Genomic DNA, 71,743 nt, shown 5'->3' with positions numbered 1-71,743 from the left:
TTTTTATATATATATATATATATATATATATAATATATAATTTTTTTTTTTTTTCTTTCTTAAATCTCTTCTTCAATTAATTGTTCCATTTAGTAGATTTTACAGACTATTATTTCATGTCATGATTTACAGGGTTAAGTTAAAGTACTAAAATTGCTAAAACTAAAATAAAAAATAAAAGCTATTAGAATAATAAAAAAAAAAGTATAAAAGTACACAAAAAATTACTAAATAATAAACTAAAACTAACTATTTCCCTGTCGGCGAAGTTTCCAGCCACTGCCAACATTTTGGATCATTTTAACAAACTTTTGTGGCCCCCGGAATATGAATGTCTGTTGTTTTATGAATTCCTGAACATGCAATATGTCAAAAGGAAGAACAGAGCCTCTGCTTAAAAAAAAAATAAATAAAAATTATTCTAGCTTCATGCACATTTTTTACCAACATATGAATGTGGGTGAGTTTCATGAAAAACAGCAACATTTTGAACAAAAAGCAGAGAAAATTTTGACCACTTCCTGGATCGACATTTCATTCTGTAACATTAGGAAGTTATGAATTATATGTTGTTTAATGTTTGAAGGTCACTTTATTATACATATGAATCTGCTTACATACATGATCGCTTGTTTCTTATTCACCCGTGTTTCAATCTGAAGATTCAATACTCTTTCCGAGGATCCTACTGTATAATAGTGAAAACATGGAAAGTCAGGAAATTCTGTCAGTGGCGGGAAAAAAAATAAAAAAAAAAATGACAATAAAAAATACAAATAAATACTAAAAAAAAAAATAAAAAAACACTAAAAATAAAAAAAAGTCAAAGATCTTCTAAAATAAAAAAGTTAATATGTTTGTCATCCTTTAATATCACCTAAGATTCAACTGCCAGCATCCACCGCAGCTGGTCTGAGTCCGTCTGACAGCTCCGACTTCACGTCTGATGATGAGCTGAAGAAGAGCGACTCCTGTGACTCCAGCCCTGAGACTGAAGAGACGAGCTCCAGACGAGCCCAAGGGCTGACGGCAACCCCCCACGAACCGCACTCCAAAGACACCTCTGCACCGTCCAGCTCCAGCAGGTCCTCAGATGCCCCCCTCGCTGCGGATGACAGCTCTAACTCAGGAAAAGATGCAGCCAAGCCCGAGGAACCTTAGCTCAGCACAGCACCGTCTCTGGAGGAAGATAGCAGTTTCTGCTGGGTCTGTGATGTCCTTGTACATTTACTGTCCTGTGATGTTGTTTGGAGATGTTTTCTTATATGTTGCAGGGCAGAAATAAGCGTCCCCTCCAGCAAACATAAGAGGGCAGACTAAATTGTTTGTGCCTGTTCTGTGTAGTCATTCTATTCATATTCTTCTTCTCCTGATCTTCTCAAACTGCACAAGACTAAACCTGAACGCTAAGAAATAATCTTAGGTATACATGCACAATGTTAATTGATTCATATGGATTTTTTTTTCTTTTTCAGAATCAACCAGGGTTTGGTGCACAATAGAACAAAATTTCTGGTTCTTATTGGGTTTATTGGAGCAGATCCTCTTTAAGTTTTCTAGGGCTCTGTTCCGAACTCTAGTTGAGCTGTAAGCTATGTTTCTATCCAAAGTTGCAAATTTAACTTATGTGCAAAATTGGAATATAGCATAAAACATTCATGAATAAAGCACTGTTTCCATCCAGCATGACAAAGAGAACAAAATCGTCATTTTCTGATAAACTGGCGCCAAATATCACTAAGAACAAGGTAATTTTCTGCAGTTCGAGAAGTCTCTTTGGGTCTTTTTTGTATATGATGAATTGTGATGAATGCAGTCATGCATTTGAAGGCAGATGTCTGCTGTTTGGAAATGCAATTGTGAAAGACAGTTCTGATAGGTTATTATACCAAACCACGTTGACGACAGACTTTCGCGCAAAGTCACATGACTTTTTTGATGCGCATCAATGAATTTATTTTGTAAATATCTCAATGTGTATAAAAATGTATCTGCTTCAACTGAGTTTATTGAATTAAGTTTTTATGCACATTTTTGGAATCGATGCGCATCTTGGCAATTCCAGTCTGCGTTTTTAATGCGATATCCCAAAATGCGCATAAAAATAGGTGGATGGAAACATAGCTATAGATAGATACACTCCAGACTCCTAGATATGATGCTGTCTGGAAAGATATCTTGCTTTGGCAAAGCATCGCACCCCTCAAAGAAAAGAGCAATCCCAGAATGCACTTGTGGGAAATAATACGAAAATTGCTACATCAGAGTAACCTGCATGCATTAGTCAGGTCGCTCATGGGAAGAGGTGCATTAACAGACTTACATTTCACTTAGGATGCTGCCTCATTAGGTAAAAAGTAGAGAGCGAGGCACTTCACTAGGATTTGGAGCAGAGCTCATGACTTTAAAGTGTGCTGCTATAGAAGACGTCTGCTAAAGGTGACACGCTGACAGTTAAAGGTGTTTGATAATATTCACATACTCTGAAAATGCAAATATGTACTCTCCTCAGGTTCTTGAAAGGCAGACACACATAAAGGGATGACTCTTAGCTAACGCAGCACTCGGTGAAGTACAGTTTGTATATTATTCATGTTGATTACCGTCTTAACCAACTGTTAGCGTTTTACGATATTATAGTACAATGATGAAATCTATTGCTCTCAAAGTAGTGACAGCTGTGCCGTCATGTTCCTGTGGTAAATGTTCTCGAAAATAATTTCAAAGTTATGACCTGCTAGTTTAAAGTCAACATGAAATGCAGTTCACGAATCAAATTTGCATCATGTATTTCAGAATTAAACAGAAAGTCAGTAAAAAAAGAAATGCAGGATGTTATCGACATCAACTGAAAAAGAAACGTATATCAGACACGGAGCAAGTAATTACATTTTTATGGAACAATATAAAGACATTCTTTAATGTAACGTTCATGACTCCTGCACTATAAGGGGCGCTTCACACTAAATACGTTTTTGTGTTTAAAAACACAATATGCAGGACAGTGGAGTTAAAGAAAATAGTGTACAGAAGTGTTTTTAATAGCTGAATAACTTTGGTGCCATGTTTTTAGAATGCTGTGTCATATGCGAGATGCAGCAAAAGATGCGAGCACAATGGTCAAAAACATCCCTTTGGCGCATCTTTACAGAAAAACAATGTGCAGTGGAATGCAAAAACATGTTCTTTGTGAACAACCCCTTAGGGTCTGTTTAAATTAGCTTTTTATTACACTTGTAAGAACACAAACATTTATTTAATATAAAATTCACCAGTGACTCCTGTACTATAAGGGTCAGTTCACACAGAACGTGTTTTTGTATTTAAAAAAAAAAAAAGTCTAGAGCAACACATTTTTTAAAAGTTAAACAATTTGAGTGCTGTGTTTTTAGAATGCTGTGTCATGTGTGAGATGGTCAAAACATCTGTGCATGTTTACATACAAAAACAATGGAAAAGAAACGCAGTGGGATGCTAAAACGCATTCTGTGTGAACAGCCCTCGTTTGAAACTTTCTACAAACGTTTTAATACAATTTGATGGTAGAGTACACAGACAAAAATATGTATTTTTTTTTTTTAAATGTTGCATTCACCAGTGACTTTTGCACTATAAGGGCTGATTCACATAACGTGGTTCTGTTTTTTAAAGCAGTGGCATGAAAAATAAAAACGCTAGGTCTAGAGACATGAATAACTTGAGCACTATATGTTTTAAATGGTAAAAAGATGCTACAAAAGATGCAAGATGCAGTGGTCAGAAATGTCAGTCTAGTGCAAGTTTATGTAGAGAAAACATTGGAAAAGAAGTGCAGAGGAATGCAAAACGCATTCTGTGTGAACGGCCCCTTGAGGTGTGTTCATGCTTAAATCGCTGGAGCTGCCAAATTGCTGTGCTGTTAGATGCTAGGCATTCCTGTATTATCCAGCTGTAACAGACATTGCAACATAATGTCACTGCATATTTGCATAAAGTTAAACTGTGTTCAACTTTGTTGCACAGACAGCGTTTTCGCCAAGACTTTGTCGGTGCAAAACACAGTCAATGTGAACACCTCTAAAAACCAGAATTGTGCTTTAAGAAAGCAAACAGCATCAGTTTTGATTTCATGTTGGCTTTAAACAGTGATTGCATGGTTTCTATCTGATCTTTAGTCTGATTTGTGTCGAGTATTGTATCATGACTGTACTTGTGGTAGGAATCCTAGCGTATGTGTTGTCTAGGGCTTTCTAGGATTGATCCTACATGGTAAGATCTCTCGTCCCCTTCTCTTCTCTCATTCCTCATCTTGTCTTTTGTCTCCAATTCGACCCCTCCAGGGTCACGATATCTGTTTTGACGTCGTCTACAGGGCTCTACTAAGTGCTCCGATATCGTAGTCTATTGGATTAGTAGTTTGTAACCCATAGAAAATTTTGTACAATGACTACTTAGCCTTAGGACACGTGGCGTGCCGTCTCACTGTTTACATGGTTAGCTGAGTGAGAGTGTAAGCGTGTTTTTTGCATGAACGTGTCATGGATAATCACAGTATCGTGTGGCCTGCCACCTTTCAATAGTGTAGAGGTGACGAAAAGTGTCACTTCTAGAGAAAATATGGGTGATGGAAAACATTAAAAATAGCTGTTCGATTTACATTCAACACATTTTTAAACAAATCTTTGTAGTCCGCATATGTTTGGAAATCACAAACAGGCATTCTGGAACAAGATACTTTTTATTAGAAATACAATTAATTAAAAGTCTCTAGTGAGAAAATGGCATTTTGACAAAACTGGAAGCAACTTAATTCTTGATATTTGTAATGTGTTTTAGGTATGTGATCTCTATTTTCTGTAGGACCCACACGGCTCACTTCTCATGTCTGATCCTGTGCATGTTTTAACATGGTTCATGAGGTCATGTAAAGCACAGAAAGTGTCTCATGTCATGTTTGTTAGTGGTGCTTGCTCATGCAATGATCACTATTATTAACTGCTCATATTTAAGGTTAGGATTTTGAACAAACCCTTTTCAAACGTACGTAATTGCTAGACTTTGGTACAGAACTCTATTCACACTCTTTGAGAACGAGTGGTACCACATATGTGCTATTACTTTTTTTAATGATCAGACTTATTGAATTTCCCTATCAATGGTAATAGAGCATCATATCAATGACCAAGGATCCACAACACAGTGTCACTAGTGTCATTAACAACATTACAAGTTTCCAAAAAGAAACCAAAATTAGGATCAGGCCTGTTAATACTCGTTATATTTTTATACTCCATTAGCCATACGAAATTTGAAAGCTAATATGAATAAGATGCAGTATTGGGAAATTCATTTTCCTTTCAAAGCCAAATAAATGTTTTGCAAGTGCGAGTGTATGATACTTTGATTTATTATTATTATTATTATTATTATTATTTTATTATTCTGAAACATTATTAGATAAGCATGCAGAGGGAATGTTATTGGATGAAAATATGGATGTGGGTATATAGATCCAGTATGTAGAACAGATGACAATCAGTGCCAAAACAGAGAAGAGACTTTATTTAAGATTATATTTATTTTCTTATTCATGATATTATGTGCATATCAGATTCTGCTGGTCAGTGTGTTTATAAATCATTATGAAGAAGGTGATTTATGATTATATTGAGAATATAAATTTATCATTCTTTCCTTTAAGATTTTTCAGTTCTGCATCTTTATTGTTCATTAAAGCAAATGTCACTCGCCGTTTGCTTCATATTCACCTTGATTATAATGAAACACTTTTTTGGACGTGTATTGAGCAGAATGTACTGATTCGGTAGGCTTGCGAATCGTTTCTCTTGGTTGTTGTTGTATAATGGTGTCTTACCTTAGACCACTGTAAAACATCGGTGTCAAAATGAAAATAAATCCTTTTGAAAGTGGAATATTTGTATTACTATTTCATGGAGAAAATGTATAACCTACACTACAGTTCAAAATGCATCAAAGAATCCTGATGAAATGTCATGGTTCTAAAATATCACGTGACACTGAAGACTGGAGGAATGAGGCTGAAAATTCAGCTTTAATCACAGTTTAAAATATATTCACACAAAACACACTTGTTCTAAATTGTAATAATATTTCACAGCATTACTGTTTTTGTACTGCATTTTTGCATTTAATTAAACTTCATTTTTTATTACAAATCAACCTGTTTAGTTAAAAGGTGGTATATCTTTGACCCTGGAGATTTTCCTCACTATACACAAGTTCTTCAGGCAGTAAATCCATTATAGCATCATTATAAGATCGCAAACCCAAACACACATGACCTGCATAGTTAATTATGAGTGATGGCTGTCAGATCTTTTCAGGAGGATTGTTTGCGGTGCACACACTGGGCCCCTTGTCATTTACTTTCTGGGACTTGTGGAAATAGAAGTTAGGCGTGTTTTCTACATACAAATCATACAAGTGAGATGATAACACCATTCACCCTGTTAAAGGAATAGTTTAGCCAAAAATTTAAAATTCTGTTTTCCATCGTTCTTAAAATGTTTATGTGTGTGTGCCTTTGGTGGATGTTTGTCTGAAGTTTTTTTTTTTTTTTTTAATGTTACTAAGTATTTGCTTCAGAGCGTTCAGAGAGCATTCAAAAGTAACATTCCCATAATGTTTGCAAAATTATAAAATGGAATGAATTTAAACTATTAAAAAAACATGAATTTAAAAAAAATCATGTTCATGGATAAATCATTTATCAAAATATATATATAAAAAAAAAATTAGAAAAACATTTTTAGAAACATTCTGAGAAAATTCAGAAATAATATTTTCATAACTTAATGGGAACATTAGCAAAATGTTCTTAGAACAGATTTTTTTGTTTAGGCTACTTGAAATGGGAGAAATTCAATTGCCTTGATAGATGACATATACACAAATTAGATATATACCACTTCATTTTAATGGCAATTTGATTTGACATGTTATTGAAATGCAAGCCTGAAAAACAGTTTTGAAAATTCTGGTCTTTCCACATTCAAGTAGAAAGAAGCTTACATGATTTAAAGGATTGCACCATAAGAAAGCCACTTCTGAGAAAGGCCAGCAGTAAGCCACTCCTGCATTCACTACAAGCAAGTATCAGGCATTTAACAGACGCTTTTATCCACAACAGCTTACAGTTCACTAATTACAGTCACTCTAGTGCAACCTGAGGTTAAGAGCCTTTCACACAGTGTCCACAGCTCAACTCTTCATTTGGGATTCAAACCTGTGACCTTTCACGAAGCATCCTTTGCGACATACTACACCACGATGTTCTCTGAAGTTGAGAGAAGAAATCATATGTAGTACAATGTCATAGAAATATTAAGTTAAAAAAAAAAACTGCCCAAGTGACACCCCTTGTGCAAAGTTTGAGGTCAGATGTGTCCTGGGATAATATATTTACATTTGGGGAAAAAAGTATGTTAAACCATTGGAGTTGGTTTTCTGCATTAATTGTTTATAAAATTTCATCTGATCAATCACATATTTAGGCAAACACAATGCGATTAAGCTAACAAAACAAAAAGCAATTGATTGAAAATGAAGACTTTCACAGTAGTATGGAAAAAGTTCATCATTGTCCTCAGTGTGAAAAAGATGGGTTTGAATATGTAGAATATGAACAAAGATGGTGCAGGGCTGGATAACTTTTCTGAAGAACAGCATGCAGTTCAGGACAAACAAGTGATTGGTGAACAGCTCATGAATCTCTTGAAAAAAGTTGTGGATCATCTTGAAATGACAAGGTTAAGTTCACCTTTTTCACAGCATAAGATACACCTTACTAGTACCCGGATTGGACCCCTTTTTTGCATAAACTGCTTAGACTAGTTAGTCATCTTATAATTTTTTTAAGTCACAAAAAGGAAGATTGGCCCAACTGAATCAGAAAAGAAAGACTAATTACCTCTTGGCTAACTGCTTGCTGGTCAAACTAGTTCTTAAGACAGACTTAACATAGTGGCTAAGTTTATGCATCTGGCTCCTTGTGACTATTGGAGGCCAATAAAGTGAACTCAGTGTCATGTCAAGAAACCAGTTTGAGATGATTTAAGATTTGTGACATGGTGCGTTATCCTGCTGGAAACAGCCATCACAAGATGGGTACACTGTGGTCATAAAGGGATAAACATGGTCAGTAACAATACTCAAGTAAGCTGAGGCATTTAAACGATGCTCAAAGTGTACCATTAAAATATCCCCCTCACATTACACCAGCAGCAGCCTGAACTGCTCTCCTGCAAACCTTGGTTGTAACAGGTGGTTATTTGAGTTACTGTTGCCTTTCTATCTACCCATCCCATAAAATACAGAATTGTCCCGTATTTAAAGGTAAAATGAAGCATCCTGTATCAAATCAATACGGGATGTGATTTATCCCGTTTCACATAGTCGTAAACACAAAAGGATTTTGCAGTGTGGAGAATACTAATAGCAAATAAAGAGAAATCAATTTCACAATAAGTAGTAGAGAAGCTCATCTGTGCAATATTTTAGCAACTGTGTTTCCATAGCGACGGAGTCTTGAGGTCATGCACCATAAACCACGCGTTTTTTTTAGACATGTTGAGTTGATGTCCACCCAATGTCCAGTAATTTAATAAATCATTCATAGGCTACATAATAAATAATCCTGATGTATACAATTTATGTCATTTAAAAAAAATTGTTCAAAAAAAGTAACTTTAGTTAAAAATTGGACAATTATGTCCTGATTACAAATGCATGCAGCTGCAGATTGTGCAGAACTGTCTAAAAAGTGATAACTGGTTCCAGAATGATAATTAAAGTGCACAGTCATATCCTGAGGGAGAACAAATAAAGTAATCAGATGTGTTCTGCTGAAAGTTCACATAGCCTTCTTTACTTATGTTTTATTGGTAAGCTGTTAACGCATATGTGACCCTGGAGCACAAAAGCAGTCTTAAGAAGCACAGGTATATTTGTAGCAATAGCCAAAAATACATTGTATGGGTCAAAATTATAGACTTTTCTTTTATCCCAAAAATCATTAGGATATTAAGTAAAGATCATGTTCCATAAAGATATTTTGTAAATTTCCTACTGTAAATATATCAAAACTTAATTTTTGATTAGTAATATGTATTGCTAAGAACTTCATTTGGACAACTTTAAAGATGATTTTCTCAATATTTAGATTTTTTGGCACCCTCAGATTCCAGATTTTCAAACAGTTGTATCTCAGACAAATATTGTCCTCCTAACAAACCATACATCAATGGAAACATTATTTATTCAGCTTTCAGATGATGCATAAATCTCAATTTCAAAAAATTGACCCTTATGACTGGTTTTGTGGTCCTGGGTCACATATGAGTAAACTCCTGAAAGTCTGAAGCCTGATTTGTTCACGTTTGTGTAGCTGCATGAACCACTGCTATATAAGTCATCTTAGCTGGTAACTCTTTCTATCAGCTCAAAGCAGTCTGGCCATTCTCCTCTGGCATCAACAAAGCATTGTCACCCACAGAATTGACACTTACTGGATATCTTCTCTTTTTCGGACCATTCTCTGTAAAACAACTCGTTGTGAATGAAACAACATCATCCAATTCACAAGACAAGACTTGTCACCGAGCGACTGTCACTCATCAGAGTTCAGTAACAGGGTTTGCCTCATATAACATTATTAAAGAAAACATCCCTCTGTGTTATGCAATGCTAATGCACAGGGAGATTGATAAGAAAAACAACCTGAACTGTTATCTGTGTATACAGTACAAGTGTGTGATTGTCACCCGTTTCTGATGCAACACTTGGCTGGATTGAGAGGTGTGTGGTATAAAGCAGCCGGAGATGTGTGTCTATAAATTGCTGTCTCATTCTGACCGCTTCAAGAACACACACACACACACCCTGGTTTGGAAATCTGTCTTTTCATGAGCCATACTTAATAACAAACCTGAGTCATCATCAATTTAAGATTGCATTTGCGTCTGAATTGCTGCTCCACTATGACACAGCAGATTTTCAGTGTAAGTGTGTGTTGTGTGTCTGTGCTGCTACAATCTTCACATAAAGTCTGATTCTTCAGAGATGTTGCTACTGTCAGGAAAAGATAAGAGCGGTGGGAGAATCTAGCAATTCTGGTGATGCAGAAAAAGTAAATTTTGTCTTAAAATGTTGATCTACAATATGTCAATCAAACTAATATTTACTTCTCAAATCCCAGACCTGTGTGAATTTCAAGAATATTCTGGGTCATATTTCACCCCAAAACAAAGATAAAGAAAATAAAGCCTGCTGGAATGCAACAAATCTCGCAATAATCTCCGCAATAATAATATATTATTATTCAAATTACAAAGTTCAATTGAAAGTACACATTTCATCTATTTGATCTCTGTGGTAACATGTATTATTATCCTCTAAACAGCAATAAAATGCATGGATTATGTAACAATTAATGACATATCCACTGCACTTTGGAATCCATCAGGTGTCGGATGAGGAACACGCTTCATGACCTGCCTTTAAATTTTGTAGCTAAACTTGACTATTGGTTTATAATAATTCATTCAAAAATGATCATTTAAAAAAAAAAACGTGCATACTCATCCTCAACTGTTTCAATATTGATTTCAGTTCATTTTTGTATGGCTTCAAAAGATTTTGAACATAACACAAAAGTCATGTGGATTAGTGATTTTTTCCCCTTTATGGTAACTAACTTTCATGAAATGGAAAAGATGTGCATTAACATTCTTCAAAATATCTCATTTTGTTCACACACACTATTTAATGTTTTTGAAATAAGGCTTTTATGCTCACCAAGGCTGCATTTGTAAACTTAAAAATTCAGTAAAAACAGTGATATTGTGAAAATATTATTATAATTTAAAATAACTGTTTTTATGGGAATATATATTAAACTGTAATTTATTTCTGTGATGCGCAGCTGAATTTTCAGCATCATTATAGTCTTCAGTGTCACATGATCTTCAGAAATCATTCTGATATGCTGCTCGAGAAACATTTCTGATTATTATGAATGTTGAAAACAGCTGTGCTGCTTCATATTTTTGTGGAAACCATCATGCATTTTTTTCCAAGATTCTTTGATGAACAGAAAATTCAAAAGGACAGCTTTTATTATAAAAGTTACTGTCACTTTTGATCAATTTAATGCATCCTTGCTAAATAAAACTTTTCATTTCTTTACAAAATAAATAAATAAATCTTTCTGACACTATTCTGACACTATAAACTATTCTTTCAAGGTACAAGAGGTCCAAAAACTGATGACATGAGTGGTAATGAATCTCATTTTAGAGGACGTGACAAGCGAATATTCAGAGATGGCTTCAGTTCAGATCAATATCAGTGCTTTAGCGAACTGTCACTGTGCTGAGACATAATGGGCAGAAATTGCCAACGCTCGTCCTCCTCTTGGCCAGTTTGATAAAAGAGACAATGCTTAAGTAAGAGGCAAACATACAATTTTCCTTTCCTCACTCACATCAGGACATCCGATAAGGAGCTAAAGCTGGACAAACCTCCAAGGCTTCCATTTTATCTCTTGTAATTGTATTTTGGTTTCCGCTGAAGCAAACATTACAGTTAATCGTGTTTTTAAGTGTATGTAGTTATCACCAGAAGTTGCGCAAGACTGTGTGTTCACCTGGATTTCAAGTTTAATGACATTTATGATACTCCAAGGTCACATAATAACATACGGTACTCTGAACAAAAAGAAGCTTTATCATGCATTCTGATACTTTTTTTGTTGTATCCTATTAGTCCATTATGCCTATATTGTGTTTAAAACTGTAACTAGTTATGGGGTTTATTATCTCCACAGGTTGCACAAGAGTGTCACATGGATTTCATATCCATGTTGTGTACATGTTACATGGTCATCTGTACATTTTGTTAATGCGGGTGTTTTTATAGTGTGCTTAAAACATAACAAGTAATGGTTAATGATGTTATTAAGTCTTTATTGTTGCACAAGAGTTTATATTCATATAGGCTACCATGTTGATTAGGCTACATGACACTCCAATGAACATGAATGAATTAATTAATGAATGAATGATGCATTTATATATTTATAACATGGTACATGTCCAGAAACAATCTGACTATTTTTAATTAATATAGTACTGTGTATTATAGTAGCTTAAGTGTTTGTAAAACCATAACAAGTCTTCTTTATCATTGCACAAGAGTGTGTTCATATAGATTTAATAGCCTATTTGTTATGATATTTTATAATATGATCAAGAAAGTGCCTTGTTAAAAACATGATTTTATCACGTTTTTTTGTTTGTTTTGTTAGTTTAGTATTTGTGTGTGTGTGTGTGTGTGTGTGTGTGTGTGTGTGTGTGTGTGTGTGTGTGTGTGTTTGTGGACTCCGCAGAAGATGCAATCCCATGCAAGTTTTCGTCATCTTGACATATTAGCATACTGCCCCACAGATTTCAGTGCCAAACCCGCCCCCCTCCACACGTGGTTGGTTTCGCCCTGTCTCCCGAGAGGCATGACGCGAGGCGGACCGTTCCATAAATACTCTCGCGCTCCGCGGAGGGGAGACACTTTTCCTGCGTTCCCCAAACAAGTGCATTGTAGTACTGCAAAAGAGAAACTAAAAATGATGAACGGAGATATTAACGGTTTCTACAACCCTCTTATTGAGGAGGACTGCTTCTTGTTTACATCGGAGTCCGTTGGAGAGGGGCATCCAGGTAAAATGTCCAAAATAAACTTTGGGTGACTTTACGTTTCGTTTTCGCTTCGCTGTTACGTAACAGTAACTGTATTGTAGTAACGCACTGCACTGCTGCATTATTATTCCAATAGCTTATTTTCTTTGTAACCATATTTATTTTGTATTTGCTTTTGCTTTGAAACAATTAAATAAATAAAGTTCAATGCGCAGATATCTTCATGTACCCCGATGCGCTGTGGAGTTGAAAACTTTGGATTGTTCTTGGTTTCTGTGGGTGTGTGCCAAAAACTAGTGAGCGGCCTAGACAGCACTCTGAGCGCTGCAGTAGCGTGCAGCTGATCTCAGATACATGCACAGCTGCACACTCATCTCAGCTGACAGTGCAAACGCTTCTGATGGCCAAAAAGGTAGTGTAGGTAGGCAGATTAGCAGGGTTTGAGACGCAGCCTCGCGCTACACGTGGGATCAAACGCGCGATCCGCGCGCAGACTCCGCCCACCGCGGCCTGCGTTTGATCTGCAGAAAAAAAGAGTTAAAAGTCACGCTAATAAGATACTTATTTATTTATTTGCGTTGCATTTTAGTTTTTATTTCATGAGCACATTTTTATTTATTTTAGTTTCAGTTTTGGTTATTATAGTTGAAGAGTAGAAAAAGTACACAGAACAAAACAAAAAGCAAGACCTTTTGAATTTAGGAGAAAACTGTTCTTTAGCACAATTGCACCATATAATACAGAACAGTATAGAAAATGTAAAATGCCATTGGATCAAAATGTATAGATTTGCAAAAAAACAAACAAACAAAAATAAATTTTTATCATGTTATATACTTTTCAGTTGTATATAACATGATGAAATGTCATAATTTATTCTTCAAATACTAGTCCTTTAAATGTGAACTGTAAAAACACCAGATGGAATGCTTATTTTTAAATGCATTTTTATAATTTTACTATACACAGTTTTTTATTATTATTTTTTTTTTATAAGAAACATTTTTCCTGTTTTTACATTAAAGAACATATGCCACAGCAGGCATATATGTCTCACAGAGCTGTTTTTACACAAACTAGTACAATTTCAAATGCATGTGCATGAAACCCATAGGAAACAATTTATAAGCTCAGTGCATTTGCTGAATTCTCAAGCACAGCTGATGGGAAAACAACCAAATGCTTTGTGGGTTTTGACAAATATATAGCAGGAATAATAACTATTTTCACTGTGCAGATAAGATATGTGACCAGATAAGTGACGCTGTGTTGGACGCTCACCTGAAGCAAGACCCAGAGGCTAAAGTGGCTTGCGGTATGTTGACGTCGATTTGCTTAAATATTTAGCATGTGTTCTTTCAGATTTGATGTCCTCCCACAATCATGAATATGAATGTTTTGCGATCTTTTGTTGTTCTTTTTTTCTTCTTCTAGAAACCGTAGCCAAGACGGGAATGATTTTGCTGGCAGGAGAGGTGACGTCTCGTGCTGTTGTTGACTATCAGAAGGTGGTTCGCGACACCATTAAACACATTGGCTATGACGACTCGTCCAAGGGTTGGTTTGATGATGCATTTTATTATACATACAGCAGCTTTTTCCGTTCAAAAGTTTGGATTCGGTGAGATTTTTTTTAAATGTTTTTGAAAGAAATCTCTTCTTCTGCTGCTCACCAAGGCGGCATTTATTTGATCAAAAATACAGTAAAAACAGTAAATGTGAAATATTATTAAAATTGAAAATAACTGTTTTCTATGTGAATATCTGTTAAAATGTAATTTATTTTTGTGATGCGCAGCTGTATTTTCAGCATCATTACTGCAGTCTTCAGTGTCACATGATCTTCAGAAATCATTCTAATATTTGCCGCTCAAAAAACATTTCTGATTATTATCAGTTTTGAAAACCGTTGTGCTGCACAATATTTTGGTTGAAACTCTGATGCATTTTGCTTTTTGTGATTCTTGGATAGATAAAAAGTTCAAAGGAACAGCATTTATTTGAAATGATAAACCTTATAAATGTCTTTACTGTGACTTTTGATCATTTTAGTTCTGAATAAAAGTCATTGTTTCTTTCAAAAATATAAAGACCCCAAACCTTTGAACACTTTTATAAATGCATGTGTAGAAATTTACTACTACAGCTAAAAAACAATTAAACTAAAAATGTCATTTAAACAGAAAGCTGAATAGCCCTAAATCTGTTCCAAATCCTCTCTTCTGAACCTGTAGGCTTTGATTATAAGACTTGTAATGTTCTGGTGGCTCTGGAGCAGCAGTCTCCAGACATCGCTCAGGGTGTTCATCTGGACCGCAATGAGGAGGATGTTGGGGCCGGCGACCAGGTAAATTAGTGCTGTTCAAAAACTGTAAATGAAACCCTTTTAATAACATTTCAGGATTAATATTTTCTACTTTGTGCTTCGTTCAGGGTCTGATGTTTGGTTATGCCACGGATGAGACCGAGGAATGCATGCCTCTCACTATCGTGCTCGCACACAGACTTAACGCCAAGATGGCCGAACTGCGCCGCAGCGGCACCCTGCCCTGGCTCCGGCCCGACTCTAAGACTCAGGTCTGCTGGACAGCATTTAGAAACACAGTAACGTTAGCTGGGAGTGTTTGCATGCAGGTTCTTGTGTAGACTGCGCTTCCTGACAGTGCAACATGACTCTGTGCTTTGCAAACAGGTGACTGTGCAGTACAGACAGGAGCATGGCGCCATGCTGCCGGTGCGCGTCCACACCATCGTCATCTCTGTGCAGCACGATGAAGACATCTGCCTTGATGAGATGCGTGATGCACTTAAAGATAAGATCATCAAAGCTGTTGTGCCCTCTGTTTATCTGGACGACGATACCGTTTATCACTTACAGCCGAGTGGACGCTTTGTCATCGGAGGCCCTCAGGTAGAGACGGGTTTGGGTTTTGGCAGAAGAATGAATCAAATATTGTGTTTATGTCAGTTTGACCCGCATTCGATTTTAAACTGCTTGAAATACTGTTTATACTTTATATTTCTTTTTGAAATTTTGTGAATATTTAGGGTTCTATATGAAGAAGAAAGTGACATACAGCCAAGTATGGTGACCCATACTCAGAATTCGTGCTCTGCATTTAACCCGTCCAAAGTGCACACACACAGCAGTGAACACACACACACACACACACACACCGTGAACACACACCCAGGGAGCAGCTGGGGGTTCGGTGCCTTGCTCAAGGGCACCTCAGTCGTGGTGTCGCCGGCCCGAGACTCGAACCCACAATCTCAATATCGAAGTGACAGATTGAAAGGAAACCCATTTTACCAGCCATAAAAATGTTATGTTAAGCACAAATAGCAATAAACACTACTTACACTAGGCACAAATAATGCTAGATATTATTTATACTTAAATGCAGTTATCTACACCTCTGTGACAGAAATAACAAAAAAGAAAAGTAACAGAAATGGCAAGTAATGCACAGAATTAAATATTTAGAAAGAGAGACGAAAGAGTATTAAAAATAGTATAGTCAGCTCTTACTCCAGTAATCTTTGTTTTATTGACAAATTTGCAAAATCATGTTTTACGGTGAAAAAAGCATCCAAATTGTTCTTAAGTTTGGGTCAAATTAACTTCTAACCCAATCAAAAAATACAATAGAAAAAGATGGAAATTGTGTGATTTCTCACATATTTATATATATGTGTTTTTAATATCTGACAAGCTACGATACATGACCTGAATCTTCAGTGTTTTTCATCGTGTGAACTTTTGGCAAATTGCATGGAAGCCAATGAGGGCTCAATTTGACCACAAACAGACTTCTCAGATTTTTAACACGTATGATTTTCCATTCTCTCAGGGTGATGCTGGCCTGACTGGTCGTAAGATTATTGTCGATACCTATGGAGGCTGGGGAGCCCATGGTGGAGGAGCTTTCTCTGGAAAGGACTACACTAAAGTGGACCGCTCTGCGGCGTACGCTGCCCGCTGGGTGGCCAAATCTCTAGTGAAGGCTAAACTGTGCAGGCGTGTTCTTGTGCAGGTAAGCTAGCCAGATATTTTGTATTCTTTGAATCTGAAGTTCATTCATACATTGCCTTCTCCATGATGCAGGTTTCTTATGCCATCGGAGTGGCCCATCCTCTTTCCATTTCCATCTTCCACTATGGCACATCTCAAAAGAGCGAGCAGGAGCTGCTTAAAATCGTCAAGAAAAACTTTGATCTTCGTCCAGGAGTCATTGTGAGGTAACAGCTGATCTCTCAACACATTAGCCTGTGATCGAAGCCTTTCACATTCCTTCATCTCTCAGCTTAACACAGATGGAAGTGAATCATTCACTTTTCGTCTGCTTTTGCCTGTTTCTTTGGGTCTTTGCATCCCCTGATTCCATCAGACAGACGATAATAGATCATCAGCTTTTGCCAAATAATTATTCAAGATTCAGTACAGTACAAAAAGAGTTGAAAATAAAATAAAAAGCAAGAAATGAAATACAGGCACGAAAACAAATGAAGAGTTTATTTGCAAAAACAGATAACTCTGTTTATTTTTTTATTTATTTTCAAGTCATGTTTTTTATTATGTTATCATGTTTTTTTTATTATGTTTGTCAGCTTTATTTTTTTGTAATTTTTTAACTTAATCAAAATAACTCAACTCCAGTTTGATTGAGATTAATTGAAATGCACAATGAAAAAACATCATTTTTGAAAATTGTTAAAAATGGCGTTATCTGTTTTTTTCCAAATGAATCAAATATATAGTGAACTACACTACTTCTCTCAAGTATTAAACATTCAGAAATTGAGAAGTAATAATGTAAAACTAAAACTAATTATTTATTGTCATAGTTTCCTCTGCATGATTATTATATAAAGTAATTAAAACAGTGTTTGTGGATTTATACCAAAACAGGTATTTTGACCAAGAATTTGACCATGCACACACACACACACACACACACACACACACACACACACACACACACACACACACACACACACACACAGACAGACAGACAGATAGACAGACAGACAGACAGACACACACACACACACAGAAAGACAGACACACACACACACACACACACACACACACACACACACACACACACACAGACAGACAGACAGACAGACACGGACACACACACACACACACACACACACACACACACACACACACACACACACACACACACACACACACACACACACACACACACACACACACACACACAGACACACACACAGACACACACACACACAGACACACACACACACAGACACACACACACACACATGCACGCACACACGCACGCACGCGCACACACACACACACACACACACACACACACACACATTAATTACTGCAGAGTGTGTGCACTCTGTAAAAAGCAGTCAGGGAACTGATAATGTAGAAACATGGGTATTTTATTTTATTTTAGCCCCAAATTTTGACATCTCTTAAAAATGTTTGTATTATAAGATCCCTGTAGAGACGTGCTTCCTGCGATTTGTTGGTTTATTCTGTAGAGCACCGTGAGTAATGTACTGAAGTCTTTCAACACACATTCCACTTTCACACAGTGCACTTCACATCCCTACTTGTGTGACACACACGAGTGAGCATAAACCTGTGAAGAGTGTTTCAAATCAGTCAGTTACGAGCTTCCACACCGCTTGGGATGTTTCCTTAGAAGGTAGAAGCAGGTTTGGAATAGAGCCTTCATGCTTGGACAGGTTAGCTAGTGTTTGCTATCAGACTTGCTCTTTATTTCATGCTGCAGTTTCCTTCTTCAGGCTGAGTAGTGAGTGTGAGAGTAAGTGACCGCTTCATCTCTTCTCTGGCTGGCTGGGTGCGCACTTAAAGTATCGTCTACATGATAATCTTTTAAAGGCATGCTATTCTATTTTAGCGAGTCAATAATCCACGGCTGATGTGTTCTAGGGAGCTGGAGCTGAAGAAGCCAATTTATCAGAAGACCGCTGCTTACGGTCACTTCGGCCGTGAATCTTTCCCTTGGGAAGTGCCCAAAAAGCTGGACTACTAAACCTTTTGTCAAGGTTTGTCCTCTCTAGGCCTGTTGGCGTATTCTACAGAGAAGCCCACACGGCTTACGGGGAGAAGTCTGTGTATTCTGTTGCTGGTTCATCTTATTTAAGTCTTTTTCCTCTTAATGTCCCACCATACTGCATCACACATTTCACTTCGTAGTCTTTTTTGAGTTTTAAGCGTGATTATGATTCATCAGCATTATGGTGAAGGAAGTGTACTACACTAATTGACGTAGGAATTGTAAACTGGTTGGCCAGTACTGATTACGGATTTCATTTTATGCAGCATTATCAAGCCCTTCACCATTGTATCATAAGCATTCCTCACTGTTTTAGTACTTTTACACCTTGTGTATTATTTAATCGTGCTGTTGTCTTTGCACACATATTGTAATCTGCAGCTCAACTCTTCTGCTGTATGTCGAGTAACTCCTCTTCTCTAGCGCTCTGTGGTTCCCAATGGTCGTACAGAAAAGCTATGGGGACCGGCCACAAGGAGAGTGGCTGCTGCAGTGCCATTTATTTTGGCCAATACTAATGCATTATTAGACGCTTATTGTCTGTCTTCCTTCACATTCTCTTCTTTCCTCAAACAGAGGGATAGCAATTTTGGCTGGTGTTGTACAGAGAAACTAGCCTCGTTTACATGCATTCTCTCTCTCTCTCTCTCTCCCTCTCCCTCTCTCTCTCTCTCCCTCTCCCTCTCCCTCTCCCTCTCTCTCTCTCTCTCTCTCTCTCTCTCTCTCTCTGTTTCTTTAATTTATTTTTACCAATAAAATGTTTTCTATTATGGCTTTGGATGTCATTGTGTTCTTTTTTCCCCTGTTTGTATATTAGGTTTAGGTTTGAATATATGTAATAAAACAGTATTTACTTTGACAAATTTAAGATGAGCGGGTCTTTTAATATTTTAATAAATATTTACCGATATAAGATGCATTATGTTCTCTATATCAGTGCTTCCCAAACCTGTCTTGGAGGCCCCCCTGCCCTGCACTTTTTGTATGTCTCCCTTATCTAACACACCTGATTCCAATCATCAGCTCGTTAGTAGAGACTGCAAGAACTAAATTGGGTGTGTCTGATTAGGGAGACATACAAAATGTGCTGGGCAGGGGGGCCTCCAGGACAGGTTTGGGAACCACTGCTCTATATGATCCATGTTTGATATGACAATCCCACTTAAAAACATTTAATGCATCTTTATCAATGCAAATGGTCCATGTTTGATATGAAAATCCAATGCTATTATGATATTAGGTTGGTTATCTTTTGGCCAATCTCAAACAACCCCAATTGTGGATTTGGCCCTGTAGCATTACATATGTACCAGTGCTTATTATTTAGCTACTCAGACCAATTTAAAAGATACTAGTACTTATTCATCAGATACTAGTTCTAATTTATTAGATATTGGTACTCATTTGTTAGTACCTCGTAAATAGACACTAGTACTTATTCTTTAGATATTAGTACCTATAAAATACATAGACATGAGTACTTTTTCCAATAGTGGCTAGTAACTGTTCTGTTTTTACTAGTAACACATTTCAAAAAAATTTCCATTGACTTCTATGGATATCTCTCATTCAGATATCAACTATTCAGTTCTGGTTTTCCAATAGTGTCTAGTACATATTTTATTATACTAGTAGTTATTCATTAGGTGCTAGTACTTATTTTTTAAATACTAGTACCTATTATTAAATGCTAGTACTTAATCATTACATACAAGTACTTATTAGATACTTGTACCTATACAACAGATACAAGCATTTATACTACTATTCATTAGATACTAGTACTTGTTTATTAGTTACTCGTACCTAATAGATACTAGAACTTTTTTATTAGATACTACACATTTGTTAGATACTAGATACTTATTCCAAATGTTAGTACCTTCATCAGACATCATTGACAACATTTTAGTTCTATGATCTTCAGGCATATCTGATAAAGGTCATAGGACCAAAACATTGTGAATAAATCTGTTTTTGATACATTTGCATGTATGAATAGTTTTCTTTTTTTGCTTTGGCGTTCGACCTGTCGCTTGGTCGTTTATCCTACGCACTGATCGATCACATACAGGTGTGTGAGGGTAATTGTTGAAGGATTAAAGGTTACTGTGGTGGCTTCCACTAAAGGAAAGTTAGTTCACGCAGCAGCTAAACTGACGATGTTTCGCTGCTCCAGCTGTACGATGTAGATTACAGTAGATAAAGTATTTCTCTGTCAATGATAAAGACACCTTTTTAGTGTACAGCTATGAATAATATGGTTTTTTATACACAACTTTTAAATGCAAATATTTTGATACAGACACATTTTTCCAAATAACAGCATTTTTTTTATATATTGCATTTGTTAATATGTTTATATATCTTCCCACTTGATAATTTAGTATTTGCTTTAAATTGGTAAATCAATAGTTGCACCAATGCTTCTGACAGTTGCATGCATGCAGAATCATATTCATATTTTGCTCTTCACTAACACAGTTTACAGGCACCATGAATAGCATGTGTGTTCAACTTACGTCTAGAGTGCCTATCTTCCAAATTTAAATATCAATCACTGAACATGCCTCACTGCCAAAGGAGCACCCTGAGTGTGTATCACTTGCTTATATTTATATCTTGCATCATATCAGTGGCTTCTACAGTACTGATATGTGCTGACCGACGTGAAATAATATCTTATATCTTTTACTAAAAATAAGTGTGAACCAAATTAAAGGTTAGATCATAAACAGTCACACAGCGTGTTATGCCTACCACGTGCCCAGTGATGCAATAAAACAATATAGCTGAATATAGGAAACTACAGTTTTTTTTCAAATGTAGCATTTCATGGAATGTTATCATTTGTTCCAGTAACAACTTTCGACTTTGTGAATGGAAATACTTTCTGACCTTCACCGTAATCAGCTCCATTTGGAAGTTTCACATACTGGCCATTATTGCATCATCAACACAGTTATTAAGCCATGGGACAAAAGAGAAGCCGGAACATGCTACGTTACATGCAAAAATATTAATTTGTTAGTAACTGAGTGATGGCTCAGGTGAATTGAAAAGTCTTCATGCAGGAACCTCAATCAATCAGAATGAGCTCAATCCAAATGAAATATCGATAAGATTGAAAAGGGTGGTGTAAACTTGAAATAATCTGATTTAAAAATATGTTGCACACATGTGCAATGCCTTGATACCAGAGCCTATTTATAATAAGACCTTTGATGCCTGCATATGTTTTATGACTGTGCGTACGTCTATTTACGTCTCATGAACTGTTTGAGGAGATTGAATATGTTTAAGTATTTATGAAACAGCTCTTATGACATAAGCATCAGATTTATTTTCAGATATGCCATTAAGGCAAAAACCAAACAGTACTGTGCATGCGCTGATGTTTTGTTTGGAATACATGTGATTCACATGTAAATTAATTTGTGAATTGGACTGAAAAATTTAGGGTTCACATAAAGCAGAATCTGAAATCGGATTGGATTCATTCAGAATGTATGCTGTAAACATAGAGCATTATAACTTATGGCATTAAAATCCTGACCTGTCTTTTATTTTATTTTTTAACTTAACATCTCTGCTGCAATGCTCAACAATCACCAGTCATCGCTCACCAACCCTTTACATCTACAAAAAACATACAGGTTTTCCATGCTGTGATAGACTAGCGGTCCCAAAGGGTATGAGTTTCATTGCATAAGATTGTCAAACCACGTGACAGATGCAAATAAATAATACTAAAGGATGTTTACAGGCTGGAACCTGTATAAGTGCACTACAGCTGCATGCCATCTTCATTTGAACGTTGTAAGATTTGTGCCTGGAAAAGATTAAAGATCATTAAAGAGCACTGAGACACAGATCAGGATGTCAGGAGGTAAATATCACTGCATGACATACTACTGGATAATGTGCAGAAGAGCGAGAACTGGAAATGTGAGAACAGGTGGAAAGGCCAGGGCATTTTAAACCTTTACACACACTACGGTGTCACCAGGTGTCACAAACCACATAAAGACAACACCAAATGACAAAAATCAAAACTAAACGTCTAGCGTAAATGAAAAATGCAAATATCGAATGCATTCAGTACTATTACAACATATATTTATAATCACTTTTTCCTAAAAATATTTGTATTCATTTTCTGATTTTTGTTTGTAATTAGATTTTAAGATCCAAACAAATGACTTTTTATGCAATGATTTAACTGCAAAAATGCAATGTTTAACATATGCTAAAGGGGTGGGAAACGGCACTTTTACTATTAAAACTAAACCCTGCAAAATCACAACGTGGAGACACGTGCAGGGGTGTGTGTAATACTCCCCACTGTCTTTGGTCTGTGATCATCCAATCAGGATGTGGAGAGACGGAGGAGGTCTGTGGGCGGAGCACGGATGCATGAGAATGTGAAGATTTGTCTTCTCTCACACGAGGGGCGAGCACACTCACTATATCGAGGGGAGACGAGAGCAGAAGCCTGACCCCTTGTAGGGTCTCTAATGCCTGTGGAAATGGCCCCTCCCATGGAATACTCTTATGTAATCTGTGTGTTGAGTGTAATTCTTGAAGAGTTTGGTGTGGTAAACTGTACTTTATAAAATAGATCCTCTATCTCTAAAATCTGATTGGATGAGTTTAGCCTTATCCAAAACTATATACATACCTGGGATCACACTGCACGCTGGTACAGGCTAATCAGGGCTGACACTCCCTTGTATACTTGACATCTTGTAACTTTAAATTATATAACTTTTGTTTGCTGAAACAAATCAAATGTTATTTATGAAAAAAAAAAAAAAAAAAAAAAATCCAGCGAAATCCATCCTGACAGCTCTAAAATATAAATCATTGTTATAGGTCTTTTAAAGCGTATTTGGGTAAAGTCACTAAAACTAATGTATTTGGACACATACTTTACCCAAATACACTTTGAGAGACCTATAATAATGATTTATATTTTAGAGCTGTCGGGACGGATTTCGCTGGAAATTGCATACGTCATGCACCATGTACCTGTGCGTCAGAGGCGCCATGAAGTTTTAAGGGAGGTATTTAGGCCCCCTTCTCTCTGATGAATGTGTTTTTTCTTTTAACGCTTAATAAAAAATTGTAATAAACTATAATAATAAATAAATAATAAATGTGTGTGAACTGTGTACCTGTACACACACGCATGTCTATATTTAAGAAAAATGTTTTGTTTGTGTATATATATATATATATATATATATATATATATATATATAATATTTATATATATACTCTAAATTATGTATGAAATTTATATATACATGTAATTTAAAAAAAAAAATTCATTTTTTGGTATTTATATATACATAATAAATATACACATTACACATATTATGTAAACAAAAACCTTTATTTTGGATGTGATTAATTGTGATTAATCAATTTGACAGAATTCTAATAAATAATTTTATATGACACCAAAATTTTAGATACCAGTTAAATTTTACAACTCTCAATTCCAATTTCAAACCTAACCTAAGCCTAAAAGCCTAAGCCTAACTTAGCCTAACAAAGCTCAAACATTATTAAAGACAAGTGAACAGTCAGTAAATAAGAACAAATGAAGAAATTACAAGCAATAGTACAAATAAATAAATAGAACAAAAGAGCTTTGGGTTTTTAGATTTAGATGTTCAAGTACAGAAATTGAATAATCAAATGTAAAATAACTGTGCATATTATTCAGTGTATACATTAACATATTAGTCTTTGTTAGAGCTAAGAGTAGTAAGTGTTTTTCTCGGTTTTTATTTATTTATATATTTATTTATTTTTGATTAACATTAGGGACACTGACAGCATCTGGTAAATTAGGCTCCGTCACTTTAAACACAACTCATGGTCTTATATATTGATACTGATCTGATTTCTTTCTAAGCTGTTTCAGATCACTTAAGACATAACCGACTGTTTTCAAGGATACTTGCCAAGATGGGTATTTTGACATACTTTTGTATGTATGGCTTACACATTGAGTAACAACACACTGAATGGAGTTGTTACTCGCGTCTTCTTTTGCTTGAATGTGTTAAAATCGCTTGAATGTTCGAATTGGCAAGATTGTCCATTAGAGTGTAAGATGATGCGCTTAAAAAAAATCCAAATCACAATTATCACAAAAAAAAAAAAAAAAACCTGACAACGGATCATTAAAACCTTTGTGAATCCCCAATGAATTTATGACCAAAGATCTAGGCTAAGCTAAGCTAAAAGTCTCCGGAGATCTCCTGAATGGATTTGAAAACAGTAAAACTCAACTGTTTAACTCCAGGGGAGTTGGAAAATGAGCCTACAGTATTTTCAAAAATAGTGGCGTGTTCCTTTAAGCAGATGATGCAAGGTAGATTAATCCAACAGTGTATGAAAGCAGGTGATCCTCTACATGTATCAAGATCTTCCCCCATGAACACTCAAATCCTAGACCTCCACAGCCTGCTTTTAATCCACCACCTACTGGCTTCACTCAAATCATCTCCGGTTCAAGCTGAAGTCTCCACCTCCTGTACATCATAACTCCTCTGCTCAGATCCTACCTTCAGCTTCATCTGCTGGGCTTAATTTGCCACAAGGCTATTATCAAGCCTCTCATGTTCCTGCATTGCCAGCTGCTGTTCTTCAGTCAACTTTGCCTCAACCTTTGGGTGTACAGTTGCAGTCCCTTACCAGCTCTCATTCATCATTATATATGCCCAGCAGTATTCAACCTGACCCCACCGGTCACCTAGGCACCTGCATCCAATATTCCTCAATATCTAAGCCTGCAACCTTTAACAGTGCTCTCTCAGATCTCTATGCATCTGCTTCTCGGTTTCATCAACATCAAGTATTTCCTGCTGCAGCCCCTGTGTTTGTCCCTTCAGCACCTTATAGACACCATGAGAGATTCATAGAAGGTCAATCTTTACCTTACCTTACAACAGAGGATGAAACACAGTATATGATGCTGAAAATGGCCTCGTCTAATCTGCTAGATCCACGTGAGACTGAACAATACAAGTAACCAGTTATGCTGGACCATTTAAAAAATGGATCAAGCTAAGAGACTTGCGTTGGCTTATGTCCACGCCCCTCAACCTTGGACTAAAGCAATCAGAGCTCCAGCTGAACGTTATCGACAGCCAAGACAGCGTGCACTGAAAGAGCTTCATGCTACTCTTGATGTGCCACCTCTTCATCTACTTCAATGCAATGACCGTCAGGGTCTTTCTCACCTGTGTCTCATGTAGAAAGACTTTTAGAAAAGCTACCCAGTGAGCAGTTCTGTGAAATTAGGAGGTCCATGAAAAGAGCCAATCAAGGTCCATTCACTTACAGTCTTCAAGACTTTTTCAATTGGCTTCATGTTGAGTCTCGCTGCCAGCCAAAGGGAATTCAGTTGCCTCCAGCATTCAGTTAGAGCTACAACAGTTCTTCATGGTGTTAAATTCTTACAAAGGACACTTTGCTAAAGCTGTACGCCAAGATGTTGAAACTCTTGAGGATGCAGCAGTAAGTTTCACCATAACTCCTGTATGCAATCCAGAGAAATCCTTCCCTCATATGCCATGCTTTCACTGCTGAACATCTTGCTTCGTCTGAACATTCTCGTCCAGTGACATCTCTTCAGCATCGTTATCCCCATTTGCAGACTTCACTTCAAATTTATTCATGTCCCCCAAGGGGCAATTGGTTTTGCGGCAAGACATACAAACCGCAACATAAAAACAGAGAACAATACAACACAAACAACCTAATTATACAGCTTACAACCCCACCCACTCCGCATGTTTAAAAAAAAAAAACAGTTATTGGGTTGGTGCCCCATACCTGAGATTTGTGCTTAGAAATCACCAATCCTGTCTCTGAGCTCTACAGGCTGTTCTTTTGACTTCAGGGCTTGGTTTTTGCTCTGATATGGATTTTCAGCTGTTAGACCTTCTATTGAGGGGTGTGTTTAACATAAAGCATCAACATAAAACATGAAAACCATTAAGGGGTATGAATACTTTTGAATACTTTCTTGCTTTGAATTTAATTTAAAGAGCCTTCCTGTGGTGAGTTTTCAGGCATAAAAGCCCCCAGAATACAAGCTCAATTGATGAAACTCAGAAGCAGTTAAAGAAAAATTTATTTTTGCACCCAATGTAAACAGTGCACACTGCCATCATCTGTCTGTAAGGCAGAATGAACAATTCATCCCGCAATCTAAACAAGAACAAAAGAGTACACAGTTGAAACACGATTACAAAAATAAAAATCTACCTGAACAATGAAGTGGTGAAAAAAAAGAGACAGAGGGAGAAAAAAAAGTCACATATTGGTCCTTTTCTGTTTCCACAACATCATGAGCACCAACAGAGGAAAAGGTGATATTTATATCAACATGAATATTTATGAACATAACAGGAAGAGGCAGATATCCAAATGCATGGATATAAACATCAGAGCAATGAGGACCTCGTTAGCATTCTTTTAACTTTGTTTGGACTTCCTCAGCATCTACATCACAGCAATAGGTTGATTCCTTCAAACCTTCGCTTAGACTAAAACAGACCGGAAGTTTGGTTTCATTTTTGTCCTGATTTCTGTGGGGATTCAGCCTAAACCATATCTAAAAACACTCTCTTCTGGAAGTCTATAAGACACAGACTTATGAGACCTAGTGAAGAAATGTAGACCTTGTGGTTATAAAACCCCAGCAAGTCACCTCAGGTGTAAAAAGTGCCACACAACACCTCAGAGCTCTCAACATTTGTCCAGCGTCTTTCCTAAGCGTGACGTGACAAGCATTTCAGTTTCCAGTTGAAAGAACAATCCGTGTCCTGTTTTCTGTAATACATACTATTTTAGATCAAACAAGATCAGTTGCATGCTTAACAGTGTCCTTTCTCTTGAGGTTTGAGTCTACTCTCTTTCAAGAAGGCTACACCTTCACATATTAGGATACATGGCATCTCCGAATGCTTGGTGCCGTCGTACAGAAATGCTCAGTGCTTTGTTCTCCACTTTTATTAAAGCTCCTCTCTCTTTCTCTCAGCGTTTGTCACAGCGCTTGTCCATTTCCTGTCCCACACGTGCCAACAGCGCCGCCCTCATGGCCGAGTCCAGAGCATTCTTTTCTGCCACGCGTTCCACAATAACTTCTGGCTTGTCCTCCTGGTTGGAAAAAAATATTTAATGGTTGCTTTTTGCTTCAACACATACAACAAATATATATATAACAAAAGACTTTAAGTCAAGTGCTTTTCACAATGCACACTGTTTTCAATCATGAAAATCACAATGTTTATATTTATAATATCTTAATATCTTCATGCCTACATAGTTTATTTGTACTGATAAATATTAAACAGGTATAAATCTTATCATAAAAACACTTTTACATCTTTTAAAACTCTGCATGAAAATAAAATCACTATTTTGTAAATGCATTTTATGTAAATAAAATTGTAAATGAAGTATTCTTATTTTTTTGAACTTGTAACTTTTAATCAGAATGTTATAACTCGGCCTCCGGCTGAAAACATCAGAAATCAAAAAACACATGATGAAATATAATTATGCTACTCAAGTTAGCTTGAAAAATCTTTGTAGCCTCTGCATTATAATCTATAGAAGCCCGTTTCCACCACGGGATAAAAAAAAAAAAAGGTAATTCCATCTTATTTTACAATTCAGACTTTTTCTCAGAACTGAAAGATACAAATTTGGAATTGTGAGACATAAATGCAGGATTGCAAAAAAAAAGTAAGAACTGTGAGATATGCAACATGTATATATGCGATATGTAAACTTAGAATTCTGAGAAAAGATATAAATTCTGAATCGAGAGAATAAAAGTCCAAATTGTGAGATAAAAGTCACAATTACCTTCTTTCTTTCTCTGTGGCAGAAAGGAACAAAAAAAACAGAACTGCAAGAAAGTGAATTCAGAATTCAGAGAAAAAACGCCAGATTTTCAGAGTTTATATCACACAATTCAGAATTTGTTTACATCTCATAATTTGAAGTGCAAATTACGAGACATATACGTGCAATTGCTAAAAACAAACAAACAAACAAAAAAAAACTATTTGTGAGATAAAAAGTTTCAATTCCAGGTGAAAACGGTCTTCCATAAGAATCTCAGTGCACCCCAGTACAAACCTTATGGACAATGAGAGATGTAATTTGGCCGCTGTCAGCTTGATAATCGAGCCAGAACAGCTCTGTGCCAGTGTTCTCCGGCTCTGTGCCAGAGCTGCTCTCATTCCAGTCCTCTGCCTCCGCATTCACACCAGGTTCAGATCCATCTAGAATCCACCAGGAGTCCATACATGAGCACAGCAGCACACATCAAGCTCCAACAAATCTCAACACGTCATTTTGACGATTTAAAAGCCACTCTGTCAGCCTGACCCATTCACAATTACTACCACTATCAATCCTCAACTAGCTAGTTATTATTTAGATGCATAAGTTCATTTTGATGATTTTGTGTTATTTTTCATTTATTAAATCTTCAAAGCAAACATATTAGTACTGCCAGAGCTGGTGGGTTGCAGGTCTGTTATGTATGTAGCTTACTCCGGAGGCGCGGGTGATAGACCTGACGGTCGGGTCTCCGAGGACGCCGAGGGGTGGTGGTGTGTCTGCGCCTCTGTTTCTCCTTAGCCTGCTTTACTTCTCTGTCATAATCATCCCTGCAGAAGAGCAAAGATCAGTGCATCACTAACCTGTACACAGCCTTAGTTTACACTTTTTTAGCAAGTAAAACGTCTTTTAGTATACTTGTATAAATGCCCACCTTCAGCTTTACTGATTTTTATAAAAGTACCAGAAGAATAACAAAACACACACACACAAAATATTTAATTAATAATAATAAAAAAAATTGGACTTGTTTTGAAAAAGCTAAATGGTCCTAAAAAATTGTCACTTTTTGTGTTGTTTCGCGGTCAAAAATGACCGCCGTTGGAAATTAATTAGAAATATATGCAAAAATGCAGATGTTATATATATCTGTATAGATAAATACATATTTTGTGTGTGTGTGTGTGTGTGTGTGTACAATACACAACTCATTCCTGATGCAGGGAATGTCTAAAAAAAACAACTAGAGAATTTATAAGCCTTTTTATCTAGAGCTCTGTAGGAATCTAGTGGCTAAACCATGACATTTCAGATGTGTTTCTTTTTATTCAGACCAGATGGCACTAAACTGGCTTCAAAGGTGCATTTTAAAGGCATTGTCTCTATTTTATTTTAACATGAGATACTGCCATAACTGAAAGGTAAAATAGAAATATTAGTTTTTTTTTTTCAATGACTGAAAATGATTTTTCAATGATTTTTTCTTTTTTTGCATAATTATTGACGAGTACTATACAATTATTTTAAAATACATAATAATTGTATTGATTTTAATAACTGATTTCACCGAAAATAAAAAAGGTTAGATTTGAGGTGGAGTTAAGTGTGTTAATATGCCAGACATTACAGGGTTGATTTGGAATGTCATGTTGATAGTTCTAGGTAACACTACAGCGTCCTAAGAACACACAATAGTGTTTTGAGCAGAGACCTGGCGATCTGGTTCCTCCTGATGTGCCGCAGGAACCCGTGGCTCATGTCCAGACGCCCGCCGGGCTTGTATTTAACACTCTCCCCCTCTGCGTCACACATGACCTCCATGGCTCTCCTCAAAATAAAATCATTTTAGCAAAATATTACACGTTCCCTCTACACCATCTCTCCGAACACTGGGGCCGTGAACAAATAACGCTGGCCAATAAAAAGCGAACTCCGAGTTGTCGGAGTTGTTTGGTTGTTTCACTCAAACTACTGCGCTTCTATATTGTCCTTCTTACAATCCGCAAGTGCGTACTTCTATATTAAAAAGTGAAATACATCATATAATTGCTAGTCGGAAGTCCAGAAAGTACGCTGCACACGACAAACCAAGTGAATGTGTTTTCTCCCGGGTTACTGTGCTCTTGGCCACCCGATTTTAGAGCGGAAGTGAAGGCAGGAGTAGCTTCGTGACACTCGCAGAAGTGTTCATTCAGCAGCGAATTCGCGTGTGTTTTTACACGTAAAATGATCGCAGGCGTGAAACGGGAGAGGGACGTTGATGAAGACGAAGAGGAAGGTATGTTTGGAGCGTTTCCGAGCGCGATAGCTCAGCAGTTAGTCTTCAGAACGAGGTTTAAATAATCCGCGGCGTAGTCGCTGAAACACATTTACTGTCACGCATTCAGCAGATGCTTTCATCTAAAGCAGCTTAGAAATGATCACTAAACAAGATACTGATCTTAAAGAGATTGTGAATAACGTTATATACTCGTCAAAAGCATCATGATATCTATTTATGTGTATGTGTATGTTTATGTGTATGCTGGGTGTTGTGTGTTTTAGGGCGACTAGGTTTCTGAAAACCAGCAACATTTTCTACTTCAGTGACCAAAATATGATTGAAATTTCACTTCTTAGTATCCACATACAGAGACAATACTTTTTTATTTAGTAATTAGTAACCACTACAAATATAAACTTCATTAAAACCGTGTTATAGTATCAGAAAAGGGACTTTACACAATAAATGTGAGCAAGTGACAAATAAAACACAAATTACATTTTCACAAGTTGTGACTATGCTATGAACGGTAATTACATTATGGATTGGAGATCTGCATGTTTGGATGCTATTGCTGCAGAGTTGCACCTGTATCTCTTCACCTGTGGTCTTTGCAGAGGTGCGCGTGAAAGTGGGTCGTTCTCATGGTGTGGAAGACAGAAGAAGCCGCCACTGTCCGTATCTGGACACAATCAACAGGTAAACCAGTGACCGAGAGCGTCTTCATCACAGTGTCTTCGGCTATAACACGCACTCTTTTCTTTCTTTAGGAGTGTTTTGGATTTTGACTTTGAGAAGCTTTGTTCAATCTCGCTCTCTCATATTAACGTCTACGCCTGTCTGATCTGTGGGAAGTATTTCCAAGGTAAGCGTGAGCGATAACCTTATTTATCTGACTCACCATTAATCACTTAAACAAAAAAATTTAAAATGTGTCTCTGTCAGGTCGAGGTCAGAAGTCTCACGCGTACATCCACAGCGTTCAGTTCGCGCACCATGTTTTCCTGAATCTCCACACTTTAAAGTTTTACTGCCTGCCGGACAATTATGAGATCATCGACTCCTCGTTAGATTACATCACTTTTATCTCATTACAGTGAAAAGCAGGGATATGCCGGTATCACCTGTTGCGATTAATTGATAATGTTTTGTCACGGTAGCAGTATTATCACGGTTTGAAATTAAGTTTCAAAAAAAGGGGTCATAATACAGTAAAACAGGTTTAACTTTTTCTGATAACAAAAATAAATGAGCATTTAAATATTATAAAGCAATACAAAAGTTTTACACCATTAAAGTGCAAAAGAACTTTAAAGACCCTAGGTTTCACTTTACAATAAGACCTCATTAGTTAACATTAGTTAATGCATTAACCATGCACAATGAGCAATAGCTATTTACTACAGAAGTTATTAATCTTTGTTAAAAAATACAAGCTCATTAAATAACAAAGTTGCAACTTTTGATTTTAATGTGTTATTAAATATCGGAATACAAGATTAATGAATGTTCAGAAGAATTTTTCATTGGCAGTTTGTTAACTAAAGAAGCCCTAATGCAGGGATCTCCAACCCTGCTCCGGAGAGCTACCGTCCTGAGATTTCAGTTCGGTAACACACCTGCCTATATTTATCAAGACACTCTACATCTTGCTTAGTGGGTTCAGGGTGTGTTTGATTGGGGTTTGGACCTAAAATCTGCAGGGCGGTAGCTCTCCAGTTGGAGACCCCTGCCCTAATGTAAAGCAATGATGATTAAAATGGAAAAAATTTATGTGTATAAATATTATTTTTATATTATTTAAATGTTTAGAAAGTAGCAGCTCTTTTATTTATGGGGTTTCCAGGATAAGAGCTGCATTTTCTGCAGCGCCACTGCTGTCAGAGAGTGAATGTGCTTTTCATTCAGCGCTTCTCTCACGCTCCATGTGCTTCTCGTGCGTGCTTGTTTACATCAGAGCGTGCACACTCTCTTTAGTACAGCGGCGTTGTGCATTTTGACTAGTTGATGGGAAAAGTTTTCTTAAAATGCATTCCAGATTCTGAATAATTTGTAATATAAATTATTCTCGGTATTTAGAAGTGCCCACGATAACAATATCGCGCATATTCATTACCGCGATATATAAAGTGCTGATGATGTGGTGTAGAACAGCTCTGCTAGAAGACCTGCATCTCTGATTCTCTATTCCTGAATCTCTTCAACCCAGTATACAGCTCTGCTAGAAGACCTGCATCTCTGATTCGCTTCTGCTTGGTTTCTTTGTTCCAGTATGTGCTGAAGCCCACGTTCACCAAACAGCATATCGCTGGTTTGGATAAGCATGGGAAGCTGTACAGAGCCTACGATGGCACGACCTATCTTCCAGGAATTGTGGGTCTGAATAATATCAAGGCCAATGACTACGCTAATGTGGTTTTGCAGGTAAGATGAGCGACCAGTTATTAATGTTATCTTCGTGTTCTTCTCTCACAGCTTTAATGTGCAGAGATGGCTTTGAGTGAGTCTTTGTTGCAGTGTAATTATACGTTTAAGTACTGAGTAATATTAATTAACTGCATGTACTTACTGTATGGTTAGGGTGAGGGTTAGTTGCATGTAATGATCCATGATTTATTGTTGTTGCTGTAGTTAGTGCATGTAAGATGTGACGAGGACAATGGGAAATAAAGTGATAGCTTGATTTTTCTATTAAATTTTTTCCAAAAAACTCTCATGCTGCAGTCACAACCAGAAACTTGTTTGGATACAATAAATAAACTGTATTTTTGGATTAAAATAAGCTTTAACGTCACATACTCCTTGATTTATTCAAATTTTTAACTGTTTTTATATGCTCTTTGTTTCTGTTCACTCAAAAAAATTGCCTAAATAAAATAAATACTATATATATATGTATATGTATATATGTGTGTGTGTGTGTGTGTATATGTGTATATATACGTGTGTGTGTGTGTGTGTGTTTGAATTGCTTATGAATTTCCATCAATTTGGATCACACAGTTTTAACAAACTTATAAACTTAATGTGATGCATGTCACTCATACATAAAAGAAATGGGTAAGATTTCTGCGCTCAGAAAATTCATGGTTAATTATTAAAGTTTTGATTTTATTGAAATAATCGTATTTGCAAAATCCATTTAATCTGTTGCTTAAAATTGGCACAAATCTGTTCATTATGAAAACAATAACATGTATTCAGTATTCAATATGCGGTTAGTTCAAATGCATGTGAAGATTGAGATTGGATTTATTAATGATAAAAACTGATAAACCTGCTTATTGTGTATTTAAAACACGTTCTTTTTATTAGTGCTTTTACAGAAATCTGACCTGTTTCATTCAAGCATGACTGACAAATATGCATCACATAAATACAAATGTTTGAATCTTAAATTCAGGAATAAATATAGTTTTGAGAGTACTATGTCACCACATGTTTCTCTCTCTCTCTCTTTCTCTCTCTCTCTCTCTCGTAGGCTTTGTCAAACGTGCCGCCTCTGCGGAACTACTTCCTCGAGGAGGAGAACTATCGCAGAATCCGCCGGCCGCCGGGTGACATCATGTTTCTGTTGGTGCAGCGCTTCGGCGAGCTCATGCGCAAGCTCTGGAACCCGCGTAACTTCAAAGCCCACGTGTCGCCGCATGAAATGTTGCAGGCCGTGGTGTTGTGCAGCAAAAAGACCTTTCAGATCACTAAACAAGGTGGAACACCAAACCCTCGAGAATATTAGTGCACTGAATACTGTCAGATAGTTTTTCCTGAGCTGCTGTTACATGTTTAGTTCAGAAAGTGGTGTAGTATGAGTAGTGTGCTAGTATGCCAATCAGACAGCAGCCTCTGTTATTCCAGTTGAACAAGAGCTTGTGCTTTTTAACCTGGTGCTCGTTGCTCTCTAGGGGACGCTGTTGACTTTCTGTCCTGGTTCCTGAATGCACTGCACGGTGCTCTTGGTGGGACAAAGAAGAAATCATGTGAGTTCTTGTTTTGATGTAGATGTGATAAGAGGTGTGTGTTTGTGCTGTTCCTCCTCCTCAGGTGTGAAATCCGCTCAGCTGATGTGTTTCTCTTTTATAGCCATCCTCACCAAGGTGTTTCAGGGGTCCATGCGGATCTTCTCAAAGAAGCTTCCTCATCCAGATTTGGTAGGTGTCTGCTGGACAGTTCCTTACATCAATCACTGCCTGATTTTGTGCATGCTAAATCATTCAAAGGGGTACTATATTGGATATAGTTGATTATAAAACAGATAGTTCCGGTCCTTGGTTCTGATTGGCTGAGCCAATGTTCAAAGCCGTTGTAAATTACTCTAAAAACATATGCCTTTGTTTATGTTTGTGTGTTGCTCGGCAACCACTTTGTTGCAACAACAGCTGATTCTGAAGAACTACTTTGTTTGGTGGAAGAATACTTTGTTTGTTTGTATTAATATCATCATTACAGTTTATTTGCTCGTGTCGTGCCTAACAACGCCCCTTAGCTGTTATAAATTCACTGTAAACCACGGCTTCTTGGGGCTTATTGCTTATTGCTTTAATTGTCACTCACCTGCAGTTAACCCAATTAATGCTGCCGTTTCAACGTAACAAACAAATCAGGTGCTGTGAAGCAAAAGGCTTTTAAAATAAATATTAAGCAGCACAATAGTTTGATAATATATCAGTATATTAGAATGATTTCTGAAGATCATGTGACTCTGAAGACTGCAGTAATGATGCTGAAAATACAGCTGCACATCACAGAAATAAATTATGTTTTAAAGTATATTAAAATAGAAAACCGTTATTTTAAATTGTAATAATATTTCACAATATTGCACTTTTTTTTCTGTATTTTTGATCAAATAAATGCAGGCTTGACCAACATAAGAGACTTCTTGCAAAAACATTAAAAATAGTAATGTGTCTAAACTTTTGACTGGTATAAGTAAATATATACTAAATTTAAAATGTCTCTCACAGCCTCCAGAAGAGAAAGAAGCCCTTCTCCTTAAGGACGAGTACCAGGAGGAGATGTCCGAGTCCACCTTCCTGTACCTGACGCTGGATCTGCCCACCGCACCCCTCTACAAAGATGAGAAGGAGCAGCTCATCATTCCTCAGGTCCCTCTCTTCAACATCCTGGCCAAGTTCAACGGAAACAACGAGAAGGTGCGGACTCACTGTCACTCCTGCTTTCTGTGTCCCTTTTGTTTGCTTGTCATTATTTTAGGTTATTTATATTCTGCATTATCCACTAGCCTCAGCATGGTGTGTTGCATTTCACCGGAAGCAGTGTTGTTATTAACTAAAACTGAACCTGTTACAAATGGTTTTGTTTATTGAAATAATCTGAAATATGGCAACTTACTGAAAGACGTACTAAAATGACTAAAAATGAAACTAAAATACATTAAAGCTTAATATAGAAAAACAATAATATAGGCTTAAACTAAACTCAAATGTTAATTGAGAATGTAAAAATAAGTGCAAATTCGAAATATTAATAAATACTACAATATCATGTAAGTACTGCTAAAATAACACTAAGTGGAAGAGCTTTTTGGTTTTATTACAAAATGTGTTTATTTATTTTTTACCCCTTTTTTGCTTTCAGCAACTTCAATAGCTGTAGCAGTAGTATGAAATATACAGTACAGGTCAAAAGTTTGGAAACATTACTATTTTTAATGTTTTTGAAAGAAGTTTCTTCTGCTCATCAAGCCTGCATTTATTTGATCAAAAATACAGAAAAAACAGTAATATTGTGAAATATTATTACAACTTAAAATAATAGTTTTCTATTTGAATATACTTAAAAAAAATAATTTATTCCTGTGATGCAAAGCTGAATTTTCAGCATCATTACTCCAGCCTTTCAGTGTCACATGTAACATCCAGTCTATCACATGATCATTTAGAAATCATTCTAATATTCTGATTTATTATGAGTGTTGGAAACAGTTCTGCTGTCTAATATATTTGATGAATAGAAGGTTAAAATAGAACTGCATTTATTCAAAAAAAAAAAATAATCTAATAATATATATTTCTAATAATATATTTTCTTTACTATCACTTTTTATCAATTTAACACATCCTTGCTGAATAAAAGTATTGCTTTTATTTTAAAAAAAAGAAAGAAAAAAAAATTACTGACCCCAAATTACTGACCAGTAGTGTATATTGTTATTACAAAATATTTATATTTTAAAAACATAGCTTCTTTTTCTTTTTTTTTTTTTTTTTTTTTTATTAAATCCAAGTATCCTAAAAAAGTATCACATGTTCTGAAAAAATATTAAGCAGCAGAACTGTTTCCAACTTTGATAATGAATCATCATATTAGAATGATTTCTAAAGGATCATGTGATAATGATCCTAAAAATTCAGCTTTGCATCACAGAAATAAATGATAATTTAAAGTATAATAAATTTAAAAACAATTATTTTAAATTGTAATAATATATCACAATATTACATTTTTTTCTGTATTTTTGATCAAATAAATGCAGGCTTGATGAGCAGAAGAAACTTCTTTCAAAAACATTAAAAATAGTAATGTTTCCAATCTTTTGACCTGTACTGTATATTTTGTAAACATTAGTATGATTTAAGTTTTACTGACTTATGTTGCAAGTAAAATACAGTGTCAGCGTTGTAATATTGTTTGAAGAGAATTCCTTCAGGAGGCCAAATTGTGAATTGTGTCCCATGGAGCACAAAACCAGTCTTAAGTGTCAATTTTTCTAAATTGAAATTATGTCATCTGAAAGCTGAATAAATAATATTTCCATTGATTTATGGTTTGTTAGGATCGGGCAATATTTGCCTGAGATACAACTATTTGAAAATCTGGAATCTGAGGGTGCAAAAAAAAAATAAAAAAATCCAAATATTGAGAAAATCATCTTTAAAGTTGTCCAAATGAATTCTTAGCAATGCATGTTACTGATCAAAAATTAAGTTTTGATATATTTACGGTAGGAAATTTACAAAATATCTTCATACATGATCTTTACTTAATATCCTAATGATTTTTGGCATAAAAGAAAAATCAATAATTTTGACCCATACAATGTATTTTTGGCTATTGCTACAAATATACCCCAGCGACTTAAGACTGCTTTTGTGCTCCAGGGTCACCATTATTTTTGTGGAAAATGCTTGATATTGAACATGCCAATTAAAGTATTTTCTTCTAAAATGTCATGTCAAATAATATTATTAATATTTGATAAATGATCACCTCTGACTTTGTCCCAGGAGTACAAGACGTACAAAGAGAACTTTCTGAAAAGGTTCCAGCTCACCAAACTTCCTCCGTACCTCATCTTCTGCATCAAGCGATTCACCAAGAACAACTTCTTTGTGGAGAAGAACCCGACCATTGTCAACTTCCCCATCACGTATGTGACCAGCAGCGCTCAGGATGAAGACCTTACACTCTTTCAGACATTTCCGCACTCTCTGTAAATGCATTTTGAAATGTTCTTGTTGTGAAAACACAGGAACGTTGATTTGCGCGAGTACCTGACAGAAGAGGCGCAGGTTACAGAGAAGATCACCACCTACGACCTGGTGGCCAATATAGTTCACGATGGAAAGCCCACTGAGGGATCCTACAGAATCCATGTTCTGCATCACGTGAGTGTGTCGCCGGCGCTTGAATCCAGTCAGAGCACTGGTGTTGGGATGGTTTATGTAATCTGGGTGCTTTGTGATGTGTGACAGGGCACAGGGAAGTGGTACGAGCTTCAAGACCTGCAGGTGATTGATATCCTTCCACAGATGATCACGCTCTCAGAGGCTTACATACAGGTTTGCTGCTCATTCCTTACATTTGTCATCCGCTAATAATAGTTGATGGGGTTGGCTCAGTAAAAGGTGGATATTACATTAAAAATGTAGTTTTATTGACATAAAATTCACACTGATTTGGTTTGCTTTTGATGTTTTGGTCACGTGGCAGCAATTTGATTACATACAGAATCATACAGAAAAAAAGCCCAATGAAAAATGAGCTTCCATGTTAAACATCAGACGACTTTTTAGTTATTTTCAGCACTTGTTGATTATCAGGAGCACTGGTTTCGTCTTTATCTGACATCCTTGTCAGTGAATAATGCACACATTTTTTTAATGCATTTGATGAAATGTTATAATTGAGGTACTGTTGTGGACTTCATTTTATTAGATCGCATTGCATCACATAAGATGATGCTGGAATCATTGCCTTCCAAAAGCTTGTTTATTTATAAATCACAGGGTTTTTACAGCTAATGAAGGTAAATTTAAGACTTTAGAACTTAAGACCAATTAAAAAGAGGAAAAATTAAACAATACCTTGTCCTTTAAATTTAAATAGCTACATAATGGAGTTGTATTGGCAACATTCCAACCAGTGTTATAATATATATACAGTATATTGAATATTTTTGTTTTGAAATTTTTAAATGAAAGTAAGCTGTTTTGTTGTTTTTCTAATTTTGAGTTTTAAAAATGTTTTATGTAATATGTATATTATTACCTTGTGTATAAATATAACACGTGATTATTTTTGTAATTTTTTTTTTTTTTACTACATAATTAAACTAAATGAAAATAAGAAATGTTACCTAATTAAATAAAAATTAAAGTAGTCTTATATATATATATATATATATATATATATATATATTTTTTTTTTTTTTGTAATATGTGGTGTTTTCAATATTGATTTCAGGATGTTTTGATATCTATTTTGGAAAACAAGACAAAAATACAGAGTAGGATTTTTTTTTATTTTGGCAGTGCATGCAACATTTAATGTCATCACTTCATGAATTGAAGACTTTCTGATCTTTAATTTGTGGAAAGGCATTTAAAGACTTTAAGACTTGCAGAAGCCCTCCTAAATCTTCATCACCCAGCCTTATTTCACCTGATTTTTCTTTTGCAGATTTGGAAGAGACAAGATAAAGACGATGGAGCAGAAAACCATACTGGGGCGTAGAAGACCCGAACACACAGCAGTGGTGAGATGTAAAGTCGTGTCTGTTCAGGCCTGAATGAAAGGCTTTGAGAGACTGGGTTACAATGAGAGAAGACATTAAACTAAAACCCTGATCCGTTTTATTTCATGCAACTGCTGAAAAGTCTGTAAGGTGATTATAACTCCGGTGATCTTCTGTAATTATTTCAGTTTAATCATGACTGTTCCTTTGCCTTTGAAGTGTAGTATGTTTGTAGTATGAGACCTTTTTATTAAAGATTTCAGTCTGATATACAGTGTCTTTCATTCATTCAGCTCTGTAGAATAACCAGTATAGAGAATAATAAACTAGTTAATTAAAATAGAACATGCATTTGTTTGATGTCTTGTCTGTTGTGTAATTTATATGCGATGGAAATTGCACAGAAATGTGTATGGGTTTTTCTTGGTGAAATTAATAATAGGACTAAGTGGTTTTTGAACAACACAAAGATTACATTTTCTTTCATTCTACCTTATTTCTTTCAGAGATTTGTTAATGTTTTCTGCCTATATAAGTGAAGATAATAGTAAAAGACTCTGTTAAGAGAGTTTAATATTTTACTCTAAATGTCATTTAAAAAAAAAAAAAAATCACAAGCGCTTTTCTCCCAATGAACTGCTTACAACACCTTAAAATGTGAATCTGTTTATTTCTGCATCATCTCAACACAAAAATGAGGAAGCAGTGATTTTATATAATGTTACAGGATGCACACAGTGTTAGGATTTCCTATGTTAAGTTGACTAGTTTAGTATTAAATGTTTACCCAGTGTGGCACATGAAGGTCATTTGAAACAGACTGCACGGTGATCGTCTCCTCTCGTATACTGTATGTCTCAAAGTCCCCTCGGTTCTGTGTGTGGAGAGAAGAAGCTTGATCGAGGAAAGTAAGAAGGTTGTTGCTTTTTCTGATCCAGTCTGATGGATTGCTTTCATCTGGGTCCCCGGCAGAGGTAATCATCCTGTTGAAACACATCAGAATCTTTAGGACACACAAACCTGGTCAACAGCCCCGAAGTAAAGTTCATTCAAATGAGTAGTTATTACCTCACATGCTGTGATTGGTGGTCGTTTCCCATCACTCTTCAGGAGCCTGTGACCATGAAGCTTCACAAAGCCTTCACACTGAAAAACGCTTCTCTCTTTTAAAAAAAAAAACGCTTCTAATAGTCTGACTAGTTCTGTTTTTGTTAGTACATGCGTCTCTTTTAAAGATCAGTGCAGGTGTATACTTCACATCTTTGAATTCAGATTGCTGTTCAAATCATTGATATTTAAAAAAAAAATCCCATTTCATGTGTCTTTAACTACTGTGTGCAAACATTAAAATGTATAATTTAATACAATGCACTTATTGTGTACATACATTTTTCTCATTGTACTCCGTTTCAAAAGTACATTAAGTACACTGTTGACCCTTAACCCACTATTAACCCTAACCATACCACCAAACCTGTCCCTAACCTCAATAGGGACCGAAGTGTTTTACAATGCAATATGAACATTAGTGCATTCTACCGAACAATTTTACGTAAGTTCATAGTAGTTAAAGACATCTTATATAGAGTGGGTCCGAGGCTTTTATAATGTATTGTGTTTTTTGTGATCATTACTCGAGGAATAGTGTTAGGATGGAGAGGTGGCACATCTTCCTGGAGAAGGTCAGAGGTCTGGATCTCAGTTGCATTGTGACCAAAATGAAACTGAGAGAGGATCGCCAGTATCTTACAGGAATCACAGTCCGTTTGCTCTGAGGACACTGGAGAGGACACATAAAATACATATTATTCACGATCACAGTGCAGTTTACACACCGAAAGAACGATTCTTGAATTAGTTCTGGCCTGAGAAAATCAAACTTTCCACGGCAAGCACAACATCAGGATATAATTTAAATAACAGTGTTTTGAAAAAAAGCCCACACGATGCATTTTTTGTCGTCAGCACAGTCTGCATGCAGCTTGATTTGTGTCCAAGCAAACAACAGCACATCACGAGCGATCTGTGCGCTCAGACACAAAGGGCCGACGGGAAGTGTGCAAGAAATCTATTTCAATACAATTAGCTTATATTTTGTAAATTGTGTTTTAAAATTTGCACATCATTGCATTGTGTTTTAGGGTTAACGTAAATGTTTGTAAAATGAATAGTTTAGTTTATTTAAAAACCACATTTACAACAACCTTGGTTGATCAAAGTGCTGTACAAAATTGTGTAGGTCCATCACGCAAATTAAAATAGACAATCACCAGATGTTAAAAGCACAGGAGTACAAGGTTTTTAAAAGGTTTTTAAACTCAGGCACTGTAGTCACTGTTCTGATAGATGATGGCAATTTGTTCCATAACTTGATGGAACTTGACAGACAGAAAATGACTGAATAGATAATGTCCTGGTAGCAAATTACCTGTACAAATTTTTATTTTTTATTTTTTATTTTTTTACACAGTCAATGTGCGAGTGATTTGTCTACTTGAAAACAAAGGTCCAATAAATAGGCTTACACACACACACACAAAGTTCTATTTTGTAAATATCCAAACGTTTAAATTATTTATTTATTAATCTTTGCAATAAGACTGTGGTCACTATCCTATGGAAGCCTGTTTCCGCCACTGAATTTAAAAAAAGAAAAAAAAAAGAAGGTTATTATGACTTTTTACCTCACAATCCTGACTTTTTTTTTTTCACAGCATTGTGAGATATAAACTTGCAATTGCGAGTTATAAAGTCCAATTTAAGGGGGAAAAAAGACAAGATATGTTCCCAGTTCTGTATCGCAGTCTTGACTTTATAACACGCAATTGAGAGTTTATAGTCCTATCTCACAATTCTGAGAAAACAAATCAGAATTGCTAGTTTGTATCACGCAATTCTGAGATAAAATGTGTTCCGAGAAAAAAAGTCAGAATTGTGAGAAAAAACGCAACAACCACCTTTTATTCATTCACTGAAACAAACTTCCATACACAAACTATTATCCTGATCTCATGAGAAAACTCAACTGTTTTATGAGGTAGAGATTTGTATTTATTTGCATGATGCGATTCATATAAAAACAAACCTCACATGCTTTGATTTGGTGGTCGTTTCCCATCACTCTTCAGGAGCCTGTGACCATGAAGCTTCACAAAGCCTTCACACTAGGACAGAAAAATGGAAAAACGCTTCTAAGAGTCTGACTAGTTCTTTTTTGGTAGTACATGCGTCTCTTTTAAAGATCAGTGCAGGTGTATACTTCACATCTTTGAATTCAGATTGCTGTTCAAATCATTGATATTTAAAAAAAAAATCCCATTTCATGTGTCTTTAACTACTGTGTGCAAACATTAAAATGTATAATTTAATACAATGCACTTATTGTGTACATACATTTTCTCATTGTACTCCGTTTCAAAAGTACATTAAGTACACTGTTGACCCTTAACCCACTATTACCCTAACCATACCACCAAACCTGTCCCTAACCTCAATAGGGACCGAAGTGTTTTACAATGCAATATGAACATTAGTGCATTCTACCGAACAATTTTACGTAAGTTCATAGTAGTTAAAGACATCTTATATAGAGTGGGTCCGAGGCTTTTATAATGTATTGTGTTTTTGTGATCATTACTCGAGGAATAGTGTTAGGATGGAGGTGGCACATCTTCTGGAGAAGGTCAGAGGTCTGGATCTCAGTTGCATTGTGACCCAAATGAAACTGAGAGAGGATCGCCAGTATCTTACAGGAATCACAGTCCGTTTGCTCTGAGGACACTGGAGAGGACACATAAAATACATATTATTCACGATCACAGTGCAGTTTACACACCGAAAGAACGATTCTTGAATTAGTTCTGGCCTGAGAAAATCAAACTTTCCACGGCAAGCACAACATCAGGATATAATTTAAATAACAGTGTTTTGAAAAAGCCCACACGATGCAATTTTTGTCGTCAGCACAGTCTGCATGCAGCTTGATTTGTGTCCAAGCAAACAACAGCACATCACGAGCGATCTGTGCGCTCAGACACAAAGGGCCGACGGGAAGTGTGCAAGAAATCTATTTCAATACAATTAGCTTATATTTGTAAATTTGTTTTAAAATTTGCACATCATTGCATTGTGTTTTAGGGTTAACGTAAATGTTTGTAAAATGAATAGTTTAGTTTATTTAAAAACCACATTTACAACAACCTTGGTTGATCAAAGTGCTGTACAAAATTGTCATAGGTCCATCACGCAAATTAAAATAGACAATCACCAGATGTTAAAAGCACAGGAGTACAAGGTTTTTAAAAGGTTTTTAAACTCAGGCACTGTAGTCACTGTTCTGATAGATGATGGCAATTTGTTCCATAACTTGATGGAACTTGACAGACAGAAAATGACTGAATAGATAATGTCCTGGTAGCAAATTACCTGTACAAATTTTTATTTTTTATTTTTTATGTTTTTACACAGTCAATGTGCGAGTGATTTGTCTACTTGAAAACAAAGGTCCAATAAAATAGGCTTACACACACACACACAAAGTTCTATTTTGTAAATATCCCAAACGTTTAAATTATTTATTTATTAATCTTTGCAATAAGACTGTGGTCACTATCCTATGGAAGCCTGTTTCCGCCACTGAATTTAAAAAAAGAAAAAAAAAAGAAGGTGAAGGTTATTATGACTTTTTACCTCACAATCCTGACTTTTTTTTTTTCCACAGCATTGTGAGATATAAACTTGCAATTGCGAGTTATAAAGTCCAATTTAAGGGGGAAAAAGACAAGAAGATGTTCCCAGTTCTGTATCGCAGTCTTGACTTTATAACACGCAATTGAGAGTTTATAGTCCTATCTCACAATTCTGAGAAAACAAATCAGAATTGCTAGTTTGTATCACGCAATTCTGAGATAAAATGTGTTCCGAGAAAAAAAGTCAGAATTGTGAGATGAAATGTCGCAATTACCTTTTTTTACACAGTCGGAAACAAACTTCCTTACATACTACTATCATCATCATCACAAGAAAAAACAACAACTTTATTATGAGGTAGAGATTTGTATTTATTTGCATGATGCGATTCATATAAAAACAATTTTTTTTAGAATAAAGAGAAAGCAAGAAGCTTTAACTGTCAGAGTGTAGGCAGAAAACATTGTGATTGCACAAATTCATCTGAATCAGCCACTAATCCACCAAAACGTAAAATGTTATGTTACAAATTGCCTTAAAATTGACATTTTTATACATTTGGTGACTTATGCTGTGTTCACACCAAACGCGAATAGAGCGTCTGGCGCGAATGATTTCAATGTTAAGTCAATGTAAAGACGCGTTTACGCGCGTCTGGAGGTCTCGCGGCCAAAATACAGCATTCAAATTAAAATTTCATATCACACAACATAAATTTGACGCTCTATTCGCGTTTGGTGTGAACGCAGCATTACACTGCATTCAAAGTACATGTTTTTATTTCAGATTTCAGTTCATGCTACAGGAAGAAAGACTGTGTTGTGCTGCTGTCCTTCACGTTACTCACCTGACAGTGGCGTCTGTGGGAAGAGACACAGGCCCAGCGCGCTGCAGATGGCATGTGGAGGGAGGGAGGACAACAGCAGATCAATCAGCTGCTTTCCGTACGTTTCTACAAAGTTGTCACACATGTCCTTGTATTGCGAAGGCAAATAGTCACAGATTTTCTCCAGAAGGTTCACTACAGCCTCCTACAAGTCAAGCAAGCAAAACAGAAAATAACCCAGGAGCAGTTTATAGTCAGGCGTTTTGCTGATCAATGACATTATGAACATTTTACACTTCTTGAAATGTGAACTAGATTTCCAACAGAAGAGGTCTTACTTCATTAATAACATACAGAAACAACATACCTAATTTACTTAAAAATAAAAAAAAAAAAAAACAAAAATTATAGACTTGAACAGAAAAAAAAAAAAAAAAATATGATAACACAAGTCATGGCAGTCGTATTAAATATGCATGATGTGAATTAAGTCATGGCTGAAGGGCATTGTTAGGCACGATGCACGATGGGGTGCCATTTTGCTGAAATTTTCAGTGAAAATCTTGAATAAAATGTTATTTGTTAAAGTAATGAAAGACGATATTTTATTTAACTTAAATGAGATCAAAATGCATTTCATTATTCCAACAGCTCAGCCTTCAACATTACTGTCACAGACACAGTCACATGGCCAGAAAAGGACAGAAAAGAACATTAAAATAAAGTGAACAAACAGAGATTGGAAAGCTTAACCTTTCATTTTTAGTGAATTTTACATAGGCGTATAATGTTCCCATTTTATATAAAATATACAAAAAATTAATTTACCTTAATGGAATAAAAAGTTAAAAAAGAACAGCATTTAGCTGAAATAGAAATCTGTTGCAACATAATAAAGTCTTTACTGTCACTTTTGTTCAATGCAATGCATCCTTGCTGAATTAAATTATTAATATCTTTAATTTCATTCCAGAAAACAAATCCTACTGACCCCAAACTTTTAAAGGTGGTGTATTATGTCACAAAAGATTTCTATTTCAGATAAATATTAATGTCCTTTTTAACTTTATATTCATTAAAAAATCCTGAAAAACAAACAAAAAAAAAAAAACAACAACAGCGTTTTAACTGTATCTTGAGCAGCGATTCAGCATAGAATGATATCTGAAGATCATGTGACACTGAAGGCTAAAATAGTTTTTTTTTGTATCACTACTATGTTTAAAATATCTTGGGTTAAGATTTTGGTCGTATCGTGCAAACCTAAGACATTTAATTAAGAAGTCGATCAACTTTAGTCCTCAAGTGTGCAAGCAACCCAAGGAACGAGACACTGATTGACGGTGCATAGAGGGAAAAAAACATCTTTTTGATGCTTACCTAAAATAAACCCAGAGTTTGGACTCTAAATATGACTCTAAATTTTTTGTTGTCATTGCAAAACAATGATTCAGAGGGTCTAAGTGATGTTTACTTTAAATCTAAACCCATTAATATCAGACTCAAGTGTAATCTTTGACCTGTCTAACACGTACCTCTTGACTAGTTCCTCTTGAAGGCTTTGCATAGAGTGAACCCTGCTCATTCAGACCAACAGTGAGCTCTGACGGTGCGTTTCTCTCAGACTGGCTGCCACACAGTCCCAGCATTGAGCATATGTCACCGTTTTGATTCTGCAATGAGGGAAAAAACAAGTGTTTTTCAGAGTATGTATTCTATGTAAGAATATATACAGTATTACTCATGTTTAGACATTTTAAGTATTTAGATTTAAGAAAGAAATTAAGTCAGACAGGGATGATAAATCTCCATTGTACTCAGTTTTGAATAGCACTGCAATATTCTATCAAATGTTCAATAACTGAAACCCCTGAAATTGTTCTGCTATTAGAATCTGAACCACTCACTGTCATGATGTTAAACTGAGAAGTACTCACTGCAAATGCACTGAAATGTCTGATAACCAAATGTACGTATGTCTTTGCTCCATTCATACACAGAGGGATGACGGGGTGTTCATAACAAAACTTGTCCAGAGATTTCTCAATAAGATGCTGTGAAGAGGGAACAATTCTGGATCAATGTATGAACAACTCTGAATCATTCGTAACAAACGTGTAGTTTAGCTGAAGTTTCTAATCAAAGCAATTTGTTGCAGCAAAAAAAGCAACTCAGCTTGCATTAAAATGTGAAACTAGCTTTCTCGTTTGAAATTAATGCAACTGCAACTTTCGCTTCTCTGAAACAGAAAATAGATATGAACTGGCATGAGACTGTGTTACAATGCACGCATTCACTTGGTCTGGCATATAAATAAAATTAAGAAAATGTGCAATTGAAACTATGGACTGAAATGACTTAAACATTGATTTACCAAGAGTGTTCAAATGACTTTCAATAGAATTTATATATTAGTAAATGTCACAAACACAGTTTTACCTGTGAGTCTTGACTGGAGAGGATTTCTGTCAGCAGCTGTACAGTCTTTTTACAGTCGGTGCACATGTTGTCCATCTAAAGGATGAGGACAGTGGAATATCATGTTGACTTACAGCCATCAAAGTTACATTCATGTCAACTATTTGATGCAATATTAATAAAACCGGACTAGATATTTAAGCCAATATCAATATTTGTGCATTTTAGTGCTTAGGCTGTATGGTAAAATGTGAGAAGGAATAGTGTTTGCCATGTGATACTGTTTCTAACATAAAACCACAAACTCTCACTACCTCTTTTTTGTATGGGTAAAAGAGAAACCTATCTTTACTAAAACGAAGGAAGTGTGAAAATTACCATATTTCTCAGATCTTCTTTTAAGGTTCACATGTTGGTATGATCTATTATTTTACACATTTACATATATTTAGTGGTTAAGTTGGAGTATTAAAAAAGAAAAGGTTTAGTTGACTTCTACACACCCTAGTCTAGTTCCTGTACAAATGTTCAATTTCCCCTTTTATTTTCCCATAGGGAAAAAACAAAGAGTAATCTCTTGAAGTAACTTGGTTACTCACAAAGTAGTTGAAAGTGAAAACTGGTTATTAAAAGAAGAAAAAAAAAAAAACCCCAGAGTCTCCTCCAGCAACATTAACAATTGCAACGTGTGCTCGAGTTGTTAAAAGCATGTATGTTTCTACGAAGTAGACTATTAAATATAAATGAACTTAGACATGGTGTATGCTGGCATGCCAGTTTATAAACTAAATACAAATGTAGGCAATGTAATGGGATAGTAGTGGCATTCTCAGTTTATGAACAGTGTACACTTAGAACTGATCCACACAGAATATTTATTTTCATCTGCATTTTACTGTACATGCAAGTAGTGGTTTTTCAATCATTGGTCACTCACCATGTGAAGGCTGGGTGTTTGCGGTCCTGTGAGCTGAAGGTCTACACTTCTTGCCCATCCTATAGAGAAGCCAGAACATGTGAAGTATTTCTATATAAATAATATGGAATTTTATAAACTGCTTGACATATATATTCCTTGAAAATACCACAGAATCGACTGCCTTCGAGAAACCTTGCAGTCTACCCTTGAAGTATAATTTGACTCCGAACTTCTTTTTTTTTGGTAATATTTTGCATTTTAATTATTTGTTTAAATGGTTATGCACGCGCATATGTCATAGCCAGCTTTATTAAATATTTAAACTCTCTCTTACCTGAAGTCAGGGTAGAAGTGAAGAGAAAAAAAGTGACGAAGGCAAACTGCATGATGTTTTAATCAGTGCACCGCAGTGAATGTACCACAAACCTGAAGGCTCTGTGTTCAGCTGATAAACCACCCAAGTGTTTTATAGTATGTGATGAGGAAGTAGCTAGTTTAGCTAGTTTTTGCTTTAGGGACCGTCTGCAAATTTACCTCTCAGTACAAAACAAAGTCCAATAATTAATACAAATTATGTTTGCAACGCCATAGTAAATGCCTTGTGGGCAAACTGACAGAAAATATTTTACCAATATGTCGCTACAGACAATATCTCCCTTACTGTATGTACAGTACACACAAACTATTTTCTTTAAAAAATTACTATAATTCACTAAAAGTTTTTTTTTTTTTTAATGTTCCAAAGGTTGTAGTACATTTGTAGTTACAAGACTGACTTACTACAGGTGAAATTTTCCCTATATCTCCCTTACTGTACATACAGTACATATTTATTCTTAGAAAACAATTACTGTAATTCACCACAAGGGGTGTTTTATGTTCCAAAGGTTGTTTTACATTCCTAGTGGCCATACTGATTTACTTCAGGTGAAATTTTGCCAATATCTCCCGTAATGTACGTGCAGTACATAATTATTCTTTAAAAACAATTACTGTACATCACCAAAAGGGCCTTTCATGTTCCAAAGGTTGTAGTATGTTTGTAGTTACAAGACTGACTTACTACAGGTGAAAGTTTGCCAATATCACCCTTACAGTACAAACAGTACATAATTATTCTTTGAAAACAATTACTGTAATTCACCAAAAGTTTTTTTTTTTATGTTACAAAGGTTGTAGTACGTTTGTAGTTACAAGACTGACTTACTACAGGTGAAAGTTTGCCAATAGCTCCCTTACTGTACATACAGTACATAAAAAAAATCTTTGAATACAATTACTGTAAATCACCAAAAGGGTTTTTTATGTTCCAAAGGTTGTAATTTCCAAAGCCATCAAAGGTTGTAGTATGTTTGTAGTTACAAGACTGACTTACTACAGGTGAAATTTTGCCAATATCTCCCTTACTGTATGTACGGTAAATAATCATTCTTAGAAAACAATTACTGTGATTCACCACAAGGATTTTTTATGTTCCAAAGGTTGTAGTACATTCCTAGTGGCCAGACTGACTTACTACAGGTGACATTTTGCCAATATCACCCTTACTGTAAATACAGTACATAATTATTCTTAGAAAACAATTACTGTAATTAAACAGGGATGTTTTTCTTTTTTTATGTTCCAAATGTTGTAGTTCATTCCTAGTGGCCAGACTGATTTACTTCAGGTGAAATTTTGCCAATATCTCCCGTACTGTATGTGCAGTACATAATTATTCTTTAAAGACAATTACTGTAATTCACCAAAATGTTTTTTTTTTCGTGTTCCAAAGGCTGTAGTATGTTTGTATTTACAAGGCTGATTTACTACAGGTGAAATTTTGCCAATACCTTACTTGCTGTACGTACAGTACATAATTATTTTTTAAAAAACAATTACTGTAAATCACCAAAAGGGTATTTTTCATGTTCCACAGGTTGTAGTATGTTTGTAGTTACAAGACTGACTTACTACAGGTGAAATTTTGCAAATATCATCCTTACTGTACATACAGTAAATAATTAATCTTAAAAATTAATGTAATTCGCGAAAAAAAGTTTTTTTTTTCATGTTCCAAAGTTTGCAGTACGCTCATAGTGAACAGACTGACTTACTACAGGTGAAATTTTGACAATAACACCCTTACTGTATGTACAGCACACACTATTTTTTATAAAAAACTGATTCACCAAAAGTTTTTTTCTTTTCATGCTCTGAAGGTTGAAGTACTCTCCTAATGGCCTTGGATTTTATAGCAGATTATTTATATTTACATTCATACTTATGTATGTATGTATGTGTGTGTGTGTGTGTGTGTGTGTGTGTGTGCGCGTGTGTTTGTGTTTGTATGTACAGTGCATGCATAATTATTAGGCACGTTGATATTCTGATCATAGTTTTTATTTTACCAAGCACATTTTACAAATCCCAAACCACATCAATCTTAATAACTACTATTAATTTGTATTTAATAATTTATAAATGATATATAATTGTCCATGAAGGCTGGAAGTGAAAATATTCATATATTCAGGTATGATTAATTATTACGAAGGTTTTCTTTAACCGATAAAATGAGGCAAAAAAAGTTAAGATTGATGTGGTTTGGAATTTTGTAAAATGTGCTCGGTTAAAAAAATATGATCAGCATATCAACTTGCCTAATAATTATGCACGCACTGTACACACACACACACACACACACACACACACACACACACACACACACACACACACACACACACACACACACACACACACACACACACACACATACTTGCATTTGTAGTTTATGGGGACTCTCCAGAGGTGTAATAGTTTATACTGTATGAACTGTATTTTCTATCATCCTACACCAACCCTAGACCAGTCTGGCCACTACGAATGTACTTCAACCTTTTGAACATAAAAAAAAAAAAACATTTGGTGAATTACAGTAATAGTTTTCTTAGAATAATTATGTACTGTATGTACAGTAAGGAAGATATTGGCAAAATCTCACCTGTAGTAAGTCATTCTCGTAGCTATAAATGTACTACAGCCTTTGGAATATGAAAAAAACCCTTTTGATCAATTAAAGTAATGGTTTTTGAAGATTAATTATGTACTGTATGTACAGTAAGGGAGATGGTGGCAAGATGCTACCTGTAGTAAGTCAGTCTGGCTACTAGGAATGTACTACAACTTTTGGAACATAAAGAAAACCTTGTGGTGAAACACAGTAATTGTTTTCTAAGAATAATTATATATGGTATGTACAGTAAGGGCGATACTGGCAAACTTTCACCTGTGGTAAGTCATTCTTGTAACTACAAACATAATACAACCTTTTGAACATAAAAACCACCTTATGGTGAATTACAGCAATTGTTTATTAAGAATAAACAAACACTATATACACAAAAAGTGATATATTCAAAAATCTACCACCTGTAATAAATCATTCTACTACAACAACAAAAAAAGTAAACAACCTTTTGAACACAAAAACCACCTTATGGTGAATTACAGTAATTGTTTTCTTAGAATAATTATGTACTGTGTGTACAGTAAGGGAGATGTTGGCTAAATTTAACCTGTAGTAATTCAATCTTGTAACTACAAATGTACTACAACCTTTGGAACATGAAAAAACCCTTTTGGTGATTTACAGTAATTGTTTATTAAGGATAATTATGTACTGTATGTACAGTAAGGGTGAAATTGGCAAACTTTCACCTGTAGTAATTCATTCTGGCCACTAGAAATGTACTACAACATTTGGAACATAAAAACCCAATTTGTTGAATTACAGTAATTGTTTTCTTAGAATAATTATGTACTGTATGTACAGTAAGGAAGTTATTGGCAACATCTCACCTGTACTAAGTCATTCTCGTAACTACAAATGTACTACAGCCTTTGGAACATGAAAAAAAAACTTTTGATCAATTAAAGTAATGGTTTTTGAAAATTAATTATGTACTGTATGTACAGTAAAGGTGATATTGGCAAACATTCACCTGAAGTAAGTCAGTCTTGTAATTACAAACGTACTACAACCTTTTAAACATAAAAAACACCTTACGGTGAATTACAGTAATTGTTTTCTAAGAATAATTATGTACTTTATATACAGTAAGGGAGATGTTTGCTAAATTTCACCTGTAGTAAGTCAGTCTTGTAACTACAAATGTACTGCTACCTTTGGAACATGAAAAAACCCTTTTGGTGATTTACAGTAATTGTTTTCTAAGAATAATTATGTACTGTATGTACAGTAAGGGTGATATTGGCAAACTTTCTCCTGTAGTAAGTCAGTCTTGTAACTACAAATGTACTACAACCTTTGGAACATAAAAAAACCCTTTTGGTGATTTACAGTAATTGTTTTCTAAGAATATATATTGTATATACAGTAAGGTTGATATTGGCAAAATTCCAGCTGTAGTGACTCAGTCTGGCCACTAGGAATGTACTACAGCCTATGGAACATGAAAAACCCTTTTGATCAATTAATGTAATGGTTTTTGAAGATTAATTATGTACTGTACGTAAGGTAAGGGTGATACTGGAAAGTTTTCACATGTAGTAAGTCAGTCTTGTAACTACAAATGTACTGCAACCTTTTGAACATAAAAACCACCTTATGGTGAGTTACAGTAATTGTTTTCTAAGAATAATTATGTACTGTATATACAGTAAGGAAGATGTTGGCTAAATTTCACCTGTAGTAAGTCAGTCTTGTAACTACAAATGTACTGTAACCTTTGGAACATGAATAAAACCCTTTTTGGTGATTTACAGTAATTGTTTATTAAGAATAATTATGTACTGTATGTACAGTAAGGAAGATATTGGCAAAATCTCACCTGTAGTAAGTCATTCTCGTAACTACAAATGTACTACAGCCTATGGAACATGAAAAAAAAAACTTTTTGATCAATTAAAGTGATGGTTTTTGAAGATTAATTATGTACTGTATGTACAGTAAGGGAGATTTTGGCTAAATTTCACCTGTAGTAAGACAGTCTTGTAACCACAAATGTACTACAATCTTTGGAACATGAAAAAACCCTTTTGGTGATTTACAGTTATTGTTTTTTTAAGAATAATCAAGTACTGTATGTACAGTAAGGGTAATATTGGCAAACTTTTCCCTGTAGTAAGTCAGTCATGTAACTACAAATGTACTACAACACAAGCAACATGAAAAAAAAAAAAATTCCCTTAATTACATTAAAATTAAATATTTTTTAAGAATAATTATATACTGTATGTACAGTAAGGGTGATATTGGGAAACTGTCACCTGTAGTAATTCAGTCTAGCCACTAGGAATGTACTACAACCTTTGGAACATGAGAAAACCCTTTTGGTGATTTACAGTAATTGTTTTCTTAGAATAATTATGTACTGTATGTACAGTAAGGAAGATATTGGCAAAATCTCACCTGTAGTAAGTCAGTCTTGTAACTACAAATGTACTACAACCTTTGGAACATGAAAAAAAACCCTTTTGGTGAATTACAGAAATTGTTTTCTAAGAATAATTATGTACAGTATGTACAGTAAGGTTGATATTGGCAAAAATTCAGCTGTAATAAGTCAGTTTGGCCACTAAGAATGTACTACAACATTTGGAATATAAAAAACACATTTGGTGAATTACAGTAATTGTTTCCTAAGAATAATTATGTACCTTTGTGTACAGTAAGGGAGATATTGGCAAAATCTCATCTGTAGTAAGTCTGGACACTAGGATACTACCACCTTGAACAGCCATTTGGGTACTTACAGTAGTTTTTTATGAACATAAATTGTGTACTGTACTGCATATATGAAGGAAGGTATTGTCAAAATCCCACCTGTAGTAAATCACTGTGAGTTATACACGCCTACAGTTTGGCAGTGTTTTATTTTAAATGTTAGAAGTCACGTTAAAATACATTGGACGTTTTAAACCCAATCGGTAGAATTGTCAGACGGTCCCTTACGCATCAAGCGCCGCTATAGCACGTCAAAGCTTTCTCCGGTTAAAACTGTCTTCTACAATACACTTAGGTGGTTTTTAAATAATATTTTCATGTCGATATAAAGTGGATGGAAGTGGTATCTTTAGGACTGTCGACTATAGAGCAGTGGCACTCGAAAGCGAATGTCTGGCGAATATCGAACCTAAAACTATCTTTACGCGCTTATTAAGACAGGCACATGAAAGGATATATTGAACAACAATAATTAATTGTGTATGAAGACATTCATTCAGAAGAATCTCTGCTCGGAGATAATTATACCTCTGTAATTTTGGCTAATATACTAAAGATACATTGTTTAGGAATCTGCATACACTTCTGCTCAAAAGTTTACATACCCTTACAGAATCTGCAAAAATGTTAATCATTTTAACAAAACAAAAGGGGATCATAAAAATTGCATGTACCGTCCTGAATAGTTGTTTACAATTAGTGCACAAGACAAAAAAATAATAGTTTTTACCCCATTCGAAAGTTTAGGCCTACATATCGAATCTTAATACTGTATGTTGTTACCTAGAAGATCCACAACTGTTTTTATGTTTTTTTGATGGTTGTTCATCATGAGTCAAAAATCCAAATCCAGGTCCTGCACATTCATTGGTTTTCCAGCATATTCTGCATATCTGACCCCTTTCCAACAAAGACTGAATGCTTTGAATGAATATATGAATGCTTGAATGAATATATATATATATATATATATATATATATATATATATATATATATATATATATATATATATATATATATATATATATATATATATATAATGTAATAGCTGTTGGGTAATTACACTCTAGATTACATTCAGACAAAAGTCAACTTTGTGTATGTGTCATATGGAGGTCTCACAAAGTACTTTGATAGTATTTTGATAGCATTGTAAAGTGAAGTATATGTTAAATAAATGAGAACAACAAAATATAAACTAACACGTAAAAAACAAATACTAAAAATATAAAACAAAATTTAAAGGGGTCATATGATGTGATTTAAATTTTTCCTTTCTCTTTGGAGTGTTACAAGCTCTTGGCAAATGAAGAAGATCTGTACAGTTGCAAAGAGTAAAGCCTCAAATCCAAAGAGATATTCTTTAAAAAAGTTAAGACTCATCCACGCCCCCCTGAAACGGCTCGTTCTAACACGCCCCACATCTCTACGTCAGTATGTGGGAAGATTTGCATAACGCCGCCCAGATGTTCAGGCAAAGAAAGAAGGCGTAACTTTTATTCTCGTTGTATTAACTCATCGTATAGACGCTGTGTGTTTCACTGTGAAAGCAAAACTACTTTGTTTGGCCTTCCAAAAGAGGACGATATCCGCTTCGTCATGCCTAGAGCTCATCCATGCAGGTCGCTGAGGAAATACATCAACTTCTCGCTGTGGATCGCCGAATCGGCTTTCACCGTGGACGAAGCGGAGTCCAGCCCAGGGTCGTCACATGTGGTTGCTGCAAGTGCAAGATACGCTCCTTCGTAGAATCCACCTCAAGCCGGCCGTGGCTCACTCAAGGCCGCGGTGTGTGACGCCGTTTCATTGAGAAAGCAAAACTACTTTGTTTGATATTCCAAAAGAAGAGACAACTAGAAATCATGTTTATATCACGTTTATAATGGGTTTTATGTTTATGTCTCGTCGCTCCGGCCGGACAAGGCATCACAATATGTTAAGGGGCGTAACATATCTGTCACACACTTGATGCATTCGGCCAATCACAACGCACTGGCCAATCAGCGTACACCTCACTTTTCAGAACGATGAGCTTTGTAAAAATCATCATGTTTCAGAAGGCGGGGCATAGAGGAGAAAAAATAATGCACATTATATGGAAAATAATGTGTTTTTTCAACCTTAAACTGCATAAACACATTTCATTACACCAAATACACAAAATAATGTTCTTTTTAGCAGCATCATATGACCCCTTTAAAAAAAACTTGTTTTTATATTTTATAAGTTTCTTCTTCAGTGTTCTCATTTCAAGTCTTGTAAATATAAAACTTTGCCAAAATAACTAATTTACTTTATTTTGTTAAAAAAAATTTTTTTCCATGTGATAAATATTTTAATATAGATAACACATTAAACAAAGTTTAATATTTCAAGATTTCGAGGATGCTATTACTAGCATATTGACTGTTTATTAGTACTTATAAAGCACATATTAATGTCTTATTCTGCATGACCATATTTTAGATCCCTTAATCTCACCCCATTCCTAAACTTAACAACTACCTTACTAACTATTAATAAGCAGCAAATTAGGAGTTTATTGAGATATCTCATTATTCGGGCTGCCTTAAGAGCGACCCAGAGCAGAGGCTTCATCTGGAGGAGATGCTCTTCCATGACTGGTTCAAGGTACTAAGTCTAAGACCATCCAAAATCATTCTGAAGATATATTGACATTTGTTTGTTTGTTTATTTGTTTTTCAGTTTATTTGTTCATTTATTGTTTATTTTTAGCTATTGTTTCAGTTCTGAATCACACTGAAGCTCAATTAGTTCCATCTGAAGGTCATCACTGACTGTATCCGCACCGATGGTGAAGGGTTAACTCAAAGTCAGTAGTGTTGTGTCTGAAGTCCTCAACGACTATCCAACTCCTGGATAAGGTTGCTGGGAACAGCATCATACTCAGGGACCTCTTCTTTCACCATGCCTTCCTCTCTAAGACAGGGAAAATGGGCTAAATTCCCTGCATGTGGGGTGAGAAACAGAGAAAGAAAGAGGAACAATGTGAGACTGTGAGTGAAACAAGAGCAAAGCAGGCATGTAAAAACAGAAGGAGGAAAGTAGAATAAATAACTGACAAAACAGGGAAATCTATTAATTCACGACAATTTAAGAAACTTTAAGGCGAATTTTATCAGCTTGATGTACAGCAAAAAACCAATGCTGACACAACTGAATATAAATGCAAACTCCACATATAATGAATAATAATAATAATAACTGAACTGTGAATGTTACTGTTGCTGGGTGACAATCTGGTCTTTTCCCTGGAGCTGAACATTCAAAACACTGAGCAGCTCTGTGCCATCCACAAGGAAAGCCAGGTCAGAGAGTCATTTCTTATCAGTGGGCACTTGAGTATTACCATTCTTGCTTTCCTGAAAAACTGATCTCATCATGCAGATCAGAAAATCTTCTGAGAACATTTCCTCGGCTCAGCCGTATTGCGCATCTCATCCAGCAGTGCCATGAACTGTCGGTGAGAAAGCACTTTAGAGCGTATATTGTTGCTTCACATCCACAAGCCCGGACAGATTTTGCACATAGCTGTTCCTGATGAACACTGCAACTTTTCCTCCCCATTCACTGACTTTCTGACACACCAATGCAGCAAGGCCAGATTTCCTCCCTATCATTGCTGTGCCCAATTCAGACCCCTGCCAGATTATTACCCCCCTAGTGTTAGTAGGTTTAGGAGTAGGTGTGGGGGAGGGGTTAGGATTAGGGGTGGGGTTAGGTTTAGGCAATAATTTGGCAGGGGGTCAAAATTGGGCACAACATCAATTGTTATGCCTGCCATATTCTCCCACTTTAACTGTTTTTTTTCCCCAAACACTCTCTCAACAGCAAATAAGATCTTGTCCTTTAGTAGTACCAGAAAGGGTCTCAATGCCAGCCAGCTCTTGTGTCACTTCAAAATTTTCATTGACTTCACGCAAAAAATACCAACAGCTGTGCAGAATTGCATACGTCGGTGCTCTAGTCGCAGGCTATTGAAAAGGCAGAGAACGCACCTGCTTTTGCCTTGATTTGCTCACGGATGTCTTGTGCCATATCCTCTATGCGTTGGTTAACAGTATTTCTAGACAGGCTGATTTGTGAGAACATTTGCATCTGAGAAGAACACACACTGCTTCTGCAGCCACTGCAAGGACATTCCTTGATGAACTTTTCCAGTAGCGAAGGCTCTTTCACTTTTAGCAATTAGGCGGAATCTGATAACTGGCCCCCTGTGGCACTCTTGTGCTGATGAAGGGACGTAGCAGCACGCTCTGCATTGAAATTTTGGCAAGCAGCTTGTGCCCTTCTGTTTTCGCGCATCTGTCGCTGAGAAAAAACATTCTGCAGCTTTCTCAATGACGACGGATATTTTAATCTTTAAAAACAGCAACAGACTGATTGCACATACTGCCTTTGGAATTGACTTCAGTAAATATAAAAACTCATCTTTGCCTGATGAACACTGCAATTTTCCTCCCCATTCACTGACTTTTGACACACCCAATGCAGCAAGGCCAGATTTCCTCCTATCATTGCTGTGGCCCAATTCCAGACGAACCCTGCCAGATTATTACCCCCTAGTGTTAGTAGGCCAGGATTAGGGGTGGGGTTAGGTTTAGGCAATAATTTGGCAGGGGGTCAAAATTGGGCACAACATCAATTGTTATGCCTGCCATATTCTCCCACTTTAACTGTTTTTTTTCCCAACACTCTCTCAACAGCAAATAAGATCTTGTCCTTTAGTAGTACCAGAAAGGGTCTCAATGCCAGCCAGCTCTTGTGTCACTTCAAAATTTTCATTGACTTCACGCAAAAAATACAACAGCTTCTGCAGAATTGCATACGTCGGTGCTCTAGTGCAGGCTATTGAAAAGGCAGAGAACGCACCTGCTTTTGCCTTGATTTGCTCACGGATGTCTTGTGCCATATCCTCTATGCGTTGGTTAACAGTATTTCTAGACAGGCTGATTTGTGAGAACATTTGCATCTGAGAAGAACACACACTGCTTCTGCAGCCACTGCAAGACATTCCTTGATGAACTTTCCAGTAGCGAAGGCTCTTTCACTTTTAGCAATTAGGCGGAATCTGATAACTGGCCCCTGTGGCACTCTTGTGCTGATGAAGGACGTAGCAGCACGCTCTGCTCGGATTGAAATTTGGCAAGCAGCTTGTTAGCCTTCTGTTTTCGCGCCTCGCCGCTGTACTTTATGAAACAAAACATTCTGCAGCTTTCTCAATGACGACGGATATTTTAATCTTTTAAAACAGCAACAGACTGATTGCAAACTAGACATACTGCCTTTGAATTGACTTCAGTAAATAAAAACTCATCTTGCCAAACTTTTTTGAAATTTCTATCTATAATCTATCTATCTATATATATCTACATACACACACACACACACACACACACACACACACACACACACACACACTACTTTTATAATATTAAATAGAACAGTTGTATACTATATATTAGGCTATAGTAGTGTAGTATATATATATATATATATATATATATATATATATATATATGGTCGCACTTTAGTTTTTGGAACCAATTCTCAGTATTAACTAACTATTAACCACGACTTTTGTATCATGGTAGTTGTTAAATTTAGGTATGGGGTGGATTAAGGGATCTAAAATATGGTCATGCAGAATAAGACATTAATATGTGTTTTTTTAAGTACCAATATGCTAGTAATGTGCATGCTAGTTAGTGAGAATTGGTCCTTAAAATGTAGTGTTACCATTACTTTAATATTACAGAATAGGCTATCTGAGTAACAACTGCTTGGTTAAAAAAAAAAAAAAAAATTGAATCAACAAGATGGTTTAACTTTGGGTGGCCCAAAATCAAAGGATGTCGCTGTCACGTTGGAGCAGACGAGTGTCACGCCTCGCGCAAATAAAATCCTGCGCAGTTTCGAGAAGCAGTGAACTTGACAGCTCTGCTCTCCTCTGATGTGCCTCATGGATCAGAGGGATTCCGCAGACGCTACAAGATGACAGAGGTCATCAGGGGCCAGCTGCACACTTTAAAAGTCCTGTCCACAGCTCGGCCACCCCGAACACTCGGACATCAGACGAGCCAGGAGGAGGACCCGGACGCATTCGATCGGTTCACGATTGAAAACTTCACTGATTCGCGATGGAAACTCAGCCAGTCGTCTTGTTCGCTGTCTTGGTGGGTTCCCTGATGCACGCTGGCTGCGTAAAGATCTCTAATCGCGGCGCACTCATGGGAGAACAACGCAAAGCCTTCGTAGATTCATATTCCGATCTCAGTCTCCAGTGGTACCCCAGGTACCCGCTGTACATGATGCAGTTATACAGAGACTTGAGCGGCAGGATGCCAACTACACCAGCCAGTGTGGACAGCCCAGCTCTTCATCAGTCTGACTTCGTCCTAAGCCTGATCGCACAAGGTAAAACACGCATTAACTCTAACCTGCCTAATTAACTTTTGTATGCAAAATGTGCTCAACCTAACAAAAGTTCACTGAAAATTGTCATCTAAATTGAATGTTTTTATTAAACTACTGAATCAGTTTACATCGATTTATACGAACAAAACTCGCTTAATTTGGTTTAAATCAGGGTGCCACTTTTTACAGTGCACAACCATGTCATTTAGATAAGTGCTAAGTACCTCGGTACTCTTGGAAACAGCCTACCTTGAAGTGCCATGCAAATGGTAATGACTAATCATTCATCAGCACCATTTCATATTTCATTGCATTTATGTATTTGGCAGACGCTTTTATCCAAAGCGACTTACATTGCATTTAATGTATACGTTATATTTACCAAACATGATATTGCATCCTTATAACAACTGTACCAAGTCATTTTATACTTGGTCAGGAATATAGGTCCGAATACAAGCAAGCAAGCAAGATTTCTCGTGTTGGTAACTATCTAGAAGAGTAAAGCCACAGCACATCTGGGGATGTTGCGGGCTCATTATCAGCTCCGTCGCTCTCGAGCTGTCTGACCCTCAGGTTTTACAACTCCGTAGTGTCACAATGCTTATTCAGCTTTAAAGAGCTGGCTGTTTTATGTCCACGGGTGTGTGTATTAGCCCTTCAGACGTCTGTTCGACCGCGAGGTTCAATACACATCTCCTGTCAAGCAGCTCGTCCATGCTGACAGTGTCTCTGACAGAACCTGACGCTGTGCCACTGAGAGAACCTACCTCACCAAACCTGCGCAAAGAATGACTGCTTCTTTCTCTTTCTTTCTTTCTTTCTTTCTTTCTTTCTTTCTTTCTTTCTTTCTTTCTTTCTTTCTTTCTTTCTTTCTTTCTTTAATAATGACTGAAACTTGTTAAAGGGAAGTCAAATGTTTAGTTGTGTTGAAAATAATATCACAATACAAAATTAAGTTAATATACGCCTATTAAAATATATATTTTTTCATGATAACTTCTCACATGATCCGTTCTTATTTAGTAGCCTATATGGTACTCATTTTAGTCGCTGCAAGCATCTTTAGTGCTTACTATGAAGTCGTTGTTGTTGTTTTTTTCAGAAAAATATATATTTTTTCTTCTTCTCTCTCTTTCTTTTCAGAATGTCATTTAATATGCTAATATTGTATTATTGCATTAATCTCTAGCCATACTGGTCTGTTATTATAAATCTGTTTCAATCTGCTTGTAACTTTAATCTGATTCCTTAATAGTTATTTTCAGTGTTTCTGGCCTACTAATGTTTTCTAATTACCTTTTAAAGAGGCATGTCATTTCATTGCGCTTCGTCAGCCTTCGATCTTTTGTGTGAATGCTCCATTGATTTCTGTGCTATGCAGGGTTTATTTGATCCACTGCTTTAATTAGTAGCAAACTGCAAGATGTGACACGAACATTTTCTGTTTATTTTCCAGACTGTCATCAAATTGGCGAGCGATGGATCGTCACTTTTGACATGTCTTCCCTCTCAGCGAGTGACAGCATTCAACTCTCGGAGCTCCGCGTCCGTCTGCCAGCGTTTTCTGCATCCAGGCGCGTTATTGTGGACGTCTTCCACTCACGCGAACAGGATTGTGAGTTTGACTCGGTGTTCTGTCGCCATAAGCGACTTTTTATAGGCAGCATCGAGTCAGTGCCCGGCTCTCCATCATCAGCCTGGAGAGTTTTCAACATCACAGAGCTACTCGAGCACTGGCTGAGTCCGGGAACGGAGACACCTGAGGACGGAGAGGACACCGGGAGCGGGGAAGACTCACCTGAACCGGTTACAGATAGCTGGCGACGAAAAATTAAGCATCCCACTGCAGAACGAGTTATGATTGTAGTGTTCTTCAAAAACAAAATTTCCCACGCTGGCCGACAACGTGCCTCCAGCTTGATCAGTACAGTGGCGCACTCCAAATATGTCGCCCTGAACCGGGCACCAGACGCAGCTCAAGCTCGACGCCACAAAAGGAACCGGGTCGAAAGGATGCGCGCAACGGATGATAGAAACGCCACGGGAATAGTAACACCTCTAGAGCAGCAACAAGGGTCACTTTGTCATAGAGTCGATATGTGGGTGGATTTTGATCAGATTGGATGGGATGAATGGATCGTGCATCCAAAGCGTTATAACGCTTACCGCTGCGAAGGCCAATGTCCAAGTCCACTGGACGAGTCTTTCAACCCAACAAACCACGCCTATATGCAGGTGAGATACTTAACAGTATGCTTAATTCAGTGTCAAAACAACCCCCCCCCCCAAAAAAAACACCAAGATAAATAAATATTTTACAAAACGACAATTAAACAGAAGTTTATGTCCATTTTTTCATTCATGATTAGCTAAAAATTTTTTTTTATAATAATAATAATAATAATATTAATCTACATGATAAAGTAACAGGGAAGATTCTCATAACTTCACTTGTTCCGACAAGGTTCTCTTAAAGTTCTTAGAACATTAACATAGTGTTCGCTTAAAGTTATCTGGTCTTTAATAATGTTCTTAAAACATTAGTAGAAAAACATTATTTATACATCATTAATGGAATGTTTTTTTCCTAAAACATTTTAGTTTTTAACGTTTTTAAGTGTTACTACTTGATTCTGAATGTCCAGAGAACATTCAAAGTAACATTCCATCATGATAATAAATAAAATGGAATGTTGCCTTACCATTCATAGATAGATTGATAGACAGATAGATATTAAAGATGGAAACATTCTTAGAGCATATTTTTGTTAGCTGGGCTTTTTATACATATTTGTTGTAATGGATATCATTTTATGGTGATTTGAATAAAAACTTTGTGTGCTTACATGATGATGTTCATTACTGTCTTACTGTAATAATAAACTATTAAGAATAAACTTTGAGATGAAAATAATAATAATAAAAAACTGAAGGAAAACGTATTGTCATTGTAAATGAAAATACTGTCACATTGCCATTTTTTATGTAATATATAATTGGTCATTTTTACTACTGTATATGCAACATGTAATTTATTTTTTTTGTGCTTTATTTTCCAGAGTTTGTTGAAGCTTTACCATCCGGAGCGCGTCACCTGTCCGTCATGTGCGCCGACGCGCCTCAGCGCGCTCTCCATGCTGTACTATGAAGGCGACGGTGTGGTCATGCGCCACCACGAGGACATGATCGTGGAGGAGTGCGGTTGTCAGTGAAGTGTGTTGCTGTGCTGTCAGAGAACTCTGATGTGCACTTCCAGTGGACTGCTCTTATGACATTTCACAATTATGTTTTTGAACGAAAACATCTTAAAAACCACTGAAATGCTGTGCAAATTATGGAAATATTTAATATTTAAAAGAAATTCATGTAAATATTTTGTATGTGGGAGTGAATGCTATATTTTTACTTAATGTACATATGTATTGTGATAAAATGTGATGTGAAATGTGTTTTTTTATATTATCAGCAGGTTTGATACATTTTTATATAAACTATAAAAATAAACTAATAAAGCAAAACATTATTTCAGTATTTTATTTTGTTGATTTTGTTATATGTTGTACTGTAGTTTGGGGCAATCATCATTTTAGTATAGCCCCAGTGATTTCTTATTTGTATATCAGTGTGCTTGAATGGTGCTTTAAATTAATTAAATAAATTTGCTAATTTATAAAAGGTTTTAACATGCAAAAGAAATGTGTATAGTGAGTAAAACTGACATTTCTAATGCTTGATGACATTGGTGGCTATAACCTGAACACACATAATTCAAAATTCAAAGGAATAGTTCACCCAAAAATGAAAAATTGCTGTAAAGGCCATCCAAGAAGCAGATGAGTTTGTTTCTTCATCAGATTTGGAGAAATTGCATCACTTGCCCTGCAGTGAATGGGTGCCGTCAGAATGAGAGTCCAAACAGCTGATAAAAACATCACAATAATTTACAATAAATCCACAGCACTCCAGTCCATCAGTTGAAAAGTGAAAAGCTGCATGTTTGTAAGAACAAATCCATCATTAAGATGTTTTTAACTAACTATAAACTGTTTCTTTCAGTTTAAATAAAAGTCCTCTATCCATAATATTGCTTTCTCCAGTGGAAAAAGTCTTGTCATCTGAATCAAGAAAGAAATATGCACAGATATGGGATATAAGAGAGATATGCATAGACCATGGGTGTATTTTGATGCGAGAGGACAACAGAGGATGGACCTTTTCACTGGAGGAAGTATTACAGTTTTTCTCATTTGCTAAGACACACTAAATGAAACTGGGATCCGCTTGATCTTCATCATCACATTATTAGCACAGCAGAAGTCTTCTCTTGCAAATGTTTTAACACTTTTTCATTTGTTTCACACATTTTTCACACCCTTTTTCAAAACAGTTACCACAGATCTCATTGAAAGCCCCCAAACTCTATTGGATTCACTGTGTTGAACAAAAGAAAAAATCTATTCACAGCTGATAATTAAAATCTCTATGCACCTGTGTGAAACTGCAATTTCATAATCTCTATGCCACCTGTGTGAAATGGATCAAAGAGGCCATAGGCAAACGGTAAGGACGAGTTTGCACAGGAAAGAGTCTTCAATCAAATACGCAATCAGTCCTCATCTCTATAAAAGATTCTGCCACCATCTATTGTGTTTTTTCGCTAATTTGTTTCAAGCATGTGTAAGCTTTAACTGTATTTGCCGTAGCCAGAACAAACTGTGCTACCAATAGATGTATTTCATACAGTAAAGGTCCTTTCTGACATTTTTGCTTTTTACTTTATATAAGCATCAGACACAGGTGGGCAGAGGAACAAGATTATTTAGTGTCCATTGCATTAGATTTTGCCATCAGATGCCGTGAAATCCAGGCAGCAGTAATTGGATCAACATTTAGGATTGGCAACTAGAGATCTTTTAACTAACCATGTCAATAAAAGTTCCATGTCCAGGAAAGATCATACAGATTTCCATTTCAAAGACTCTGGACATCGTAAAGGATAAGGCATCGATTCCAATGTGCGTACATGGATTTGCTCTTTCTCTTAGAAGAATACTGCGTTATCCTGAAGCTGAAGGGGCACATATACACAAATTCATGTTCTGTTTTGCGATGGTAACGCTGGATGAAACATCCTTTTGAAACCATGTGTGCTGCCTCCTGCTCACAATTGGCCCATACAAATACAGAACGCCTCAGTCCACTTTCGTGATGCCTTGAAAGACTTTACTGGAAGAGAGTAGCGGGCTTTGAGAGCCTGGGCATACGTCCTGTATTGGGAACAATTAGAATGGTTTTGCAGCACAGCCTCGTATTATGAATACAATTCGCTCCCTGCTATACCTCGCCTTTTTCCTGAACCCAATCGAGGAGTGGTGTATGATCACCGTCCATGGAGGCAATGATGCTGGTTGCCCTGTCAATAGGTTCCCAGGGATGCAAGGAGGTTATTTCCCACGGGTTCATTGCAAATGGAGGCCTTCTGTCAAGAACGATGGACTAAATGTGAAGATAAAATGGATATATCTTTCTTTTTTTTTTTTGTTTTTTTTTTTTTTTTTTAAAAGCTTATTATCCACCCATAAAATTGTCCTTTGGTAGCTTTGTTTTTTTTCCAGTCTCCCATTTGACGTTTGTAAACTCATATTGATGGCGGCATTTTGTTATTCTTTGTTGTATTTTGATGCAAGAGGACAACAGAGTGATGGACCTTTTCACTGGAGGAAGCCCTGGTATTTTGACCACAAGTGACGGTTTATTGTTAAAACTGATGGATTTGTCAGCCTGCAGGCCTTCTGATCCTCTCAATGGACACATTGCCTTGCTCCTTTTGTCTAATTAAGGCACTTCTTCATGTCCCAAAATCCCACCAGGATGTGAGAATGTGTTATTAAAAGCTGTTAAGAAGGAAAAGTATTTGAAGGGTGGGTGTTCTGTAGAGGTGTCAGGATCATCACATTTTATGTAGATGTCATTATTAGAGTTGGGTGGTCTGTGAGGTTTGTGTACAATAAAACTGCTGTTAGGCTTAGTGTCGGGCAGCCCAGATGTGAGCCTGCAACATGTTTACTATCTCAAGCTGAGTTAAAATATACTGTTTTAATAATGCATTGTGAGGCTTCGTTGTTTTTATCCTCCAATCAGAAGGTTTTAAGTTTAAAGTTTTTAGAGGATTTAAAGTTTATTTACGCAGCTGAAAGAATGATTTCCTCATGACTCCATTGCATCAATTAAAGTCGTGTGAAGTGAAAATCTGAATGTTTGAACCATTATTAAGAAGTTTAACTTTATTTACTGTAACTTCAAACCGATGCTTCCAGCTAAAATATGAGTCCTCCATCCGTAATGTTGCTTTCTACAGTGAAAAAGTCATCTTGTCTGAATCAGGAGAGAAATATGTACAGATTTTTAAGCACCATTTACAAGTAAAAACAGTCTAAAACAGCTCACTGGAGGCAGTGTTATTATAGATTATGAACTCATATTTTACACAGAAGCAATGGTTTAAAGTTAAAAAGTGCCAATGATAGTTTTTTTGTTTTGTTTTTGTACTGACAAGCAGCTTTTGTTTTTTCAAGACATTAACTGATGGACTGGAGTGCTGTGGATTACTTGTGGATTATTGTGATATTTTTTATCAGCTGTTTGGACTCTCATTTTGACGGCACCCATTCACTGCAGAGCATCCATTGATGAGACACTGATGCAGTGCTACATTTCTCCAAACCTGATGAAGAAACAAACTCATCTACATCTCCAATGGCCTGAGGGTGAGTAAATTTTCATTTTAGTAAAATAAAAGGAATGACCACAAAAATCCATTTGTGAATTTTTATTTCTTTATTAATTCTGTAAATGTATCTTCAGCTGGTGTACAGGGTTGAATATTTCTATGTTTATATAGACATTTAAAATCTTGTCTGATTCAAAGACCTATAGTAGCGATAAAAATAAATCCATAAATAAAACGAAATAAAGTTTAAAGAAGCACAATGCTTCTATATTCCCACAGGCACCCCCCTGCAGTCTTGTTTGCTAAGATACTATAAGTACATCCATGACATCAAAGTATTCCCATATTCCTAAATAGCAGGTCATAAATTCCCATTTGCAAGTGCAAAGCATTCTTATTAAATATAATTATATATATGTATTAAAAGATGTATTAAAAACATCTTTTCTGTGCAAGTGTGCATTTTGCATTCCTTTTTTTTGTAATATGCTATTGCGTTTATACTGATTTCAAATCATTCTGTAGTAAATAGGAGTATAAATATTCTGTAATTTTGCAACAGTTCACATTTTTGCAAGAGGTTGGTTTAAACCATTGCTTAGACATCAAACAACTGCATTGCTAATGTAACGTATCCTTGCTGCCATACTGGAATGGACCGGCCCAAATACTTTACGCAGTCACTGTGATCTGTGCTATTTGAGTTTGGTTCAGGGAGGGACTGGAGGGAGGACACATCAATGCCAGCAGAGTGGCTGCATTTACTTTTTCCTAGAAGTTCAACCTTAAGTGCTGGAAATCCCAAACCACATAAATGAGAATATCTGAAACCTGAAAAAAAAAACGATAATAAAAAAAACGAAAGCACATAGGATATGAATAAAGAGCTTGTTGACATATTATCATATCCAAGAGTTTCAGTGCATGGTTGGGAAGATATTTTCCCAGTAAGTCAATTAATTTTATATCCAAGCCCAATACAATAAAAATAAATAAATCAATAAATAAATAACTTTAATAATCCATAGGCAAAATGGATGATTAAAAACAATAATATATTATAAAATAAAAATTTTTTTAATGGAAGACATAGATTTGTTGTTTTTTATCATTAATGTGCATCCTTATATGAATTGATTCTATGAATAATATTAAAAGTGATGCTTAAAAATGTAGATTCAGTGTTATTCATGTGATTTGAATGTGGTGTACAAAGAACCAAAGACAATGAAGCTTTAAAAAAAACAATGCTAAGGCATGCCATACAATGCTACAATAAATGGCCTATATTTGGTATCATGCTCTTATGACATCAGTAACTGAATTTTATTTCCATACATCTGAGATGCTTGATTTGAGGTTTTTGAGATTATTTTGTTTCACCCTTTAAATTCACACAATGATTTCAGGTTGAAGGCTGTATGCTGTTTAGATGCTACATAAATACGTGATCTAAAATTAGATTGTTTGCATGGAGGCCATGCAGTTGGGATGATGGCCAACCAGTGCTGCAGTGATCACCGTTTGCATAATATGATATTGTGCTGAGCCGTGCATGGAAACAACAGCTCTGCAACTGGACTGTCTGCTGTAGCTAAAAAAACTCCTGAAGAACGATACGAGTGGAAAAGAATAACATCAGTGCAGGTCCAGATAATCCACATTATAATTAGTGTGTGTGTGTGTGTGTTTGTGTGTATGAAGTCAGGTCTGCTCTGCTGTGGGACAGTGAACAGTCTGATCACAGTGCTCAGTGGCTACGTGTCTTCATCAAGCATAAGAGAGGCAAAGATGACTGTATTGTTCACACCTTTTTGTCAAGCATGTGTTGAGTGCCTAAAAAAATCATTACACATCTATTCTCATTAATGAAAATGTTTGGTTTTAAAAATGAGAAACAATACAGAGTGTGTTGTTCTCCCTAAAATGAATATATAGTGCACACCACGAGTATTAGTACCATCTGTAATGGTGAACAAAAAGACAATGAAAAATATACTGTTAAGAAATGTCTATAAGATGAGGAGAAAAAAATCTAACCTTTCAGTGAAGTTATATTAGTAATAGTAGTAGTAGTAATACTAGTATTAAATGTTTTGCCAATAATTGGCAAACCAAGGTCACTAACCAAGCTTTCATATCCCACTGTAAACCTGTGAAGCCCAGCATATACTTCAGTATAGTCTGTGTGTGTACAGCATGCAGGTACTATGCTGATGATGATGATATTTAAGCATAAAAGTACACTTTGGGCTTAAGTTATATCTGGATATGGGATTAAAGGGATTCCATATTGTAGAAGAATAATTATTTAAAAATTAACAAACTAAGATTAATAATGCTTTAGAAGTAGTTTTTATTGTTAGTGATGTTAACTAATGCCAGCAAATTTTGTATCTTATTGTAAAGTGTTACCAAATATCTTTGCACCATAATTTTGTATTTTCTTTCCTTAATAGGGAATATGTTGAATGATTACCTACAAAACAAACCACAAGATTAATTATCAATTATTATTTTAATGTACTAACAGCCTTTATCTACAGTTTCCAAACAATTTTACTTCACTGAAAGATTAGACTTTTTTAAATATCATTTTTCTTTTAAAAAAAAGAAAAAAAAAAGCAGCCTTTTTGCTCAGAAGGACTCGGAAGAAAGTCTTTCCACTATAACACAAATGCTAAAGGTGGATAATGCAAATGTTAATATAACGCTTATAAGCTCCTCTGTGCATATCAAGTTATTAAGAGGAAGCTCATATGACGCAGAGGTTTGCAATGTATACAGAACAAAAACAATCTTGCTGCAGCGCTGCAAACGTGTACATACAGAGCCCCACAGTGATGTGAAAGTACGTCCAATGTACTGTATCCCACTGAAAACATTCAAACTGCAACCCTTGAGCCTAGTCTATCTCAGGCAACACAGGACTTCACAGCTCGTTTGCTACACAATTATACCTTTACAATACACAAGACATGTACTATTGGACTGAACAAGAATTCAGGAGCAAGTATTGAGACAGCAGCAGCATCGCATAGGTTGTTGTCTTTTTTTTTTTTTTTGGCTGTGTAAAAGAACACACGCACACAGAGGGTACATTCACATCATATTTGAGTGCATATTATGTATAATAGCAGTACAAGAGGGTCAGACGACTCCTGGTGGGAAACCTTTTCAGTAGTATTGTGTTCTGGAAGACTAAATTTCAGGAAACTCTTGCTCTAGCATTTGTGTCCCACGTGCCCCCAAACCACATCCAGTTGGCCAAAGTCCTTCCCCCCACCATTTAACAGCCCTTGCGGTACGACAGTATTTTCTCACCTCATAACTGCTTGCAGTCAGTGCTGTTTGTAAAGGCAGGCCATGCGACAGCACTTTCACATGCTGATATTGAGATTACAGGAAGCACTTCTCAGATGCTTGCTTTTTTTTTTTCATGGTTTGGTTTCATTTTATAAGAAATCATGCTTCTATCCACTAGTGTTTGTTTTGCTTGTTAAAAAAGTCCTAAAATCTCTTTTTTGTAGTTGATATCCATCGCCTATCGCCAGCGCTCTAGTTTGGTTTTCTTCTTTATTTGACGCTCATCATGTGCCAGTGAAGGATGGTTTGGGTGTAGGTGTCAAGTCCTAGGTTGGAAAAATAGAAAGGAAGGTTACAATGAATCTGCGATCTTACAAGAACTCATGACATTCAGACCAAAATAGCATGTTTTGGCTGGTTTGTTGCTGGTCCATATTGGTCTCCCAGCTCTTACTAGTATTATGTACCAGGTCAAAACCAGATCTACCAGCTGGTAGTTCAACTGATTAATCATATAGACCAGACAGTGACCATAAATTACCTAACTATTCAAACTATACCTTAATATAAGAATAAATACAGCATGCTTTTATACAGGAATGACACCAGTTACCAGTTAAAAAAGGAATGTGTACAGGATCTTTAAAAATAAAATTCCCAAAAGGACAAAAAAAATCTCAGTAGAACATCAACATTAATTAAAGGAACTCTTAAAATAAAGGTTCTTTATTGGCATCAGTGGTTCCATAAAGAACCTTTAACATGCATGGAACCGTTGCAGGTTC

At 36.0% G+C, this 71,743-nt stretch overlaps 7 protein-coding genes across 20 annotated transcripts in view; 4 read left to right on the top strand and 3 right to left on the bottom strand.

Moving 5' to 3' along the window:
* The window catches only part of LOC109111229 (inositol polyphosphate 5-phosphatase K-like), a 23,138-nt gene extending 17,226 nt beyond the window's left edge, over window positions 1–5,912 (top strand). The window contains exon 13 of the mRNA XM_042757143.1: window positions 883–5,912. Within this exon, the coding sequence (XP_042613077.1) occupies window positions 883–1,161 (279 nt within the window). The 3' untranslated portion in view covers window positions 1,162–5,912. The remainder of the gene's footprint in view (window positions 1–882) is intronic.
* A 6,644-nt stretch (window positions 5,913–12,556) lies between these two features.
* LOC109111013 (S-adenosylmethionine synthase-like) lies at window positions 12,557–19,497 on the top strand. Its single transcript, XM_042757141.1, has 9 exons — window positions 12,557–12,731; window positions 13,948–14,025; window positions 14,145–14,267; window positions 14,945–15,057; window positions 15,144–15,287; window positions 15,403–15,621; window positions 16,565–16,747; window positions 16,819–16,952; window positions 18,655–19,497. Exons 1-9 carry the CDS (start codon window positions 12,638–12,640, stop codon window positions 18,755–18,757), a joined length of 1,191 nt encoding a protein of 396 aa, XP_042613075.1. The 5' UTR covers window positions 12,557–12,637; the 3' UTR covers window positions 18,758–19,497.
* Window positions 19,498–26,602: 7,105 nt separating this feature from the next.
* LOC109111027 (UPF0561 protein C2orf68 homolog) lies at window positions 26,603–30,657 on the bottom strand. Of its 2 annotated transcripts, none has more exons than XM_019123992.2 (4): window positions 30,372–30,657; window positions 29,375–29,490; window positions 28,955–29,100; window positions 26,603–27,964 (listed from the first exon to the last, which is right to left on the bottom strand). In XM_019123992.2, the coding sequence occupies exons 1-4, from the start codon at window positions 30,479–30,481 to the stop codon at window positions 27,842–27,844; spliced, it is 495 nt and encodes a 164-aa protein (XP_018979537.2). In that variant the 5' UTR covers window positions 30,482–30,657; the 3' UTR covers window positions 26,603–27,841. The 2 variants fall into 2 exon arrangements, with proteins under 2 accessions (XP_018979537.2, XP_042613073.1); XM_042757139.1 differs by lacking the exon at window positions 26,603–27,964 and adding an exon at window positions 28,587–28,721.
* An 89-nt stretch (window positions 30,658–30,746) lies between these two features.
* LOC109111010 (U4/U6.U5 tri-snRNP-associated protein 2-like) lies at window positions 30,747–40,168 on the top strand. Its single transcript, XM_042757140.1, has 13 exons — window positions 30,747–30,938; window positions 31,541–31,622; window positions 31,694–31,788; window positions 31,869–32,004; window positions 33,194–33,347; window positions 34,405–34,630; window positions 34,826–34,900; window positions 35,004–35,071; window positions 35,888–36,076; window positions 38,171–38,313; window positions 38,416–38,551; window positions 38,639–38,725; window positions 39,846–40,168. The coding sequence occupies exons 1-13, from the start codon at window positions 30,887–30,889 to the stop codon at window positions 39,897–39,899; spliced, it is 1,497 nt and encodes a 498-aa protein (XP_042613074.1). The 5' UTR covers window positions 30,747–30,886; the 3' UTR covers window positions 39,900–40,168.
* Window positions 40,169–40,550: 382 nt separating this feature from the next.
* On the bottom strand, window positions 40,551–49,246 carry LOC109058350 (prosaposin-like). Its single transcript, XM_042757423.1, has 9 exons — window positions 49,087–49,246; window positions 48,771–48,829; window positions 47,855–47,929; window positions 47,353–47,469; window positions 46,936–47,088; window positions 45,437–45,620; window positions 43,538–43,680; window positions 40,969–41,046; window positions 40,551–40,883 (listed from the first exon to the last, which is right to left on the bottom strand). Exons 1-9 carry the CDS (start codon window positions 49,136–49,138, stop codon window positions 40,854–40,856), a joined length of 891 nt encoding a protein of 296 aa, XP_042613357.1. The 5' UTR covers window positions 49,139–49,246; the 3' UTR covers window positions 40,551–40,853.
* Window positions 49,247–60,198: 10,952 nt separating this feature from the next.
* On the top strand, window positions 60,199–64,535 carry LOC109079800 (nodal homolog). The gene is made up of 3 exons (XM_019094913.2): window positions 60,199–60,919; window positions 62,379–63,157; window positions 63,982–64,535. The coding sequence occupies exons 1-3, from the start codon at window positions 60,643–60,645 to the stop codon at window positions 64,132–64,134; spliced, it is 1,209 nt and encodes a 402-aa protein (XP_018950458.2). The 5' UTR covers window positions 60,199–60,642; the 3' UTR covers window positions 64,135–64,535.
* A 4,588-nt stretch (window positions 64,536–69,123) lies between these two features.
* The window catches only part of LOC109102919 (ankyrin-1-like), a 125,326-nt gene continuing 122,706 nt past the window's right edge, over window positions 69,124–71,743 (bottom strand). For all 13 annotated transcript variants that reach the window (XM_042757123.1, XM_042757126.1, XM_042757132.1 and 10 more), the window contains one exon: window positions 69,124–71,284. Coding sequence is in view for 1 of the 13 variants with exons in the window: in XM_042757126.1 (XP_042613060.1) it covers window positions 71,243–71,284 (42 nt within the window). In the remaining 12 variants the exon portion in view is untranslated. The remainder of the gene's footprint in view (window positions 71,285–71,743) is intronic.

The sequence above is a fragment of the Cyprinus carpio genome, chromosome A5, assembly GCF_018340385.1.
Source record: "Cyprinus carpio isolate SPL01 chromosome A5, ASM1834038v1, whole genome shotgun sequence".
Taxonomy (NCBI): domain Eukaryota; kingdom Metazoa; phylum Chordata; class Actinopteri; order Cypriniformes; family Cyprinidae; genus Cyprinus; species Cyprinus carpio.
This window is presented reverse-complemented; position numbering and strand designations above follow the sequence as displayed.

Coding starts and splice junctions, on each gene's coding strand:
- LOC109111013 (XM_042757141.1), top strand. CDS start 12,638: ATGATGAACGGAGATATTAACGGTTTCTACAACCCTCTTATTGAGGAG. Junction 15,288..15,402: donor GGCCCGACTCTAAGACTCAG/GTCTGCTGGACA, acceptor CTTTGCAAACAG/GTGACTGTGCAGTACAGACA. Junction 16,953..18,654: donor CGTCCAGGAGTCATTGTGAG/GTAACAGCTGAT, acceptor GATGTGTTCTAG/GGAGCTGGAGCTGAAGAAGC.
- LOC109111027 (XM_019123992.2), bottom strand. CDS start 30,481: ATGGAGGTCATGTGTGACGCAGAGGGGGAGAGTGTTAAATACAAGCCC. Junction 29,101..29,374: donor CTATCACCCGCGCCTCCGGA/GTAAGCTACATA, acceptor GGTGGATTCTAG/ATGGATCTGAACCTGGTGTG. Junction 27,965..28,954: donor CATCTCTCATTGTCCATAAG/GTTTGTACTGGG, acceptor TTTTCCAACCAG/GAGGACAAGCCAGAAGTTAT.
- LOC109111010 (XM_042757140.1), top strand. CDS start 30,887: ATGATCGCAGGCGTGAAACGGGAGAGGGACGTTGATGAAGACGAAGAG. Junction 31,623..31,693: donor TATCTGGACACAATCAACAG/GTAAACCAGTGA, acceptor TTCTTTCTTTAG/GAGTGTTTTGGATTTTGACT. Junction 32,005..33,193: donor TCCTCGTTAGATTACATCAC/TTTTATCTCATT, acceptor TTCTTTGTTCCA/GTATGTGCTGAAGCCCACGT.
- LOC109058350 (XM_042757423.1), bottom strand. CDS start 49,138: ATGCAGTTTGCCTTCGTCACTTTTTTTCTCTTCACTTCTACCCTGACT. Junction 47,089..47,352: donor GACATTTCAGTGCATTTGCA/GTGAGTACTTCT, acceptor CCCTCATTGCAG/AATCAAAACGGTGACATATG. Junction 43,681..45,436: donor CCCACAGACGCCACTGTCAG/GTGAGTAACGTG, acceptor TGTCCTCTCCAG/TGTCCTCAGAGCAAACGGAC.
- LOC109079800 (XM_019094913.2), top strand. CDS start 60,643: ATGGAAACTCAGCCAGTCGTCTTGTTCGCTGTCTTGGTGGGTTCCCTG. Junction 60,920..62,378: donor CCTAAGCCTGATCGCACAAG/GTAAAACACGCA, acceptor TTTATTTTCCAG/ACTGTCATCAAATTGGCGAG. Junction 63,158..63,981: donor CAAACCACGCCTATATGCAG/GTGAGATACTTA, acceptor TTTATTTTCCAG/AGTTTGTTGAAGCTTTACCA.